This window comes from Ixodes scapularis, unplaced genomic scaffold, assembly GCF_016920785.2.
Source record: "Ixodes scapularis isolate PalLabHiFi unplaced genomic scaffold, ASM1692078v2 PGA_scaffold10__122_contigs__length_95168666, whole genome shotgun sequence".
Classification (NCBI taxonomy): Eukaryota; Metazoa; Arthropoda; class Arachnida; order Ixodida; family Ixodidae; genus Ixodes; species Ixodes scapularis.
The window spans coordinates 26,826,536-26,898,624 of NW_024609836.1; the positions used below are offsets into that span (position 1 = coordinate 26,826,536).

A 72,089-nucleotide genomic window follows, 5' to 3' on the forward strand; every position below is an offset into this window, starting at 1 on the left:
GTTTTACGAACTCTGCAAGAGTTTGTAAACTTGCGCTTATTGTGCATAGTTTACTGACAACGTCGTAGTCACTTCAAAAATTTTAAATAATCATGGCACTCTCAACAGAATTCACATGATTTTTTTTTTTTTTAAGTTTTGGTGGTAATATGAGTTACACGCGTAGCTCATATTAGCGCGGTATAGTTTCAATACCCCGAGGCAACTTTTGAGCACACTTTTGCTGGTGCTCGAAATACAAGTTGTCAATCATTCTTAACCGCAATTCAGCCTCTGCTTCCTACACTGTACTGCGTCATACTTTTATTCGAAACATATATTTTAAAAAAAATAGCCGTCTTTACTGCTACTTGAATGCCGCCTTAACTATACGTTTTTTGAGCTCGGCGGACATTCGAGAGGTGAAGAACCGTTGCAGTCTGGTGAGTCATTCAAAAAAATTGTTAATTAACTTCTTAATTAATGAAAATAGACCTATGGTTACAATTGAAAACTTGCTTAGCGTCATGGAAAACCATCAAGTCAATCATTTTTAGAAATACTTTGAGCACGTGGGAAGCGCAATAGCGCGCTAAAAGTATCACTCGTGGAGCAGGTACAGGGCAGGGGCTGAGCCGGAAAAATCGCACGGACGCCTTATCGCTCCGGTAGCCTCGCGGCTGCCTACACGAGTGGTAATTTTAGCGCACTTCTCGCGCGCTCAAAGTCTTTCTGAAAATTACTGATGTAGTCGCTTTATATGACGCTCAGAAAATTTTCAATTATAATCATATGATTATTTTTAATAGTTAGAAGGTGAATTCAGGAATTTTAGTTATGACTCACCAGACTGTTACACTTTTTCGCACCTCGAATGTCAGCCGAGCTAAAGAAGCATGCAGTGAAGACGGCATTCGGGCGTAGCACGAAAGACGCCTCTTTTTTAATCTGTTTCGATTAAGAATATTGAGTTTAGGAAACGCAGGGGGCGTGGCGAGGCCCGAATATTGTATTATCGCCCGACAGCCAATGGGGTTGGGGCATTAGCCGATAAGTGTGACAAAGGAATCGTGAGGCATGGAGCCTGAACATACAAACCGGCGCCCCATATCTCTTAAGGTGTCAGTTAAGATATCCAAACTAAAGCGCAAAGAAAAAATTTTGGTACTTGGATTTATGTCGTTCACGGATCATAAAGTACACCCAAAGCAAGACGCTTAAAAATGACGTCCAACCAAGCCATAGTTCTCGGGAGTTCCATCAAATGTAATCAGTGGACCTCGAAACAAGGTCTCTGGGCATGACTAGGTTTGACACTTTCTAATAACTATGGTTCCCCTTATCAAAAGAAATTTCTTTTGTGGAAAAAAATAAGAAATTACGTAACACGTCAAATAAACAAGCTTTAGAGACACCACTCACACATTATATTTACTAACAAAACGACTTCGTATAAAACGACGCAAAATATACCGGAATGGCCGTCTTTAAATACATTTTACGAATATATGATAAAAACGTAATTATCCAATGTCTTAAATAAGTTTATAATGCAGAAATACAGCTCATTATTTTCTAAATGTAGCAAAAAGTGCGTGTCCATATTTAAAAAAAAAACCTCCACTTTGTATTTTCTTTAAACTCTCCTTAAGCGCTTACAGTGACTCGAGCAAACCTGTGGCGGCCATACATTGAGTAACATATGAAGAGAGAAAAAAATGACTGCATCTCCACGTGGTGAATGATGTTGATTGAGGCGAAGCTCTGGTGGTGCTGATGATACTGATTTTATTGTTCATAGATAGTGCTGTTGGTGCTGATTTTTTTTTTTATTGCTCATAGGTGGCGCTTAGTTCCAGGTTGCGTTTCGACTTCATTGTTACTGCTTTATGGTCGGTGAAATGCAGAGCCAGTGGTTCTTCTAGCGGATCAGCTTGGATCCGCTAGAAGCCGTAAAACGCATCTCCACCCCTTAGGTCAACGGTCCACGTCAGAAAGAGAATGTGTGGTGTGGATCGTGGTTATATTCGCAGTTGAGCATTTGACCGCAACGCTCTCTCGTCTAGAAACGTTGAGACAATGCATGCAAAGTTTAACGCGATTATATACGCATTTGACCGCAGCGCCTTCTTCTGTATAGACGTTGAGCGGCAACATGTAACGTTTCATCCATGACATCCCCAGCTCTTGAGTTACTACCACATCTCAGAGCCCCCTACTCGTCCCGCAGTCGTGGCCGAGTGGTTAAGGCGATGGACTAGAAATCCATTGGGGTCTCCGCGCACAGGTTCGAATCCTGTCGACTGCGCAAACTTTTTTTTTCTTTTTATGTGAGCACGGACGCCTGCCGGACGGACGGACGGACGGACAGACGGACAAGGCTAGACCCTAAGGAGCTTCGCCCCTGAAAACGACAACGAACCTAACTTGTCTTCGTTATATGGGCTTTGCCGCACGACGTCGGCTCCAATGAGACATTTATTTTACGGCCGACAAAAACAGCACAGCGGTGCTGCTCTTTCGTATAGTATAGAAAGTCATGCTCTCCCTAGCTTAGTTACTTATATATTTGCGTTTGCTTGCATAGCCTGCTAACCCCCCCCCCCCCCCCCCCACCCCTTCTTTTTGCCCCATTCACTTCCACGTGCCATTCGCTCACAAAGGACTCTGGGCCGACGTCAATGCTGTCGGCAGTTGAGAAATGTACGCACAGCACGTGGTCGTGAATAAGGCCCTGACACCGAGGAAGGTCTAGCACCGCGAAAACAAGGCGAGGGAAGTAGTCTCATGAGAGTCGGTATCTCGGTGTTCAACACTGCGTGACGACAAACAAACCAGTTCACCTTTTCTAAGCATCCATGCGTGCCCCAGTGAATACAGATAGAAATTGATAACCACGAGGGTTTGGTTGTGGCGTGTTTCTATGTCAGTTGATACAGTGATGGTCCAGGTCATATTTTGCGTATTTCTGTAAAACATATACTATCTAAAAGTCAAGTCCTTGGGGCAAGCACTCGGGGTGTTTCAGAGTGTTTTGTACAAGGTGTTTCCCGAAACGCGGGCCGAATCGATCCCGTGAAAAGTACGCATTGCACAGTAAGAGTTGTAATATTGGTTCCTGTCAATTAAAAACATTTAGAAAACAAAAAAAAAAACATTGTTTTGATGTAATTAGGTTAATAATAACTTTTAGTGATTAACTTTATAAGTAATAAATTTAAAGATACCATTTCAATTACAAACATGGTGTTCATAATTGAAAACTATTAAATCCATCTTTATATTAAGATATAAGGCATGCGCAGCCTTTTACGGCGTGTCGTAAGATACACACTCGATTTGGACGTGTCTTGAAAGGGGATTTTAGGCGGCGACGCAAGGTACTACAAATATAAAGCTGAACTAGGCGCTTTAATATCTGGTTAAGGACACCGCATCGCAACGTTTTACACCCTGCGGTGGAGAAGCACCTCTGTGCGGCCTTTGTCGGTTCTGGAAATCGTCTCTTTGGAGTCGACGTCGTGCGGCAAAGCCCCTATAACAAAGACAAGCTAGCTCAATTTGAGTGAAGGGTTGTTGTCGTTTTTTTCTTTCTTAATGAGATTATATGTTACTTAATGCGCGTGTTCATATTTATAAAGCCTCCACTTTTTATTTTCTTTAAACTCTCCTTAACCGTTTATAGTGACTCAAACTAACCTGTGACGGCAATACATTGAGTAGTTCAAGTCACCTTAAAGGCCGGCGACCAGACTCAAGATTCTGCAAGGCAGAGGATCCTCTTTACCCTGGTGGAGGAGAAAACAGGCAACGGTGGACAGGAAAGAAGGGGGAGAGGAGTAAGCGGGGAAAAAGTGTCGAGCGCGAACTGGTCGTCGGTCTTTAAACGGATAAGGAGAGTTTGAAGAAAACAAAAAGTTGAGTTTTAATATATTTGCGTGCAAAAGATAGATAGATAGATAAATAGATAGCAAGTGGCCTGGGCGGCAGTGCACTGTCCAATAAGTGAATACAGAATATAAATGTATGCTTATCAAGTAATAAAATCAAACAAAAATGTCATCGTCTAAAAAGAAGGCATTATAGGTTTGTTGCAATCGTGTCATCAGACAGATTGATTGCATGTTAAAATAAAGTGCCTCGGTAGCTGGATGACCGCCCAGAGGGAACGCGGAATCTCAAGGCCATCAACAAGTCTTAACAGTCAATAGCATCAGGCACAACATGATGTAGAAAGTGTATATCTCTAGCAGTTCTTCTATCATGCAGAGTTAAAAGATTGAGGTCCACCAAAAGAAAGTTGTAGCCGTAAGAGCGGCGCCGGCCATTATATCTATCATATAAAATTCATATAAATCTACGCTGAACATTTTCAATTAAATTGCTGTCTGACGTCGCAATAGAGTTCCATATTACGGACGCGAACTCAAGACGCGGTCTAACAAGTGCACAGTACAAGGTTAACAGACACTCAGAAAAGCGAAACCTTTTCGTCAACCGCAAATTGGCGCCAAGGCAGCAGAGCCCATAACTAACAATACGAGAAACGTGTAAACGAAAATATAATTTCAAGTCTACAATTCTCTAAATGTGGCAATATTGTCAGATTTAGAGAAATAAGCTGCGCTCCCGCGTTAAAAACAGAACTACAATAATGGCTAACAATATTGTTTTGTATATTCGTAAAATGCATTTAAATATTATTATTCCGATGTATTTTGCGTCGTTATATATCAAGTAATTCGTTGGTGAATTATTCGTGTTAATCTCTAAAACGTGTCTATTTGACGTGTTTCGTAATATTTTGTATAGAAATGTTTTATTGTACTTTTAATTATGGTGGTGCAAACGTCTCAAGCATTTCTTAAGATAAGTATAGAAAATTACTACTATGTGCATAATTAGGTGTGAAATTGGCGGCTGTGCAAAGTACCACAGCGAAACCTTGTCAATTTCCACGCTTCAAGCTTGAGAATTTTATACCTCCGAAGGAACGTTAGCTAAGGCGTTTGCATACTGGTGAATGCTCCTCCCAAGAGCGGGGCTTTAACATATTTATTTTTTTACATAAATAGAAAAAAAAATATGACCTGGACCATTATTGCATTATCTGACGTGGAAATACCCCAAAATGACTTTTAAAAAAACGAGCTATATTTTTGGTTTGGTGAAATAATTAAAGTCTTCAATTCTCATTTGTCGTTTCACCGAAAGCTCAGGACTTGTCGCGAAGAGAATCTACTGTGAGGAAACATGGGATAGTTGTCTTGTAACGTCCCTTACTTAAACGGTGGTCTGCTTATTACTTGGAGACGCAAATAAAGCACTGTAAAAAAATGTATGTAAGTCACACAAAATTACTCACCCCATTGATCTGTAACAAGACGTGGATGGCACAGAGCAGCCAAGGTACAAGACCCAACCGTCTGGTGACCACACGAACCATAGTCGCGGCCGATCCAGAAGACCGCTCTCAGTGTCTGCGGAAAATCCAGGCACGGCTATTGCCAAACCACAGCCCTGACACCCAAAGGGTTTGCACGGTTCAGATCTCTTCTAGTTGCTCAACCGTGTAAAGTATCCGTCACAACTGATGCTCGGAAAAACAGGTGTTCAGGGTACTGCCTCGAAGATGATCTGCTGAGCCGAAGTTGCACAGTCCACGAAACGGGACACCTTCCGAGCAGCAACGACGTGTCTGGAGAGTTTTTAGGATCTTATCGGAGGACTGCAGTATGTCTGGGACGCAGTGTCGGGCGTGTCACACTTGGGCGACCGTCCGAAGCACGCAAAGACACCCTCGAATGCACCCGAGCGAAAGGACAAGGCGCGCCTTTTCGTATTCCAGGACCGGTGAACTGTCGGACTCGGCACAGAGCGATTTGATTCGGGGCAGCGTGATGGTCAGGAGCGAGATGCCGTTGCAAGAAGCCGGTCCGTTGCCGAAAGCGGCCGCAGCGGTGGCCAAGAGGGCAGCGAGGAGTCCTCCAGAAACGAGCGAGGAGGTTCCGCAAGTTCAAGTTCCTGCCGACGCCCTCTCCAACCGTGTTTGCGGTCCTCCTTCGACACTCCATCTTCCGTCTTGTGTCGGGAGAGAGAGACCGGGGGGACGGAAGAGGAGGAGGGATCCGACGGATCCTCAGCGGCAGCATGACCCGACAGCCGATGCGGGTCACCAGCAGAAGCTCGCTTCCTGCTCGTCTAGCCGACGAACGCCAGCAGCCGGCCAACAAACAATGGAGTTGGCGCGATGACCAGGCATGCGTGGGAACGGTCACCGCTGGTGCATCCTGCTATCGTGGCTCGCTGTGTGTCTGTGTGTGTCGAGTCATGGCTGGAGGGCCGTGCTGCGCTGGCGCGGTTCCTCATTCCACAGTCAGCGGGTTACCACTGGCGACACGCGGCGGCGTCGTGTAACTGGAGGGAGCTTAGGGACACCACATGTCGAGCTGCAGGTCCCGATGTCGTTTCCGTTGTTGCTGTTGCGGCAGTTGTTTCGATTACCGGTACTCAAAGGCGTAAATGACCGGTTTCTGTTGCACTGCGTGCGATGATCACTGGTATCGAGAGAGCGCATCGCCACTGATGGCGTCCCGAGTTGAGTCGAGGTTCGGGTGCCGTCAAGGTTGGATTCTTTCAAGCGTTGGCCCATTAAAAAAATCGGGACTTCCGTGTAAGAGAAACCTGAAATTATTGACGATTAAAGACTATAAATAAAACGCATTTTTATTTTTAATAGGAATACATTTTTGTGATATAACGGAATCATGGTTTATGTTTGGCTGAGAAACCTGCGTAGTGCTCGTGGACTGATGAATACACGTTTGTCATTGGCAGGTTCTCTCCGCTCTACCTTCTCTGCGGATGCCGTAACGCAAGAGCAGCCCCACCAAGGACGTGTCTCATCTCATCTTTATCTTGTTTGTTTGCGGCAGTAAAATCACAACTTACGAATCAAGGTTCCTCATCTAGTTATTCCGTATTCTTTCCACTAAGAGCTATATATAATTGCCGGCCATCCCACACTTATAACTATACGGTGCCGGGAAAGCGGCTCCGACTGGCATGTTTAGCGGCCTATCCCCCCCCCCCCGCCCCGCCCCCCCCCCCCCCCCCCCCCCCATGCATTGAAAGTAGTATCGAAGTGGCAACAAATCAGGTCTCAAAGGCCTTACGGTTAGATGTCTAAGTTTAGGCTAAAAGCACGAGTGAGCGCCAGTGTCGCTATCGGCGCGGCGTCCCAACTCCTGGTTGTAGAAGCTTCCATGGTCTGCCAAGCTGGAGAGTGACCTGCAGCACACCAGGCGTCTGCCACATCCACTACCGTCGCTGTTACACCACCAGGGTCGCAGCCCGTGACAACATGACAGTTTTGTGACGTCATCAGGCGGAAATCGGAACATTTCGTAGGACGAGGTAAACTGACTAGTCGGAGACGAGCTCCAGGTACCATATATACTTTTAACGCTTCCCAGAATCATGCACTGCAAAAAGAACTAAACTGCGAGGATAGGATTTCTGCTGCCCAGCGAAGCACTTCAAATTTTGTTAGTGTATAATGAAACATCAAAGGTTACACGATGCTCAGGGTGCGTGAAAGCCTGGGCAAACGACACGGACTCTCACGCTCACACGATGTGCTCGTCTAAAGTGCACACCGTCGTCGCGGTCACGCGGGTTCCTTGAAATAAGTTCCCGTGTCGGCGCAATAGCTCATGCGAAACCAAAGTTCACATATTGTAGACTCGCGTTGAATTACGAGTACCTTTTTCGCCGACACGCGGTATGCGTATCTGCATCCTCGTCAAAACTTCGAGTCGTACATTTTGGCGTATGTAAAACTGTGCAGATATAGAAGGCAGCAAACATGCAGCACGTTTTGCCTACTCTAGGAGGTGGTTAAAGCGACCCAATAACATCGTCTTCAGTTCCGCTACCGTCGGGTGCAGTGAACTTGAAAAGGTGCCCTCACCGTATCGCCATCCCCGCGTTGACACTTGGCGTCTCCAAGCGGCGTAATTGAACCCTGGACAGTCCCTTCACGATGACGGGAAAGGGGGGGGGGGGGGGGGGGCTTTGCATTTTACGACGTCCTGTTTGAACACGGCTCGGGGCACTGTGTCAACAGCTGTAATCGTGATTATCATAACCTGACCTATGTGCGCGCTAGAAACGTGTGAACGTCAACTTCCCGTGTATTAGTGTGCCGAGTTTATTCAAAGGCAACTTCGTGCCGAGGCTGGCGAACGTGCCCTACAGGAGTGACCCGCCGGCAGCGACAGGTCTATTGGCCCCCGGTTGGTGTTGGCAGGAGCCCGCCAACTCCGTGACCAAGTAATCTCAATGCATTGTTCGGTTTCCTTTTTTTTTTTTCGAGGGAGCAGTTATTGCTGTAGCGAGAAATGGATGGTTTACGATGACCTCGCGCAAATCGCTTTGTGTCATCCTGCGGTCAAATCGAAACAATCAATGCCTAGCACTGTTTCCCAAACCGGTCGCAAAACTGTTTCTTTATTGCGTCAGTGAACGGACGGTTGTATCAGAGCTGCTGGGGGCCTTATTTTTATTTATTTTTTTTTAACTCTGAGACACCTCGTGCTTCCAGGGCCGGTTTGCCGATGAATTCGGGTATCTATCTTCCGGCTTTTAAAACAGTCGCAAGAGGGATTTTAAGCGGCGTGACCGGCTGCGTTAGGGAGAAAACATCGATTCCTGCCGATTTGACACGAACTTTACGTGCCGCTACCGAAGTATAGACGTTTTTCGTTTCCTGTCGTTGTCAGTCATGTGAATTCGGTATCTGGTGTGCGGGACGAAAAAAAAATAATACATTTCATCCTGGAATATGCGAGACAATATAGGTGACGCAAAAACAAAAATGCGTGACAATCGCGCATTTTTCGGGAACACCATCGAGCGGCGTAGAGAGATCAAAACGGTGTTTTAACGCATACCAGAAGTGACGGCATTCAAGACGGCTGCGCCCTTGTGTGGAAAAGGTGTATAGCGAACGCTATTCATTTCAATTACATGTCGAGTCTGTTCATCCTCTTTCTGCGCGCAAAATTAGACTGGAAACGTGAGAGCGAGGATGAACCGTAATGCAGCCATTTGCCATGCTGCTACTACTACTACACTGCCACTACATACAATATTGTCACGAATGAAGGTGACGAAAAGCCGAACAGTGAACTGAAAATAAAGGTTTAATGGGCGAACTTCTGCCAAACAAAAAGAAGTAACGGAAGAGCGTCGAGGCAGCAGAAAAGCGGGCGGCGATTCGGCGGCACTACAGAGCGCTAGCGAGACTGAGACTGACTCGATAAGGTCGCGGGAGCCGCTTATCTACCCTGCGTCACTATCTCGAAAGTTCGGCAAAAAAGGTTCGAGCGTCGCGCGCTCGGGGCGAGGATGAACTGGCACTTTCGAGAATAACAAAGCAGAAGGAAAGTTACGTCTGCTGCGAGAATGACCGTCGTCAGTGCCGTCGTCCGTCGGGTTGTGGGGCAGCATGGCGTCGAGCATCGTCGTCACCTTTCTGCCGTGCACCAGATGAAAGGGTGTAATGCCGGTAGTTTCTTGAATCGCCGTGTTGTACGCAAACGTGACGTAGGGCAGCACTTCATCCCACGTCTTGTGTTCCACGTCAACGTAGATAGAAATCATGTCGGCGATGGTCTTGTTTAGTCGCTCCGTCAACCCGTTGGTCTGCGGGTGGTATGCCGTGGTCCGGCGGTGGTCGGTGTGGCTCAGGCGGAGTATCTCTTGTGTCAGTTGCGCCATGAACGAGGATCCTCGGTCCGTAATCAGGACTTGGGGAGCGCCGTGTCGGAGGACGATAGACTCCACGAAGAATTTGGCTACTTCCACGGCGGTCCCCGACGGGAGTGCTTTCGTCTCGGCGTACCTGGTGAGATAATCAGTTGCCACGATTATCCACCGGTTTCCCTGCGCCGACGGTGGGAAAGGTCCGAGAAGATCCATTCCAACCTGCTGGAATGGTGCAGTCGGGGGCGCGATCGGTTGCAAGAGACCTGCCGGCTTCGTCGGTGGTTTCTTACGTCGTTGACATTCGTGGCACGAACGGACGTAGAGGTGGACAGTCTTCGGAAGCTTGGGCCAATAGTATTTTTCTCGGATCCGTGCAAGAGTCCTACTGTAGCCAAGGTGACCAGATGTTGGGTCGTCGTGGCAGGCTTGGAAGATCTCTTCTCGAAGACTAGCAGGAATCACTAGCAGCCACGTCGAGTTGTTGTCCCCGAAGTTTTCTTTATAGAGGATACCTCTCCAGACGGCGAATCGTGGCAGGTCACGTGAGAAGGCTCGGGGAATCGTACCCCCTCGTCCCTCCAAGTGGTCGATCAATGCACGCAGCTCAGGATCGTCCCGCTGGAGCGCTGCCATGCCGTGAATGCTCACCGCGCCAAGAAAGTGGTCGTCGTCGTCGTCGTCGTCTTTGGCACATCCGGCAGCTGACTCGACAGGGGCTCTGGACAGGCAGTCGGCGTCGCTGTGTTTTCGGCCTGACTTGTAGACCACGGTTACGTTGTACTCTTGCAGTCGTAGGCTCCATCGAGCGAGGCGTCCCGATGGGTCCTTCAGGCTCGCTAACCAACACAGCGAATGGTGGTCGGTGACCACCCGAAAAGGAGTCCCGTACAGGTATGGGCGGAATTTCGTGATAGCCCAGACGACGGCCAGACATTCCTTCTCGGTCGTCGAGTAATTGCGTTCCGCGTTCGACAGCGTCCGGCTAGCGTATGCGATCACGCGCTCCGCACCGTCTTGTCGTTGGACCAGTACCGCTCCGAGTCCTGTATTACTGGCGTCCGTGTGGACCTCCGTTTCGGCTGATTGGTCGAAGTGGCCGAGAATCGGTGGTGACTGGAGCCGTCGCTTTAGTTCGTCGAATGCCTGTTGTTGTTCTTCACCCCAGTCGAAGTTCACGGCGTCCTTCGTAAGGTGCGTTAGCGGCGCAGAAAGCTTGGCGAAATCCTGAACGAATCGCCGGTAGTATGCGCAAAGCCCAAGGAATCTTCGGACGGCAGTTTTGTCGGTGGGCGGTGGAAAGGCCGCTACGGCGCGAGTCTTCTCAGGGTCAGGACTTACACCTTCGTTGCTCACCACGTGGCCCAGGAACTTCAGTTCGCCGTAGGCAAACCGGCACTTCGTCGGCTTGAGGGTGAGCCCTGCGGTCCTGATTGCCTCTAAAACGGCCCGAAGGCGTCGCAAATGCTCGTCGAAGTTGGCCGAGAATACCACGACGCCATCGAGGTAAACGAGACAGCTCTGCCACTTGAGGCCTGCCAGGACGGTGTCCATGACACGTTGGAACGTTGCCGGCGCCGTGCACAGTCCGAAGGGCATCACCTTGAACTCAAACAGTCCATCGGGCGTGACGAAGGCAGTCTTTTCTCGGTCCCGTTCGTCGACTTCGATCTGCCAGTAGCCACTCTTAAGGTCCATCGACGAAAAGTATCCGGAGTGGCGCAGCCGGTCCAGCGTGTCGTCGATGCGGGGGAGCGGATACACGTCTTTCTTCGTGACCGCGTTGAGCCGCCGGTAGTCAACGCAGAATCGAAGCGTTCCGTCTTTCTTCTTTACCAGCACGACTGGAGAGGCCCACGGGCTGCTTGAAGGCTGAATGATGTCGTCGTTGAGCATCTCCTGTACTTGTTCGTGAATGGCCTCTCGTTCCTTTGGGGAGACCCGGTACGGCGGCCGATGCACAGGGAGCGCGTCCTCGTTGGTAATGATGCGGTGTTTCGCAACTGTTGTCTGGTGCACCCTCGACGTCGTCGCAAAGCAGTCGCCGAACTCGGCGAGGAGGTCTCCGAGCTGTCGTCGTTCCGTGGCGCTGAGCTTGGGGTTAACGTCGAGCTGTGGCGGCACTGTACTGGACGGCTGACATGGCGAGGGCTCGTCGGAGATCGCGGCGATTTCGGCGTCGGCCTGGAGTTCCTCGACGTGTCCTATAGTGGCACCTTTCGTGAGATGCTGCGTCTCCGGTCGAAAGTTCGTCACGAGGACCACACAACGTCCATCCTGCAGCTCTGCTACGCCCCTTGCGACGCCTATTCCTCTTCCGAGAAGCAGTTGGACGTTGCCTTCCAGAAGGACTTTCCCGCTGGCAACTGCGTCGGTAACGACGGGCACAAGAACACTCGACCGTGGCGGCAGGTTCACGTGGTCCGCAATGACTCGGACGGCGGCTGGCGACGTTTTGGATTCCTCCGGAGGTAGCACGGGCTTTCGTAGCGTCAACCTGTTTGCTCCAAGGTCGATCACGGCACCGTACTCACAAAGGAAGTCCATGCCAAGGATGACGTCTCTCGAACAGTCTTTGAGGACGACGAATTTGACGGGGCAAGACTCTCCGTAGATGTCCACGCGCGCAGTACACCTTCCCACTGGTGTGATGAGATGTCCGCCGGCGGTTCGTATTTTCGGGCCATCCCACGGCGTCATCACTTTCCGAAGGCGGCGAGAGAGCTTCCCACTTAAAACGGAATAGTCTGCTCCGGTGTCGACGAGTGCCTTCGCGTCGTGGCCGTCGATGGTAACGTCGAGGTTATTCGACACCGTCACAGAAGCGTCGCTCCTATCCGTTTCGTCGCTAGTGTGGGAGCCCTCCGACGTTAGTGGAGGATATTGGCGTCGTTCGTCACCGGCAATACCACCTCCCGGTATTGCCGCACTCAGTTTTCCCGGCGAGGCAAGGGGGACAGGCTTTCTCGGCGGGACCGGCGGAAGGGCGATGGCGAGCGTCGGGGAGATGGTGAACGGAATCCTCGGCGGCGAGACGACTCAGGAGATGAAGAGCGGCGGAGGTAGTCTTCGATGTCCCGAGGTCGCTCTCCAAGACGTGGTCGAGGGTCGTTGGGCGCAAACCCTCGTAAGCCCAGCTGTCGGTAGGGGCATCGTCGGTAGATGTGGTCTGCTTCACCACAGTGGTAGCACAGGGGGCGTCGATCAGCCGTCCGCCACACGTCAGTCTTCCTGGGCGCCGGTTGTTCTCGCCGGACGCACTGAGGTCGGTCGTCGAGACGTCGGAGGTACGGCGGTGCTGGTGTGTCTCGTCGTTGCGGCGCAGGAGGTTGACGGGCAGGAACTGGCGGTCGTCGAGCCATGGCGGCGTAGCTCACCGTTGGTTGTTCCGGTGGTGGCAGGTCGACGGGAGCCTCCTGCTGGAAGGCTCGCTGCACCTCCTCCCGCACTACTTCCGCCATAGAAAGCGAGGCAGGGCGATCGGCAGTGGGCAGAACCTTCCTGATTTCTTCTCGTACGACGTCGCGGATTATATGCCGCAGGTGTTCCATGCCGATACTATTTACATCGGAGCGAGGTGGTGAGACAGCCAGAACCGTTGACACACCGGTGCGTCGTTGATAGTGCACAGCTCTGGCCAACAGCGCTCGCTCGATGTTGGTTGCCTCGGCCACGAAGCCATCTACCGTCGTCGGGGGGCTGCGGACAAGGCCACCGAAGATTTCACTCTTGACGCCCCTCATGAGGAAGCGCAACTTCTTCTCCTCGGTGGCTTGAGGGTCGGCGCGTATACAGAGTCGTAGCACGTCTTCAACGTAGCTTGTCACGCTTTCGTCGGGGGCTTGTGTCCGCGTCTGGAGCAGGTCCTCCGCATTCTGTCGCCGGTGTTGGTTCGAGAATGTTCGCCTCAACTCGGCAGCGCAGATATCCCACGATGTAAGCGAAGCCTCGTGGTTTTCGAACCAGTGCCTCGCGGTGCCTTCCAGCGAGAAGTAGAGGTTCTGGAGGCGCTGCTCGGCGTTCCATCCGTTGTGGCGGGCGACGCGCTCATAGTGAAGGATCCAGTCCTCGACGTCTTCATAGATTTCGCCATGGAAAGTTGTCGGCGATCGGGGGGCGACGGGCAGGAGAACGACGGGCGGAGCGGTCATCGTCGCGGTCTTCTTCTTTGATTTCCGCGGCGGGGGTCCGAGTTCAGGAGCTTGCTCTTGAAGACGGCGGCTGGCACGATGCTCTGAGTCTTCAACGGAAGGTCGTTGGGAAATGGGGCTTGTTGACCGAGTTCTTCTAGGGGTACGCTGCACGATTCTTTGCCGAACTTTCGAGATAGTGACGCAGGGTAGATAAGCGGCTCCCGCGACCTTGTCGAGTCAGTCTCAGTCTCGCTAGCGCTCTGTAGTGCCGCCGAATCGCCGCCCGCTTTTCTGCTGCCTCGACGCTCTTCCGTTACTTCTTTTTGTTTGGCACAAGTTCGCCCATTAAACCTTTATTTTCAGTTTACTCTTTGCTTTCTCGTCGCCTTAATTCGTGACAATATTGATCCGCAGACTCGTTCGATGCACACATTAATGTGTCACACGACGTACATTGTCCCGCTAAATTTAGCGGGGAAACTGAATGATTCAAGAGGTCACGTGACGTCGATTTCTTCCGTCAAATTTAGCGGGGAAACTGGATGCGAGTCTAGGTCGCGATACGCGAATGTTCCCGTTAAATCTAGCAGTTAACCGAATCGTGCAAAACCTAGGTCCCGTAATGTCAATTTCCCCCCCCCCCCCCCCCCCCCCCCAAATTTAGCGGAGAAACTGAATTGACGTTTCGGCCACAGAAGAGGTGCATTTTTTCCGATGAAGTTAAGCGGAGAAACGGAATGTACGTATATGGGTCACGTCCCGTCAATTTCCCCAACGCGCGTAAGATCACCTGACGTCAGGTGACGGCTTGTTACGTCACTTTCCCGTCAAATTTAGCTGGGAAACTGAATTGCTCTATAGGACACTTGACGTTCATTCTTTCGCTAAATTTAGCGGGGAAACCGAATTGGTTTGGATGTTCCGTGATTTCAGATCACGTTGACATAAATATTCCTGCTACATTTCACCGAGAAACTGAATCAGTGTATAGGTCTCGTGATATCAATTTTCTCGCTATATTTAGCGGAAAATGCACGGACGGGCGGGTGGAAGTACGGACGGACAATATTTTGGGAATGCGGGGGGGGGGGGGCCTTAAAAAGCTTTTTTGTTTTTTTGTTTTGTTTTAAAACGTGCTTCGAACAAATGCATGAACCGTGTCCATAGATTATTCTAATATCATATCTGCAACAAACAGCGTGTTTGCGTGTGTGTTTGATTTTTTACGATGTATGCGAGGTGGGTCTGCGGCTCTAGTTTCTTGTGCCGATCACGTGCCGATCACGTGGCATCAAGATCCCTCGTGTGGCTATTTTAACCGCCGGGAGGGACACCCTCGTTCCCCCAGCAAACCGGCCCTGGTGAGCAATTCCTACTTGGACACGCGTCAACTACTCATTTCTAACCTTTTACTTTTTTTTTTGAAAATATTCAACTAAATACAATATTAAAAACACAATATGTTTAAGAAGAAGCGAGAAGGATAAATAAGTCATGCTTGAGAAGGCAAAAAAAATTATTTTACGCCACCGTTGGCGGAAAACCTTAGGTGATTGTAGTCTTATGGGACTATGCCCTCATGACGAAGTTACACTGTAGCGACATAACGAAAACTGATGCCCACCCATCGATGACAAGTAACACAAATTGTCAACAGACAATGATTTTTTTTTCAACGCATGATTTTTGAACGATATTCCTTGGTAAATTCACGCCGTGTAACCTGACGTCAAGTGACTTGTACTCCACGCTAAATTTGCCTGAAAAATTGACGTCACGTAATCTAAACACCCAATGTGGTTTTCCTGATGAATTTAAGGGAGAACTTGACTTCTAGTGGCCTATAGACGAAGCTGCACTTTCCACGCTAAATTATGCGACATACTGACTTAACGACAGGTACCTGTGCATCAATTCTGTATCCCCGCTAAATTTAGCAACAAATTGGCATCATGCAACGAAGTCAGTTTCCCGGCTAATTCTAGGAACGAAGATGGCGTCACGTGAACTGTAAAGAAATTCTGTTTCCCCTCTAAATTTAAGGGAGAATTTAATAAAAGTATAAGTTCTTCACTATTCAAAACGGTCGTTTAGTGTCTTTTAAGCAATGTCCATGTTTGCCATCAAATGTTAGTACAAATCAGTAGAAATAATCTTAAAACAATTGAATTTTTTTACGTTAAATGTTACTAATATTATATATAGAAATAAGCTACGTTTCAGTATAATAAAACAAGACTACAATAATAGCGTAGCGCATCTTTTTATATATTCGTAAAATGCATTTAAGAATGCTCATTTTGATATTACGTCTTTCTATATGAAGTAGCTTGTTTGTAAAAAAACTTTCCGAATGTGCCTCTTCAACGTGTTTTCTTAACGTGCTAATATGACAATTTGGGCCAGTTGGTACATGATCGTAAACAGGTGCTGAAAAACACAAGGACAAGAACGTTTACGTCTCTTCTTGTCCTCGTGTTTTTCTGTCTAACTCTGTCTGTAATTAAGTAATCTATCGAAGATTACTTAACGTGTTTTGTATTTTTTTGTTTGCATTTATATATTTTAGTATAATTTTCAATATTCATCGTACATGTTATAAACTTTCATGAAATAAATGGAAAAAAATAGTACTACAACATGCACGCTTCGACGTGAAATTGACGGCTGTGCAAAGTACCATACGAAACCTTGGCAATCTTTACGCGTCGAGCTTCAAAATTTTATATTTCCGGAAGAAAATTACCTACCGCGTTTACATATAGCTGAATGCTTCTCCCGAGAACATGGGCATTCACAATTATTTTTACATAAATATAAAAATATGCCCCGGGACAATCATTGTAGGAACTGTCGTGAAAACAACCTGTTTTAACTTTAATTCGTCATCTCATCTGGTGCGCACGGTTCAGGAGGTACCGATGAGCGGATTTTCTGTAGTGCGTCAAATGTGAGCAACGAAGCAGAAAAACTTTGAAGGACATTTTATTAGGAGGCGCTGCTGATGGCGAGTGCACGCGGGTCAGACCAACAGAGCCTTTTCGAAATTTCGAAATTATGCATAGATTATGTGCGGCCGCCATTAGTTGGTCGTGCACTGTGAGCACGCACTGGACACCACCACTTCGTCAGCATTCGGTGTGTAATCGGATCGAAACACATTCCACAGGAGTGATGCGTCGGTGCTCGGCGCGAGCTCGGAAACAATCGCGGGCTTCACACCAAAAGCGATGAGACCAACTAATGGCGGCTGCGCATAATCTATGCCTCATTGAGTCGTTCTACAATTCCGGAAAGGGTCTAAACTATACCATTCAGGGGACAAGGCCTGCTCCCTGTCTTTTAGACGCTTTCTCTTTTAACGTGAAACGTTCTTTGGTTAGGTGTTCGGCATTTCGTGAAGCCCAAAAGTGAAGCCTGGATAAAAGCGTGGCCGCTAGGCTCGACACTGATTGGTTGACGGGTGGGAGAGGAGAAGTGAGGTACTGAGCGCTAACTGGTTAACGTGGAGGCCATCTGATCAGGAGTGGAATGAGGAGGAGGGAAGTAAGTAAGGGGGCGAGGTGGGAGAGGAGAAGTGGGTTAGAAGGATGTGGGAGATCACCATGGTTTATCATTTCAAGTGTACAGATGCCACGCGTAAAATTGCCTGATAAAGAGCGCCGTGAACGTAGGCGTCTTGCTAATAGGCTAGGCGTGCTGCTAAACGATGAAATAAACGTGTACGTTGCTAGAACGTTTCCCGTATGCAACACTATTGCCTAGGAATTTGCCATACATTGTTTCTGCTGCAAGACTAGTTCCTGAACTTTTTTTTAATCCCACGTCGTATGAAGTGCCACAAATGTTCGACCTTGCCGATTGATCTATCCTATACTCCATGGTGGTGATTTCAATGCCACACTTAAAAGCATGTTTTTGAAACTAATATATCTACCCTCTATTACGTTTCTAATAAAAACAAGACATGTGGCCAGTCTTAGGCAAGTTTCTTTCAAAAGTAACTTGTTAGAGTTACAGTTACTTTCAGAAAAAAGTGGCGAAGTTGCCGTGCAATGAAAAAATAACTCGTTACAGTTACAGTTACTTTTTGGTTACTTTTTATAACACAGCAAGCAAAACAAAAAAAAACTCGAAAGCGCCATTCTCCTCAAGGTTACTAAATAAACTACCAGAAACGTTCGCGTTTTACTTAAATTGTAACAACTGTAATATCCCTATAGATACCCAACCCCCGAAAGATGGGTTATTTTTATTTTTGGCAGGATTTGCTCTTTCACAACTACCGAAAGATAGCCCACTTATAATATTTGCAGGGCGCTGGCCAATAGTGACCTCGGCAGAAATGGTGTTACTTAGCCACACCGAGAGATAAGCGAGCATTGCTGACAGGGAAGGGTAGACGTTTTTTATTGATCGCTCCTCCCTAGAATCACAAGTTTCGCAAAATGCAAAATCTACAACTACCTTCTTTTCTTTCACTTTATTGATAGCACACCAAAATTGAACCCACCTCGTATTTTCACCCGATTGACTTTCGATTTTAGGTGGGCTATCTCACAGGATATTACTAAGCAGCAGTTGGCCTCTCGAAATAACTGTCTCAATGTTTCCCTCGTTTTGTGGCGAACGCATCCCTGCCCTTGCTCTACAAGCGCTCGACGGGCGCGCTGAATAGAAAGGCTTTGTCGTGACCCACGAACAGGTGTTTGACTGCCGGGTAGGCGCTGAGGCTACAAAGAGCTGTCGCCTCCTAGTTTAAATTTTTCTACCACTGCTCCTCACTGGCAGAGACAACGTTCGAGCAGAGCTGAAAACATTGAGTTCATGAAGTTCCTCAACATATTTTCCATTGTCCCCGGCAAGCCAGGAACAGATCCAGCGCAAACACCAGCAAGTTGTTTCTTGACTGTTGCCACCACGCCAGAGTAGGGTGGCTAATTAAGGTAAGGAGCATAAGCAATGCCCTGCGCAAGTATCCTTTAACAGATGAGCTGATTCAAAACCGATTTCGCAGGAAAACACAACCACATCAATAGTACTTCAAGGTATTAGGGTGTTGAAAGAATTCAATCCCAAAGTACAAAAGCGTGCGTAAAGTTAACTAGGTTCTTTTTTTTTCAACTCTATCACGTGGCCATATGCGGGTCGTGACTCCCGATAAACAACGTATTCACAAGTTGACGCAAAGCGAACATAACACTGGAAATGTCGGAACAGATGTTTTAGAAAGTGCAAGAAATTGCTAGATTTTAGTCATTCAATATCTTTTTCCTCACGACACTGAAACGTAACGACAAAATTAACATCGTTACTTTCGTCCTTTCTTAAAAAATTTAATAAAACTACAGATAGAAGTTACATTTTTTTTTAAATAGGAACTCGTTACAGTTAAGTTAGCAAAACAGTAACAAAGTAACCGTAATGCGTTCATGTAACGCGTTACTACCAAAGACTTCAAATGGCCCATATGAACCGTATCCGGCATTACCACATGGAAAACATCACTGATTATTTGCAGTTTTATAAACAAAAACAGCACAGATCAATTTGATACCTGACCTTGGTTTTTTACCGCGCTGTCTCTGCCACATGGCACATAAATGACCTCGTTTCATTACACATCTCTTTAATTATTTGCCAAAATCGCAATATCTTACTGAAACGGACGTGGTGCACACTAACCGATAATATTTGCGCGTTTCACGCGTAGAATTTGCGCAGGACATAGGGCAAATTAGTTCGAAGCTCATAAAATTATAAAAGTCGACTTATTTTAAATTATGAAGCTATAGAATATAAACTATAAATTATAATATTAGTAATTTATTTTACTTTTACCTAAATTTTATAAATTAAAATTATCACGTATAATGTCAGCGGCTTAAGTTTTTCAAGGGTATGTTTACGCGGTACGGGACGTGGGCAGTATGTGGACGCATACGTTTTCGTTAGTACGGTGGCATTTCGCAAACCCACTCAATATCATAAACGGCATTTATTTGTATTCGGAATATGTAGGTCTCTCGAAAACACAGGCCGTGTTCCAAAAATTTACTCGAACTTACTCCAGGGTAAGGGTTTTGCACCCTTGGCGTTCGTAAATCTAACCGCGTCCAGCGTTTTTCAATCTGTGCTGTCACGTGATACGATCCGCCGGAGTAACTCGGATTCATTTGGGTAAGATTTGGAACACAGCCTCGGAAAGAGAGAAAGGAAGCCGGGGTCGCAACGCCCTCCCACGTGATTTGTGACCAACGACGCGAATCCAGTAACTCAGTGTGTATAGGTATGCAACCAAGAAAATTAGGATTAAAAAAAAACTATAATTAACGACATCTTAAGAAAGGTTGTGCATGCCTCATGATGTTCACACTCCTTGCTGCGTGATTCGCTCTAGGATTCAGGGTTTAAATCATGATTTATATCACACCAGTGATATAAATCATATGATTTCAATCAAACCTTTTCCTGAAATATAATCCCGTGAATATTTTTTTTTACTTTTATTTTCCGTTTGTTTATTATGTGATGCTTTCTGCGTGCTTTTCTTTCGTATTTAAGTAAAAAAAACGCGGAAGAAAGATTTATGTCAGGCTGGACAAGACCAAAAAGGTGGTGCTCTCCGTTCGTTAGTTGGGGAACGTTGCAAGTAAATCAAAACCCAAAATAAAAATTAAACAAAGCTTTTTAGCCACCTAAAAAATTAGGCTGTTTTTGTTTTAGTGTATTTACATTTAAAGAAAAGTTGCTAGTTACGCTGTATTTAAGGCAACAGTAACTCTTTCTTCCGCGTTATTTTTGGTGATATTGGACAGACTGATCAAAGCTGCATGTTTAAAAATGCATCTAGATATACATAATCACTATTTTTTACCTGCAATATTAGAAATCAAATAGAACTAATGTATATTTAAAAAAACGGATTTAAATCAAAAAGGTCTGACTGAAATAAATCTGTTTTTTTTTTTTCGCATTTTTACCCTAGCTGGAAGGATTTACGCCTACTTCATTTGACAGAATGGCCCGTTACAAGACAAGATTTATAGACCGGTGTCTAAAATCCAAGCCACCCAGAGATTAAAAGGGGAAATACTAATCTCAAACGCAGGCTTTTGTGAACAGAAGGCATGCGTATAAAACAAGATTTTTCCTTGTTTTAGCACTACTGGCATCAGTGTTGCTCTTGGAGCTTCGTGACTACGCATTTCCGACGTTCTTGCGTTACGAAATGTGCGAAGGTTTCTATAAGAACGGAGATTTCCAAAAAGCGCGGTCCTCCTACTGTGTCGTGGTATCAGCATGAACAAACATGGCGGCGCCCATAGAACAGAGCAGACATTCGTCTATAAGAGAAGGTCCGCCTCCAGCATGTGCTTGTTTGCCTTCCACCGTGCTTTCGCTGCGTGCGCTCACAAAGTGTGAATGTGTTATGAAAGATGTTGCAAGATACTATGACATAAAAGAAAGTGCAATTTTTCCTCGTTTGAAATAGACGTCACTGAATTTCTTCAAGAGCAGGAACATCGTCGGTAGCGTGGCCGAGCGGTCTAAGGCGCTGGTTTAAGGCACCAGTCTCCTCGGAGGCGTGGGTTCGAATCCCACCGCTGCCACAATTTTAGACTCCATGTTTGCGTAAGCGCACTGCGCCTTTTCTTTTTCTTGTTTCATATGTTGGCAACGCGAGTGGGTTGTTCCCCAGCCTTTACTCTGCTGTGCGAGTGCCCGATCCTTACAGTACTCTATTTCCGGTTAAAAAGAGATACAAGCCACTCCCACAAAGTTCTCTGCTCGCCATGACTGGCGCTTCCCTCCTCTCCGCTCGCCTTGAAGCTTTCTCTACTTTTTTTAGCAGAAGGGCAGCCATCCGGATTGAATATTTTTCATGGACATTTCTAAATCGCAAGAAAAACAAACTATTTGTTATTCTTAGGAAGCTCCGGTGCATATATCTTAGAAGGTGTAAGCTTGAACCGATGTAAGACATATGCACCGCATTGTTTTAGTGCATCTTCCCGTCCCTTAAAGCGTACTTGTAGGTTAAGTACCTTTGTGTAACTTGTTATCACAGTGTTGAAACACTGTGACAACAGTGTCTGCAACACTTGTCTCATGAGTTTTGCCTCCGCTATCTGCCAATGTATGGGGGTCGGAGACTCCTCAAGCTGCCACCTGGCAGCTCCTTTCCTCGGTCCTTATCATCAGTGATGAAAAATAAACGTATTATTATTTTTATCATTAAATTGGTGATACAGCACGCAATAAACAAGGAGAGAAATGTCCATTGCAAAGTACAAGCGCTGGACTTAGACTAAACATTTAGTGAAGCTAGGTCTAACCAAGAAGAAAAGCAACACCACAACTCGTGTCAACACGTGCTCAAAAAGACAATTTGTTCCCAAAGTTTTGTGGCAGTCTTATCTGATATCTACCTAATCTTGAAAATTCAGTCGCTTTCAAAACTTTTCTGTTAGTCTTACTTGATATCTACCTGGTTCCAAAAACAGCATACTGTGTACAAATATTCTAATAAATTAGTTAACTAATTATCTTTTTAAACTAGTAACGCTAAAGTATAATATTGTTTGAATTTTTTTTTTAACCTTCTTTTACCGCAGAGTGTCTTATAGGGCTGGCATCTAACCGTTTTCGGTTTCGCAGTCCCGGAACGGAAGACAGTCACACGAGCCCCGGTGATCGGCATGGAACGCACATCTTCGCTGATCGGACACCAAGTATCCAACGCCACCGCAAAACTGGTCTCCGATCTGGTCCTCTCACCGGTTGCCCCGTAGGCGCACTACGGAAATTCTCCGTTGTACGTGGCCCATTTTCAGACATCACCTCTTGGCCACGTCACGTTGGCTGTTCTCCGAATCTTAGCTCGAGTGCGTCCGAGTTGCTCCCGCGGGGGATCAAACATTAAAAACGGCACTCGACTCCCCGACGTCAAGCCCCTGCGGGGTCGCTGCTGTCGGCACTGCTGCGCATGCGCACAACTCACTCGAATCTGGTTTCTGCGCCCGCGCGGTGCCTACACCCGGTGGTGCGGGCAAACGTGCGCTTGTATGTAAACAGTGTGTCGCATTCTTGGTTTCACTCACTGATCTCTATGACAATTGCTGGATCGCGTTTGCCCGCTCCGCGATTGCGGTCACTGGCGGCCATCTTTAGGTAGAGTTATATCACCTCTAGCCAATGTAAGCTGCTGCAGCCGCTATCATTCATCCATGGCAGATAGCGTTTTGGCAGGTGGGTTGGCAGGCTGCGGTCAAAATAGCGTGGGTGATATTGCGTGCTTGATTAAAATTATTTGACGAAACATGTTTTTGAAACCCGGCGTGAACAGTAGTTCGGTTTCTGAGGACCTGGTAAAAGTTTCACGAAATCGAAGCACCGGGAGAAAAGCAGCACAGCACGTATCGAAAGTCGCATCGAAAGAAGCATCGAAAGCAGACGACGGTAGGGAGTCTGCTTTTGATGCGAGCTGCGCTGCTTTCCGCTGGTGCTGCGCTTTCGTAGAACTTTTTCCGGGTCCTCAAAGATGAGGCTACTGTTCACGCCGGGTTTCAAGAATCTGCTTCGTCGAACAACTTCAATCAAGCACGAAATGTCACCCACGGTACAGTGTACTAGATCTACGGCTATTTTTATGGCAGCCTGCCGCCATTGCGCTGTCCGCCATATTACTATGATGGCTGGAGATGATATAACTCTACCTAAAGATGGCCGCCAGTGACCGCATTCCGGTCCATAGGAGGAGCTGGCCAAACGCGATCCAGCAAATAGACATAGAGATCAGTGGTTTCACTCGAAGTCCCACTTTAAAGCCGATGCCACGATGTGAAAAGTGCATCGTCACGGTACTCGTCGTTTTTGTGCCTCTGCTATAACAGGCTACACCGATCGTGAACAGTGAACGCGCCGTGAGACTGTAGTTCTTTTTTTATTTTGTTTTTCTGCGCGTGTCGTCAGTTTAGCCGGTCACGGGAAACCCGCCAAAAAAAAGAAAAACGATTGCGCCGGGTTTCGCGGGAGAAAGAGAGCGACAGGAAAGCAGAGAAGGAAAGCATGGCGACAGATTAAGCGTGTTTACTATCCCCGCGACGAGTTGAAGTAGTTCCAGTTCAATTGTTACATTGTTGTTGTTTTTTGTTTTAGCTTTTTTGTTCCACAAAGCACGACGCCGGTGTTTTTGTGCGAGATTAGGCTCGAAAGTGATGTTTTTCGCTGCTTTGCGTTTGTTAAAGCCACTAAGAATTCCATGCAGCGCTAAGCATCTAGGATGGCACTGTAGGTGTACAACTATCGTGAGTACAGAAGACAAGGTAGCGTGGCCGAGCGGTCTAAGGCGCTGGTTTAAGGCACCAGTCTCTTCGGAGGCGTGGGTTCGAATCCCACCGCTGCCACATGTTTTGTCTTTCGCCCCACTCTGTGACAGTGCTTTTACACCACTCTTGATGGGTGTTGTGAAAGCAGGTCACGACACAACCATCTGGCTTTCACTGTTGGCAGTAATGAAATTGCTGCACACCATCAAAGGTGGCAGTAAGGAAATTGCAATAACTAAGCTGTCCTTTTGAAGCAATAAATATTTTGGTGGAGGCAATTTAATATTCTAAGGAATTACCCTGGGCGTCTGAATCAAATAGGAAAATTACCTAAGAACACATCATCATTAACTTCCACTAGCCTCCGTGCATCACATTCACTTACACTACGAGTCGTCAGGCCTCCGCATATTGTAAATAATAAATTGTAAAAAATAAAAATTTTAGCCTATTTATTTTGGTGAAGATGGAACAGCAGCGGAGCTGTACTAATTGCCACCGTCGCTCATAGATGGTGGTAGCTTTCTAGAGGGTTGTGTCAAGGTTCGTTTGTCAACGGACACAAAACTGGCCAAACTATCCCTTAAGTGACCTTCACTATGAGTTATTGGGTCACCGCACACCGTATATATTGTTTTTCTTTGTAGTGAATCTCGATCGAAGGACTGCTGACACAGCAGACCAGGTTTTGTTCGATAGCTAATGCCTGAGCGTTTCTTGTGCGTGCGAATTTTTGTTCTTTGCAAGAATGCTGACGCTGATAAGGGCCGGACCACACTCACATGCATTGCAGTTGGCTGACCGGCGTTCTGCTGATGGGGAGACTCGTCGCCCATTGAGGCAGACTAATTTCTAGGCTGTATAAACATACACACAACCCATTTTTTTTTTTTTTTTTATCTTCAACGCCGCTGCACGTTCTCTTGTTCTATCATTTACATCGCCCCGTTTCTTGCGTCCGGATGTCCTGATTCTGCAGAATTTATTTTTTTTTTTTTCAAGCGGCGGCAAATGAACTTGTACTCTATAGGGCACCGTCACTTTCGCGACTCAGCGGCAGTCCAGAAAGTGTTCATTGTGCAGTTCTTTCTCGATCACTTACAGTTTCGATGGTAACAAAGATAAAACCGAAACGAAGCTTGCACCCACATAGACCCCTCGATAAAATGATATACGTATTTCCCCCGTAAGGCCCGGGAACTATACAGATCTAAAAGTTGAACTTTGACCCTGTGAGGGTTATCTACAGGTGCTGACTATACATATTTTTCTAGATCGTTCGTTGTTACAAGGTGTAAAAGTATATTAACGGTGATTTATCTATGATACAAGCTCTTTTGTGAGCGAATACAGCAGGCATTTGTCATTGTGTGATGCGTATAATTTTTACGTTCAGATTAGGCACTAATTCCGGACTATGCACCGCAAACAGACTATCTAAGGATTTTTTTCAGCTGAAATCGGTTTCCCCGGACTATACACCGGGTGCGGACTATAATCCAGAAAATACGGTACACCAAATGGCTTTAGAGCCAATTGAGTGCCGCCTACAGATTGCCTGAATCTGAGTTAAAATTAACGCTTACGTAGCTCTTTTGTTTGATTCCTGCGTACGATATCGTACTAACCCCTCAAATGTCTAGGCCTTGAATCATCAGGTTAGGAGCAGCTTCAACGTCTTTCTTCATCATTCACCAGAAGGCCGCATTTGTAGGGCACAGACGCCATTCCTCAGATGATGATAAAGACTCCCTAGCAGCAATCTTGGGTAAGTTACTTTTAAAAAGTAATTCGTTACAGTTACAGTTACTTTCAGAAAAAAGTAGCGAAGTTACCGTTACAGTTACCACAACAAAAGAGTAACTCGTTACAGTTACAGTTACTTTTGAAAAATAACGACGTTACTTTTCTATAACACAAAAAATTAGAAAAACTAGAAAACGCCCCTCACGACGTTTTATGCATAAAATTAAAAAAGTACTCTTTTTAATTCATATTGTAACTTAGCGACAGTTGCTTCTCGAAGTTAGTGTTTTAAAGTTTCCACGCCAGAGTAGTGGCGCAAATCAAAATGCGAAACATGCGCAGTGCGGAGTAGTGGCGCTAATCAAAATACGAGACATGCGCAGTGCCCTCCACGTGTATTGTTGTTTCACGGTTGATTCACTCCTCCTCATAAGAATACGCAGCACAAGTGCATTTACAAATGCGTTTCTTTTTAAAATATCTGCAATAAAGAGCTCCCAGTGTCCGAACTGCAACGATGAAGAAAACATTTGCCACATCCTCTTCAACTGCGAAGGGTATAGCGATCCACGTCACCGGTTCGTCACTGAGCTCGCCAGAATTGGTCTTCGTGATCCAGACGACGAAGACATCATCTATGCAAGTGGTTCAGCCCGTCGCCGCCAAATAATACAACACCTTCTACTGGATTTCCTCGACGAATCCGGTGTCGCAAACCGCCTGTGAATTAACTCGACATTAACTCTCAGCGCGTTCACATCTTTATTTTATTTTTCTCTATTTTCCTTGCCCCTTTCCTTCATCCCCCTTTTTTTCCTTTCTCTCTAATTTCTTTCATGGGGAACCAGTTCAGCATTCCCGCTAGAAAATCCTCCCCTACCTCTCTCGCGTCACCTCTCTCTCTCTCTCTCTCTCTCTCTCTCTCTCTCTCTCTCTCTCTCTCTCGCTCTCACCCGATTAAAAAGCGTTTGCACAGAAAAAAGGAAAACCACAACAAAGACAGTGCTTCAAGACACTAAGGTGTTCAGTCACAAAGTACAAGCGCGTGCGTAAAGATAACTAGATATTTTTTCATAAAATCTACACGTGGCTATATTCGGGTCGTGAATCCCGAGAAAGAACGTATTCACAACTTTGTGCAAGGCCAACTTGACACTCAAAATGTCGGGATAGACGATTTGGAAAGTGCAAAGAATGGCTAAAATGCACTCGTTCAGTGATATATTATATATAAAACACTAGAAAGTAACGACAAAAGTAACGTCGTTGCTTTCATCGGTACCTCAGAAAAAAGTAATAGAACTACAGTTACAAGTTACATTTTTAAAAAGTAACTCGTTACAGTTACAAGTTACCAAAAAAGTAACGAAGTTACAGTATCGAATACGAAGTTTCGATTCATCCCAGTTCTGAAAGAGTTCAGACCCAGATCCTCAAAACCTTGCACCGGCTCCGAAGTTAGTTCAGCGTCCGAGAAAGAAGCGGACAATGAAAGCAGATGACGAGAGCAGACGACACTCCTCGTCTGTCTCTGCTCGCAGTGCCATTTCTCCGAGCTTTAGCTTGCTCAAATGTCTGCGATATTTGATGCCAATACAGAGGTCACATTTCCTCTCATTGATCAGAATAGGGTACCCATGTTGGATGCGTAAGCGAGGCCTTAACGGCCGGTATAAGTTTGGCTTGAATGCAATATTCTGAAGGCATCTTGCACATACTCACGTAGCTTGGACTCCCTGTGGTGAGCGCTGAAAGATTGAGGCAAGTCAAGTGTTTCTTTTTGGTGCTACGTAATTATTTGCTGTACTGATATTCTTGTTAAAAGACACGGTGGAGAAATTGTACTCGTAATAGCCCCGCCTTTGGCATTCCTTGAACTTACGAGTCCGCAACATCGCAGACGTCTACGGTTGAGGGTGACCATAGAGTTATTATAATGTACGCTAGAGGTTCAGCTGGCACTAGTGTCTATGCGACTTCCGTGACGCAAATTGAAGCAGACAGCAACCAGTCTACTTTTCCAGTCTTCCTGTGTATTCCTATGGGGAAGCGCGCGTGCATTTTGTCTCTTCGCCGGAAAATAACACGAATAACTTTTCTTATTTCAGTTGTACCGGATAGTATGTACCTTTATTGATATGGTGAATGTGTAATTGCTTTAGTTAGCGCATTTTTCTTCATCAGTGACCGATGTTTAACTTCGCTACATTTCAGTAAAAAACGTGTGTTCCGCAGCAGGTGTGTAGAAACAAGCGACGATTCGAAGCAAAATTACAATCGAAAGGAATGTAGAGTGTGTTCAAGGCTCGCCAGCAATCCGGTGACGCTTATATATTGATAATATGCCAGTCCTGTCACTATATAAAAATGACCCCGTCGTGCATGAGCGGATAAAAACATTCAAAACGTAGAGAATAAAGTCCGTGGGCTATAAAAGTTGTCTGTTCGTATTGTTTTCTCTGCCGGGAAGCTTTTATCGGGCACTTGTTCTCAAAGATTTCGAGCGTGCGAGTGATATTTTGAACGTAGAACGAGCAGCTTCGCTCAGAGCAGAAAGAATAAAACGGTACTTACTTATTTAAAATAGGAATAGATTACGTGCCTTCAATTAATTTTGATCGTATATGCACGTGTAGTTACTGATCCGGTGTTACTGCGTAGTTCTTGCCGTCTTTCTTAATTTCCAGATCTTCTTCGTTCGTTTGGCAAGTATATCCCCCACGCTGAAAAGCGCCGACGTCGTGTTCGCGCTAACAGTGTCCGACAGTGCACATAAATACACGTACGAAGCTGTTTTAGCACCATTTTTAATGCGATGAATTTGAAAGAAAAACACCGTAACTGACCAATTATTTCGTCGGCCTGATTGAGAAATGTACCAAGCTACCTAGTACGTATGAATTATTCGGGATATTTGCTCTTATGATCGAGCGCAGAGAGAAAATGCACTCACTTTTTCCCATAGAAATGCATTACCGGAAGTCAATTTTCGACTGGTTGCTGTCTGCTTCAATTTGCGTCAGCACACTAGCGCCACTTGAACCTCTAGCGTACATTATAATAACTCTATGAGGGTGACCACCGTCCCGCGACTCGCGGGCTGTCCCGCATTGAGGGCTTGTGTCCCGCGTCCCGCAAGAAATTCCCAAATCTTCAAAATGTCCCGCATTTCATACTGTAGTAAAGTTCACTCTGCAACTTATGGCGCTGCCGAACAATGGGGCACGATGAAGCCCGGAGGTCGCTGGTAATCGTGTGAACCGTAATGGTACACCATTTTCTATCCAAGCATTGCGAGAAGTGACCGTCGTTCTTGAAGGAAAGCCGACACGCATGCTCCGTTGTGCCTTTCCCCTTGGTGGCAAAATATTCTAAGAAAGATTGCTTGCCAAAAGTTTCAATATAAAATATTGTAATTATTTTCAAATCGCTCTGTCAATGCAAACGGGTTGCTGTGGATTTTTGTTTTTGGGGACACAGCCACACAAGGCAAAAAGCCTGCAACTCGCAACGGTCGAAAAAGAACATAATGTTAAAACTTTGTGTGTGGCTTTGTTGATAAAAGTAAGCGTTCACAGGAAACAATAACCCGAAAGAGATTTAATGTTTCTTATTTTATCTGATGCATTGAGTTCTGCTACAGTCGATTTTTATGTTTTCAACTTCGACACATTTAATAACATATTTGCCTTAATATATATATTACTTTTAGTAAAAATTAATTGAGCTTAATTGCTGCGATACAATTAGCAGGTGTATAAACCGCACATGATGTCAAATGTATTAACAAAGCCTCGGTTTGTGGTGTGTGTGTTAATAAATTTCCTCTACCCCCCCCCCCCCCCCCCGTGTCCCGCATTTCGCTAGCAGAAAGGTGGTCACCCTCGGTTTGGTGCATTGGCACTCGCGTGTCCATGTAGCTGAGCATAATATATGGCAAGTTTTGTCCGCTGTTATTTGTGGCCACCCACTAACGGGACCTGGGTAAAAAGCGCCGAGAATTAGCATTGATTTTTTACTTACACGTGGATCTTGAAAGTCCGATACGTTTCAACTTATCGTCAAAGCGTCGGTCGATAACTGCTTTGACTAAGGCGACGCTCACGTCCCGCCTTCGTCTTCGAAGACTGCTGCATGCCAGCAGCTTCCGACGCGAAATCATCATTATTTCGTGAACCTATCATAATAATGCGAAACTTGAGACACTTTGAATTAATCTACTATTTCCAAATGAATGCAAATTCTATCGTGGCGTACGTAGTAGAAGGACCTAAATGCTTATGGGAACGATAGAAAGCGGAAAAGAGCCGTTAAGAGTGAACAGGGAATTCCATATTGTGTTGAAAACGTTTTCAATAAGAAACAATCAGCGCGCGAATGATCCTATCAAACCGCGAAGAATTAAATGTGGCTTAGAGAAACAAAAGCTAACAGGCGTAGATGACACCCTACGCTTCCGCTCCGGAAGTCCATCACAGCGCCAGTCCAAACGCGGTGGCTGCACTTGCTCTGCGCCGTCGCTTCACGACTCCCGCACTCCTCTAAACTCGGTCTGAACTAGTTTAGAACTTTCTGACTGAATCAAACAATCTTTATGGGTTCAAGCACCAAGATAGTTGAGGTGTCACTACTTTGAAGCATTATAGCGTAATTGGTTGCTCTTGCGTGCGCTAGCTCACACGGCCACCGATTTCTTCATCGGAAAGGGTCTATTATTCAAAGCTTATCAACATGATGTGTTTAAGTGGATGAGGAGGAAGACTAGACCGAAGGGGGAAGGTGAAATATTAAAGAATAGCTCAAAGTCAGCTTTGTGTGGATGTGTCCTGCCCAGGGTGTAAGATAGACAGGTGGGGAAACGGCCCATAGAAGCCTACCGCAGCGCCGTGACCGGATTGTGTACTCGTCTGCTTGCGGGTACCCCCGACTTGCGACAGATGGCGCTGCGGCGAGAGGAAAAAAGTCGGAATCGGATTTCCGTGGAACTCTATGGGAGAGTGCGCAAAACAAACCGAGAGCACGACAGTCTTTCATTAAAAATCCTCAAAAAAAACATCTCCGTCAGTTTAGCCGGTCGCCATCGGTCACCCACCCGGAGTGAGAGTTCGCGGTGCTCCACATAGATGGCGCTACAGAAAAAGAGAAAACCCAGGGGGACACAATGCGGTCACTCATTTGGCTCTCGTTTCCCCACCTGTCTATCTTACACCCTGGTCCTGCCTCTGTGCAATCGTGTAGTGTTGATGATGTTTCCTCACCATCAACGTATTTACAAATGTAACTCTGTCGCAGGAAATTGCGACTGCCATGTACTACGAAACGTTTTGTAAACGATTCTGAAATGAAAACTGAAATAAATGTATCACGTTCATAAACTAGTTTAACATGATCAACGAAATCTGTTATGACAATCGCACGTTTGTATTTCGAACGGATGGCTACATTTTTTTGTTCCAAACGGCCGATTCCAGCGAGCGCTCGAAGGGCAGCCATCATAGAGCGCGATGCGTCTCGGGAGATCCGGCGCCTCCAGCACGCTTGTGACGTCATGTTTACCTTCACGGGCAAGGGTACAGGAAGGCTGCCGTGTTTGTGAGCTTCGCCACTTGGTGGCGTCAAGACTTTACAACATGGCCGTTCGAAATGCCCGCTGCCCACTCCCACGTACGAGTTGAGTAGGCGCGGGAGAAATGGGAAATTCGGTTCTCCCAAATTTGACAGGTCACGCGTGCACGCAGCTTGCTGCCTTACTTCAGCGGAACGGTGCTGCTTTTACGATTAGTTTGACGTAACGACGTTCGGTTTATTCGCTTTAAATAATGTATTGATGGCCAGAAGGTATTTGACGTAGTGGCCAGAACGTATTTGGCATTTCAACAATAAAATAGGCACCAGAATATTTCTCCAGTTCCCCTTTAAGCTATGTGAAATATGGATTTCAAATTAGGTCGCCAAAGCAGAGTGCAGTCGTAATTCATTATCTCGACCACAGTGTGAACATATCGTAAAAATACCCTTTTACGCCTAGATGAAACGCTCGGCTAAACTGAGCGCCCGAAAATACAATCTTATTTCTAGACAAACTTCGATGCTTCAGATAAACGGAGATATCCAGACGAAATTAAAACTGACCCAAATTCAAAACTCTAGTCAGTCAAAGAAACTGACACCCAGTTATTTCATGCAGAAGCAGTGCTACCAGGCGTTCGACGTCACGTTTCGTTGAAGACAATGCTACCTAATGGTTGAGTTGGTTTAGGCTCACATAATTTGAACCGTAGACGTACGGACGAAAAAAAAGAGACAAACACACATACACACCTCAAATGGAGCTGAATAAATGGTATCGGCACACCTTCATTTTATAACATAGGTACAATTAGAACTGTCATTGACAAATGAAATAATTTAAAAAAGCAACCTACCTGACCCCACGCAGAAATCATCATTTTAAGGCGCGCCAATTCAGGTGTAAAATTATCATTTTCCAGTACACATTTATACCGCGAACAGTACACGAACTGAATAATTTACCACCTGAAGTTGACTCTAGAGCTCCTTCGTTTTTCTGTATTGTCTTGCAGAAGTTGTTGCTAGAATAATTATTGCCTTGGTCCCCTAATGGTGCCCGATTTATTCATTTTTACTGTATTGAAATGGATGTACAATGTGATTTCTATGTCAATTTTTCTGCGTCACTAAATTTCAGTTTATATCTTTGTATTTTTATGCGTCTGTCTCTCTATTGTATCGCATTATTCCTTTACAATAATGATCACAATCGGGTGATCTTGGTACTTGAATAAATAAATAAAATAAAAAAGATACCCTCACTCAACCTTCACCAATTTTGCAGACGTTCATGCAGCCACAATCTTCCATCGCCACGCTTTCCATATCACAATCAATTATAGTGTACCATTGGTTGTGATATAGTCTTTCAGACAACCTTCACAGAAGATCAGGGTTTCCAGGTTAGGATACAAATAGCCCAATTGGGTTCATTATTTTTGTAATTAGCGAAAAAATGTGGTAGTTGGCTATTCGGCTATTTTCGGCTTATTTCATACCCGCAAAAAACGTGGTACTTTTTAGCAAGGCAGAAAAGAAAGATCAACTTGCGAGAGTTGAAAGGAAAGTATCCAAATCACAGGCGTGAAAATACATTTAGTTGGCCCTCAGTGGTGTTGCTCGTGGAGAAGTCATCAGTTTTACCTGAAGTACTGCCGTCTGAAGTTGTTGTCTTTTTGTTTTATTTTTGTCCCGTTTTAACCGCTGAGATGTACCCCTGCTATGGCATTGTTTGTAAAAACTAGTAAAGTTTGGTCTTCTTTTTGCATTTTGTAAATACATGTGTTATGTCATGTATTACGTCATAAGTATTCCAAGGAGATTCTTTAGATACCCTCTATAAAGTTTTCAATATGGGGCTAAACGACCTAATTTTTTATAGCCCGACGTTTGACTACCTTTGAGCTATATCACACACGAATTTGGCAGGTTAATATGCGGAGTGCTTGGCAACCCTGCACAAAATAAGTGAAAGTACTTGAAACTAAGGCAGGTGACTGACCAGATAATTATGGGAGGGAGGTACCCAGTGAACTGGAAATTGAGCGGGATGAGATTATTATATAAGGGCAGGGAGACAAACACAGCATCAAATCATACCGACCAATCACAGTAACTTTACTAATATACAGACTAGCTATGCAAATTGTAAAAAGAAGAATGGAAGAATGGGCAGAGAGTAAGCAGATTCTGGGGAAGCTTCAAAACGGTCTCAGGAAAGATAGACGGCTATAGTCAGTTACAGGTTAAGAAGGTAGCGGCAAATGCCCCTCAAAGGGAATCAGATATCCCTCCGCCACCTTTGCATCCAATAGCGTCCCACCGTTTCCGTGACGTCGCAGACAACGCGCGAGGAGGGTGTTGCCTTTCTGTACATATTTGCTTTATCTTTCGACTTTGACTTAGCATTGTGGAAGCCAAGAGAGGGAGATTAGAGTTCTCCCCCACCGACGGAAACAAATACGAAGTTGGGGGATTAGCTTCCCCCCCGATAGATACAAAGGCTGCTTTCAGGGGCTCGGTTCCCCCTTCAATGAATACAAAGGTCGCTTTCTGGAAAAGTGGGATGGGAGACAAGTGGGAATCCATTGAAGCGGAACAAGGAGCGTTTCCAGTGAACTCTTTCGACTGCGGAGAGATTTGAAACGGGCGCATCACACTTGTGGGAGGAGCTTCTCCTACCTTCTTGACTTGTAACCGACTATAGATGATAACTTATTCGTAATCACTCAGTGCATAGACATAACAATGACAAGTCAAAGGCCATTATGGGCAACATTTCTGGACATCAAAGGGGCATATGACAATGTGAATCAGGAAAAGCTCTGGGACAAACTGAAGGGATATGGGCTAGAGGGAACCATGGTTAAGTTCCTAGAACGGGTATATACGGAGAATAGGGTGGTTATAACATGGGAAGCCGAAAATACAAGACCAGCAGCAATAAAAAGTGGGCTTAGACAGGGTTGCCCATTGTCTCCCCTGCTCTTTATGATATACCTCGGGGAGATGGAAAAACAATTAGAGCAGTGCAATCTAGGTTTTCACCTGAGGTACATGGAAGAAGGGTATAAAGTAAATCAAGTATTGCCAGGGGTAATGTATGCAGACGACATTGTACTCGTATCAGAAAATCGTAAGACAACACAAGAGCTAATTAGGATTTGCAGCAGGGAAGGGGATAGTTTAGGCCTAAACTTCAGTAGGAACAAGTAGGGTATAATAGTTTTCAACGACGAGAAAGGGGAACCCCTGGAGATATATGACACATTAATAGAACACGTAGAAAAGTACAAATATCTGGGAGTATGGTTAAGTGAAGGAAGACGGTATCTAAAAGACCATGAAGATATTGTAATAAAGAAGGGGAAACTATATTCAGCTATTATGAAACGTAAAAAACTGTGGAACTATAATAGATATTGTTGTAACCTGGTTCAGGTGGCAAATATATTTATTTCGAGGAGCCGAAACTATGCAGGTCCGGCCGCCAGGACATACGGTGCCGAACGCCCGAGCTGCCAGCCACGCGAGCCCGTGCACCTGGCTTGATGGTCCCTTCGATGATGATAGCAGGCTGTCTGCTACATCTCCCCGATTACGAAGACTGGAAGCGCTCCGGTGCCGTGCGTCTTCGTTGAGGGTACCTTGGGATGTGCTCCAAATTACGGTGTGAAGCTCCTGGGCTTGCTGGAGTTGGAAATTCCGTTGGAGACGCAGTGCGTTCCACCGGTGGACTTCTGCTGACCGGAAACAGGAGGGCTTCGAAAGCGTCGGATGTGACTCTGTTCTTTAGGTGGTCAGCATGCACACGGCGAACTTTGAAGTTCTCATCCAGGACCTCGAAAATCACGCTGCCTACCCTTCCTTGAATCACACCCTTAATCCAGTGCTGTTTTCTCAGAGGGTGCTTGATCCAGACTTTTTGGTGAATTGCGAACGAGCGCGAGTTCAAGTGGCGGATCTGTGGAGACCTGGACGGTTTGGCCGAGGGTTTTACCAAATCAAGCACCGTCCTATAGTGTCTCTGGTTCAAAAGTACGCATGGGGCCTTCCCAGTGGATGTATGAGGGGTAATGCGGTATCGCATCAAGAAGTCTTGCAGATTCTTCCGGCTGTCCTTGCCTTTTGCGCGACGAAGAGCGGTCTTGAACGTCTTCACGAAGTTCTCGGCTTGACCATTTGATTTCGGATGATACGGCGGCGTGAGAAGGTGGTCAATGCCGTTTTGAACCAGAAACGTCTCGAATTCGGAACTAATGAACTGAGGGCCATTGTCCGTTACCAACTGTTGTGGAAGACCATGGTGCTGAAATATTTCTTTGAAGGCATCCATGGTTGCTGATGCTTTCGTAGATGTCATCTGTATGACTTCCGGCCATTTGCTAAAAGCATCAATGACGATGAGATAGTGCTTTTGGTCCAATTCTGCAAAGTCGGCATGGAGGCGATGCCAGGGTGTTCCTGGATCTTCCCAACGATGCAGAGGGATTTGCGGTCGAGTGTCCGATATTGATGCGCACTGTTCGCACTGTTGAGTTTGTTTTTCGATTTCATGGTCCATTCTTGGCCACCAAACATAAGATCGCGCGAGCATCTTCATCTTCGTTTGACCAATGTGACCCTCATGAAGCAGATCGAGGATATGTGGCCTGAACTTGCTAGGAATTACCGTTCGAGCATTCCAGAGAATGCAACCGTCGAGCTCGGCAAGTTCTGCTCTTTGCTTGTGGAACGGTTGAATATTTGGGTCAACGATCTTCGTTGGCCATCCTTCCAAAATGTGTGTGCGAACCTGGGAGAGCGTTTTATCCTTTGCTGTCTCCTTGGCGATGTCAGCTGCCCTGATGGGGAGCTTTGCCAGAGTTTCGGTGCGGAGTGCAAAGACATCTTCAGACCTCAATTGAATGGAAAACACGCCTTGTGACATCTCTTGGTCAAAGGCTTGATCAGGGCCTTCAGCAAACCGGGACAGACCATCAGCGTTCCCAAACTTTTCGGTTGGAACATACTCGATGGTGTAGGCGTAATTCATTAAGATTAGCGCCCAACGTTGAAGTCTGTTAGCTGAAGTGACTGGAATGCCCTTGGTTGGTCCAAAAATAGTGGTCAAAGGTCGATGATCTGTGTACAAGACAAACTTGCGTCCCCAGAGATACTGGTGAAACTTACGTACACCAAAGATGATTGCCAGTGCCTCTTTCTCAATAGACCCGTAGCTCTGGGGCAGGGGGCGCGAGCGCATCCGCAAGACGCGACCATGTTATGATGGCTGAACCATCCAGGTGGCTCTGGAATGTTCGATTTGGCACGTGCCACGTTCGAATGCAAGCATCTGAAGATGCGCTATAACAAAACCTCTAAAAAAAAATAAAAATAGAAAAAAGAAATTATGCAGCTCGCGGCCGCAGCGTTCCATTAAACATTCCTTTCATCTTTGCCTTCTTTCGTAGCTTCCGCGAGCACGTATGTTTCACTTTACATGATAACGAAGCCGAAGCTGCTCGCAAAAGCACGTCCTCTTGAAAGATGTTCGCACTGCACAAGCCCGCGTGCTTGACAGGGACTCTGAAAGCTCGCGGCTCGCTCTTGTAGCCTCTGCTACGCTGGCACTTAGAATGGAACGTAGTAGAAAAAAACTCTAGTGGGGAAGCGTATTGACGCATGTTCGAAACCCGAGCCAAATATTCTATTCGCTCGCCTGGAGCGCTGCTCAAAACTTGAGAGCTACTGGCCTATTTGGGCATACTTCCGCTCCGTCTTCGTAAGCGTCTTTGAGGCGTGAGCGATGGGACATTCTCTTCCATTGATTTTATGGTATATCACTGCTCCAACTCCCTCTGATGAAGCATCTGCCGCAAGGTAGATCGTCTTGTCAGGGTCGAAGTGGGCAAGAGCTTCGGTTGCTGATAGATGCTGTTTGATCCTGTCAAAAGCGTCCACACAATCGGAGGTCCAGTTCCAGGCAGTGTCCTTTCGCAGAAGGGCGTTTAGTGGTGCGGATATTTCGGCCAGGCTTGGCAGGAACTTACTGTAGTGTTGGATCATCCCCAGAAGAGATCTCAGCTGGCTGACATTTTTGGGCTCAGGCATGTTGAGGATAGCAGAAATCTTCTTAGGGGACGGACTTAACCCTTCACCGTGAACCACTTGTCCAAGATATTCTACTTGCTCTTGAAGAAAGCTGCACTTGCTTTTCTTCAGAGTGAACCCGTATTCTTCGAGGCGCTTGAGGACTCGTTCCAGATTCCGAAGATGATCGGAAGTGTCCTTCCCGGTTACAATGATGTCGTCTAGATAACAAGCCACGCCATCAAGACCTGCAGTGACCTGGTCCATTGTTCGTTGGAACACGGCTGGTGCCGATGCAATTCCAAAAGGCATTCGATGAAATTGGAAAAGTCCTTTATGGGTGTTGATTACAAGGGCTTGCTTGGCTTCGTCGTCTAGTTCCATCTGAAGGTACGCTTCGGAGAGATCCAACTTCGTGAATCGATTGCCTCCGTTGAGCTTGGCAAACAGTTCTTCAGGTCGTGGTAGAGGATACTGAGCGATGTCCAGTTGAGGATTTACGGTGACGCTGAAGTCTCCGCAAACGCGGACTGAACCGTCAGCTTTTGGGACTACCACGATTGGCGTTGCCCATCTGGATACTTCAACTGGGGAAATAACCTTGTTGTTGATCTGTTTCTGCAGATCCTTTTCTACCGCCGCACGTGTCGCAAACGGAATAGGTCTCGGCTTGAAGAAGCGTGGTGTTGCCTCAGGCTTGAACTGTAGCTGAACCTTCAGCTTCGTGCAGCAGCCAAGACTGTCGGTGAACACGCGCGAGAATCGCGTGAGCATTGATTCCAGCTTAGCGCGTGTAGTCAGTTCAATGGATCTAACAAACAATCGGTTCAGGTCGATCTTGAGAGCATCAATCCACGTTCTTCCAAGCAAGTCGGTGTGTCTCTTCTCTGTCACCACGGCTTCCAACGCAGAGGTCTGTTGGCCTAGTGTGACGTTGAGAACGCACTGTCCCTTGAGAGGAATTGCCTGGTTATTGAAACAACACAGGTTGCACTCACTTTTCTTGAGTGGCGGGCATCCGAGCTTCTCCCAGGTGTCAATGTTCAGTAGTGTCAGCTTGGAACCGGTGTCCACTTGCAGATCAACGGGGATTCCTTGGACGAGACAGGTGACAAATTCGCCGTCTCTATCGCGAGTAGCGAAAACGTTCGTGACGGTTTTGACGTCCCGTTCCCGGTTTCCTCGTTGTTTGTTGCGGTCGCTGGAGTGGCACATCTTTGCAATATGGCCTTTCTTGCCGCAGCTGTTGCAGGATTCATTCTGATAGCGACAAGTAGACTCTACGTGGTTGCTGTTGCCACACCGGAAACACTTGGCTGGGGTAGAAGCAGGATGCTTTACTTTGTCGACGTGCAGCGCATTTTGGTCAGGACGATTCAATTGGAGGGACTCCGTTTCAGCCCTGAGATAAGACTCGGCCAGCCGCAGTGCAGTGTCTAGCGTTAGGTCCTTCTCCATTACCAAACGTGCCCGGATGCGGGAATCGTGAAGGCCAACAATGAATGCCGTCAAGAGTGAACAGTTCCTGGCGTTTGTCTCCGTCTCATATTCGCAAGTTGCAATAATGGACCGTAATCTTGCGAGGAATTCCTTTACGTTCTCCGATTCCTCTTGACGCGCCGAAAATAGCTTGGCTCGCTCGAACTCCTTGAATTTCCTCGGAGCGAAGTGATCCTGGAGCCGTGTAACGAGGCCTTGATACGTCAGCTCGGAGAAATTCTGGGGCTGAACCAGGGTGTACAGCAGCTGAAACGTCGTCGATCCAAGTGAAGCTATCAATAAATTTTTCTTGTCGACGTCGGCGGTTATCTTCGCGACGTCCAAGCAAGCTTGAAATCTTATCTGATAGAGCTTCCACTCTTCCTTGTCGGAGTCGAACGTCCCAGGGCCATGGAAGCGGTGGGTGCTGCTGTCTCCCACGTCTCGGCCGTTGGAGCTGCTGCTAGTCATCAGGGGTTCTTGGTTTTCGTCGCCAAAGTTGTAACCTGGTTCAGGTGGCAAATATATTTATTTCGAGGAGCCGAAACTATGCAGGTCCGGCCGCCAGGACATACGGTGCCGAACGCCCGAGCTGCCAGCCACGCGAGCCCGTGCACCTGGCTTGATGGTCCCTTCGATGATGATAGCAGGCTGTCTGCTACAGATATGAAGTCGTTAGGGGCGTATGGAAGGGTGTCATGGTGCCAGGCCTCTCATTTGGGAATGCGGTATTGTGTAGGAGGTCAAAAATCCAGGCAGGTTTAGAGATACAGCAAAGATGTGTGGATAGGTTGGCATTGGGGGCACATGGGAATACACCGAATGAGGGAGTACAGGGGGATATGGGTTGGGCATCTTTCGAGAGCAGAGAAGCGATCAGTAGAGTAAACATTGAGCAAAAACTAGCTGAAATTGAGGATACGTGATGGGCGGGGAAAGGGCGGTGTTCAAGTATCTATACATGAAAAGTCTAAACACTAAGTGGACAAATAGAACCCTCAAGCTGAGATTTAAATACATTCAACCAGATGGAGCCGATCAGAACATATCAGTAGAAAAGGGAGTAAAGGGAACTGAGAGGAAATTGTGGGAAGAGAAAATGCAGGAGAAATCAGCTTTAGCAATATACACGGCAAAAAAAAACAAGAAATAAAGTAGGAGCAGCTGTATGATAATTCAGTGGGGAGCTCATCGCTGTTTAAAGTTAGAACGGGGGTGCTAAGGACGAAAACATATAGGGCTAAATTCCAGGAAATGGACACTCTGTGCGACGTATGCAACCGCGAAAGGGAAGCTATAGAACACGTAATTTTAAGGTGCACGGGGCTTCGTCCTACCCTCTTGGGGAAATGACTACGGATTTGGGGGGGGGGGGGGGGGGCACTGGGTTTACCGGACATGGATGGACGGATGGATAGGGAAAGAATTGCGGCAACTAAGAGGAGATTGGAAGATTGGTAAAAGAGATCTAGGGAGGGGTGAGAGTAGAGAAAAAAATAAGCAAGGGTAAAACAAAAAAAAAGGGGGGGAGAGGGGTTGCGGATAAAACAAAATTTATCTAAATTAACAAAAATATTTTGATGAAATGTTAAACTAGGTGGTGCAACCATTCGCCCGTTACAAAGGTGGAGTGGAGTGGAGTCAGAGTGGGGTATAAAACATGATTCCTCAACCTTTTTTTTTTTTTTTGTCGTCTGTTCGTCTTTGGTGTGTCAATGTTTGTCCTTGTTTGCTACAAGACTAAATTGAAAAAAAAATAATGGCAGCGGTGGGATTCGAACCCACGCCTCCGAAGAGACTGGTGCCTTAAACCAGCGCCTTAGACCGCTCGGCCACGCTACCACAGATGTCGGTAGCGGAAAACAAGAAACAGGTTACACAGATTTCTTCCAGATGCTATGATCGTATTACGGTTTTTGATGTCGTTTAGTAATTCAAATACCAGTCATTTCCTTTTTTGTATGAATAATGAATGAGACAGGCTCCTCGCATATACAAACACATAAAAATAAATGTATCTCCTTGAAATTAAAATAATACAAACAAATATTGCTGGCCCATGGAACAGCATTTAGCTTGTATGTCGTTTCGTCGCCAAATTTTTCCACTAAATCTAGCAGAAAACCTGAATTGGTCAGTAGGTCCTGTGACGTCACGTAACGTGACACCAATTTTTCCGCCAAATTTAGCGGGGAAAATGAATTGCTGCATAGATCGCGTGTAGTCAATTGTTCCGCTCAATTAGCGGGGAAACTGAATTCGTTCACTCTCACGCCGTCGCGAAACCGGAGGGGGGAGAGGGCTCCGTAATCGCAACCGCTGTGAAAGCTCCAAAAACAAACACATGAAGAAAAAAGACCTATCTTGGCAAGAAATGGAACGCATTACCCGTTATGAGCATGAAACAGGAAATCGAACTTATCGTGAGAGTGATGATGATCGCTATAACGTTCGCTATAGGTTTGCTATAACGTTCGCTGTAGATTCGCTATAACAGTGACGGATGGTTGACTATGATAGCGTCTTCAAGACTGATGAAACCAGCGGTTTGCCAAACACGAAATGCGCAAAGACTCTCCAACATAAGGTCGTTTTTTTTTTTTTTTTTTTTTTTTTTTTTTAAACACCGATAATGAAGACTTTCATGCGCCTTTTTCGTACCGACAGCCTTGCGCCTGTTGCACTAGTGGTAACTTTTGCGCACAACCCCACTTCCCACGTACTTTAAACATTTCTCAAGTTTGCTGGGTTATTAGTTTTCGATAACAATCTTCGACTTTATAATTTTTGAAGAGAAACTTCGGCGCAATGCCCGTTTTCTACTTCAGCGTCACGTCGCACTTATATGCCGAATCAATACCATCTGTACTCTGTTGTCACATCAAGAAAAAAAAAAAAATTTTTGCGCACAGTGCACACACGCTGTGCGAGTAGTGCTTACAGTATTTGGTTGTCGGGGAAAAAATCTATACGTTTGTCGTTTCAGATGTATTCGTTTTTATAAACGAATATATAGCTAATCTAAAATGCATATCTAATTTCACCGCACGAAGGAGAAAATTAATAAATCTCTGCAAAAAGCCGGACTTCTTTTTTTTTTTTTTTGCTGTTCTTTTTTAGGTAAATACGTGCATAGAAGACAATGCCTACGGATGACGTCATCAATAGTGGACCCCCAAGCGGCAAACTCACTGAAGCTCGACAGCAAGACGGCGCAACGTGGGCCCACTAGCGATGACGTGCGGGAGAGAAAGCGCGCGGCCTTGTCTTCTACGTGATATGGGTTATATGCAGAGACTTCGCGTCATTAGCTTGGTCGTGTGCCTTCGATTTCTTCCTTTATCCGCCAGGCCAAGGCCAGAAACAGCCGACCAATTAAAATACAGCGTGAGAAAAAGGGATCGTTAACCCTTTCAAGGGACTTCATGATATGGTATCACGTTTTACGAAGTGATAAGGGAAGCAAACGGGTCTTCAATGGGTTAAAAACAGAAACGTTTTATCCGGGCTCAAGCTCGGCTTATTTTAGAAATCTTTTGTTTTTTCTGGGGCGAAATCGCATAAACCTCTAAAAAAAAAGTTTCCTGTTCTTCCAAACGGTATACTGATAGCGCTGTGCCCTGTCAATTACCTTTTACTTTGTCCTCGTATTTGCTCTACTTTGGTTTTAAATATGTCTGCATACCAATTAGCCCCAAACTTATACGCTGATCTTCCAAATTACATCAAGACGTCTCCACTCCCTTCTCCAATCCAAGTGCTTCTTCAGCAGCGAATTCACGAAGTCGTATTATAACGTACCATTATGTTCTACAATCTGTTGGCTGAACCCGCCGGCAGCGTCTTCATTTTTTTTAATTGTACACAAGAATGTACCCCGTTTCACTAAAAAAGTCCGCGGTTTTCTTTTTAAGTTCTATAGCAAAAATTTGTGTTTTGGTTCTTTATTTTTTGTGTTTTGGTTTTCTTTTCACACCCTTTACGACGTGCGGTGGATGAAATTCGATTTCAAAATCGTTTCATGGTCCCTTCAAGCTGAGCTATAGTTGATTCAATGAGCACGCCATTTATCTATTTTAACCCTATTGAACCACAACTTCCAGCAGTTTGAATGTTCTGTTTTTTTTTTTTGTTTCTTTTTTTTTCTTTTTTTTGTGGTGTATTCTTTGTTTAGCTGGCCCCATCGTAAGCAATTTAAAAACATACCTTATAATGCAATAGTTGCAGTGTGCTGGGGGAAAAAATGTGCTCGCACATTTAGTATAACATGAATCTCCGCGTTTCGTCGATGGGGATTTCAATTGATTAACGTACCATGGAATAATTAACGCCTATCGTTTGATTCGTCAGCGTAGTCTGTTTAAGAAATATATATGTATATATATATATATATATATAGGAGAAGCTCCGCCTTGAGCACGAGCTCATTAACCTTCCGTTGTGCTTTCGCTGCCTGTGCTCACAAAGTGTAAACGTGTTATTGAAGATGTTGCAAGAGACTATAACATCAAAGAAAGTGCAATTTTTTTTGTATTGAAATAGACAACAGTCATTTTCCTCAAGAACAGGACCATCGTCGGTAGCGTGGCCGAGCGGTCTAAGGCGCTGGTTTAAGGCACCAGTCTCCTCGGAGGCGTGGGTTCGAATCCCACCGCTGCCATGAGTTTTGCATCTTGTTCTCTATATAAGCACAAAGGATCTCAACATTTGGCTACTCTAATTCTTGTTAATCTTTCCTGTACTTCTGCCGGCTGTCTGATCCAATCTTCTGTTTTCATATACCGTTCAGTATTTCCTGTCATTAGGTCAGAGCACAGTAGCAAGCAAATGCTCTCACATAAATGCATGAGTTCATTTGGACCCCGCTTAAACTGCCCACTACTCCCTCCCACTTCTCATAGTACTGCAGATTCAAATATGACGAGTGCATAATTTTTGCACTACAAGTGTAAAATAAAGGATGATAATATTTAGGTATGTTTATTTTCTTGTTATTCAGTAAGCGCTCTCATGGTAAAAAAGCAATAACCTAAATTACACTTTTTGCACTTTTATAAAACACACCTTAAAATATGCTGATGATCGCTATAACGTTCGCTATAGGTTCGCTGTAGATTCGCTTACGAATACCTTACGAATAGAATAATTCACACATATTTATCAGGTTGAGTATACGCACGGATCGCACCACTAAGCCACGAAGTACGCTAAAAGTATGTTAAAAGCCTACCTCAGATAGCGAAAGCATGCTTGAAATGTAGGTTAGGTGTACTCTTTTTTGTGGTTGTTGTTGTTCATAAAAGTATAAACATTAGTGCACTATATTTGTATTACTTTTTATTAAGGGCTGCCTCAAATTGGCATTATGAGTTCCAGGCCAGCCCAGCAAGCTCGAACCCCGCAACCCTGTAATAGAGTTATTGTAATCACCCTGGGCTCGATTAAATGTTGTTGTTCTTTTACAGAAAATGTGCTATAGGGTTCGTTTTCAATTAATTTCATTTTTCTTTACCTAAAGGGCCCGTTAAGGGCATTACATAAGGAAGGGGGGGGGGGGGGGCGGATATCAAGATTTATGCAATAAAAAAACGCAAAAACATAAAAACACAAAAGGAAACTAAGACTTAACACACTCAGGACTGCTCAGAGTTACAAAAATGATAAAACTTAGTAAGACGAAAAATGAAAGTTAATACAAGATAGAAAACAATTTAAGAGCATCACAAAAAAGCTGTCACAAGGCCGCTACATTTTAGCGCAACCTCAGTGCTTTAAGTGCAGCGATTGCCGCGAGCCATGTCGTGAACCTCTCGGCCGCTTGTTATCTGCGAGAGGCACCCGACGTCGTTGTCGGTATCTTCGACTCATCAAAAAAGGTGAGAGCGTTGAACTAGGCGAATACAGCTGTTGTCCTGTCGCAGATGTTCCTTTCGTCGTCCTCTTTTCTTTTTTTTCTTTTTTGTAGATGTTATTTCTATCATTTTAAATGAGAGACAGCTGACACCGCCGATGACGTAACTTTCGCCAGTTTTGCTTCTGTCTTCCTTCCTTCTTACTCTCATTGGACAGCAGGAGATCTTCCCAAGTAATTCTAGTTCGTATGGACACTTGCCCCCCCCCCCCCCTCCCTTTAAAAAAAACGTCTATAATGTAAGTTCTCCGTGATTAGGAAACACGAATTCATGTACTTACCTTGGTTCGTTCCCGAAAATGTTGTCTGAGGCAACACGACGCCAACAGCGACACTGAGGCAGCACGACGGCAACAGCAAAATATGTCGTCCAACAGTCGGGCAACTTGCTACTCGCTCCCTGTGTTGTCCGACAACGCCGTCAAATCGCGGCAACAGCAGCAGAACATGGACGACAAATAAAATGTTGCCTGGGTATGACAGCTTTCGGCCACAATAACAGCAGCAACTTGCGTTGGATAACGTGTGTTGCCCTTGCCGCTGGCAGAGCGAATTTCGGGTCGGCAACACGACAGCACAGATAGCTTCGATGGCAGAGTTAGATCCCTATCAACGCCTTTTTAAGAAGCATACTCAAAAAAGGCTTGGAACACGTTATTTAAAAATAATTAAGTCTGGCGTGCAGCTAAAATAATTTGATGAATGCTTTTACTGAATAATTCCTGAAAGCAATTGTCGAAATGGTCACGGCTACTGTCGTGAACGTTCAGATTGGTGTTGAAATTAGCTAAAGTAGAAGTTTGGGCTAGTTGGTATTTCATGATTAAAGATTAAAACAGCGCAAGGACACGGACAATTGTTCTTGTCCGTGTCCTTGCGCTGTTTTAATCCTTAAGTTGAAATTAGAACTGCCGAGAGACCAGCTCACATTACTGCTAGTGAAATGAAATGGCATGCCTGTCACCCGCTGATAAAGTATAATAAAAAAGTCGAGGATAGCAAAAATTAAAAAATCGAACCATTAAAACTACTGCTTTGATAATGGTTGTTGATGCTTGGAACTTCGAAACAGTCGCTACTAGACACCATAATTAATTTAAAGAAATTCCCAGGACGTTTTGGGGAATAAAGCGATCACATAGCAGGCGGTAGGCAAATAGACAGCGTTGACAAATATTTATTCCACCGATTGTTATGAAGGCCGACCGTGTCGATGTGGCAGTTTTTAAGCACTGTCAGTTCAGCTCAACACCACGCTACAAAAAACGCTTTGGGGTACTGCCGCTGCTAACTAAATTTTACAGTGGAAATAGGAATTGCATGAAAGAAAAAACCGGACAGAAACACTTAAAAGGGTGGCGTAAATCCCGAACATATATCAGTGATCTCACTTTCCTCGGTTGGAGCAATCTGCTTTGTCAGCAAATGAAGAACATTTTGAAAAAATAAAAGCTAAAAAATACTCCCCGTGTCAAGTTTTCTAATCACAGCCACTGATTGATGTCGTCCTGTGGTAATTTCCGGCCCTTCAAACGCTCTACAACTTTGTAGAGTCACATATCCAGTGACGCCGCACCACACACAAACGAAGATAAACAATCAAGGTGGCGGAATGTTCCCCGTGTTGGCCCTGCCGTCAGCGTGGTGCTACATGGCGGTCAGACAACACATCGGCCAACATGGTTTCCGGGCGACAGCAACATGTTGCCCGACTGTTGTTGGTGCCACGATGTGACAGGGTCGCCAGAAACACGTATCCCTCGGGTTTCCGGATAGAGTTGTCCAGCTGTTGCCTTAGTGTGACAGTGCCTCAAAAGGTGATCAATAAGTTTTGCTTCCCTTTTTTTTTTTCACTAACTGATGGAAATAAAAGATGTTACATTCACATGAAAGTTTGAAATCTCTTCTTTGCCACAGCACATAACATTTCGATATAGTCCACACCAACGTTACTCAATCAACTCAGTTGGCAAACTCCCACGGAGAGCGTGATCTCTTCTAAAACAGGCGCCGACAAACGTTAGTTTCTGCTGATAACCCCTAGATTCGGAAATGCTGTTTGAAGCGTCATCCATCTTGCCCGCTGCGGCCGTGTTTTAAACTGCTGTTGCAAAACGCGTCGCCGCGAGCAAGAGGGTTGGCGCTTCGAACAGCGTTAGCCCGGCTGAGGGGTACAAGAAGGGATCACGCTCTCAGTTGGAGTTTGCCTACTGAGTTTATCGAGTAACGCTGGTCCACACCGGCGACAATGCACTTCCGCTTCCGGTACACTACTCTCCGCATGCCGTCGTTAATGATTAAGGATGGCTATTGACAAGACCAACGCCTCACTGGAGGAGCTACAGTTCCAGGATGTTTTGCCTCCTATCGCTTACAGCCCGGAACTCGCGCCATCAGATTTTTGGCTGTTTTCCAAGGTAAAGGAACATCTGACGGGTACATGGTTTGCGTCCGACGACGAGGTTACCGATGCACTGCGCCGTTGGTGTCGTCAACAACCGCCCTTAGGACGGCATGCGGAGAGTAGTTATTGTCTCGGCAACATTGGGTAACATCTGTATATAGGCCGTACCATCGAAATAAACATCAGTTTTCGTTCTGAAAAAGGGTGTGAGAAACCAGAACCCGACGTTGCACCTCTCAATGTGATGACGGACGACGGCCAACGTGGCATCTTGATCGACCTAAAGGTCCAGACAATGAGTCCGCGCTTTCTGGTAGACATGGGATCGTCCCTGTCGATCCTCACAGAGGACGTTTATCCACGATAGTTTTGCAAGCGACTGAGCCTGGCATTACCATCTGTTACCCTGCTGGACTATTCATATCGCAAGATTGAAGTCAAGGGGCGGTTCATTGCTATAGTTACAAGTTAAGAAAAGTTTTCGAGGGAAAGGAAAGTTGGGGGGAGGAAGCAGACAGAATGCTGGAGAAAAGGAGAGAAAACCTCCTCCTCTCTTTAGCGTTTAGTCTGCTTCCTCTTCCCCATTCTTGCTTTCCCTCCAAAATATTTTCTTAACCTGTAACTGACTAACGTCCGGTACAAGCAGCTTACAACTGTAATGAAATGTGATGTGCTGACCAAGGGGACGACGCTTATTTGTCAAGATGCGAACTGCTATTTGCAACTTCACATTGAAGGAGCAACCCTGCAGTATCTGCATATGCAAGCTGAGGAAAACCCATTTCTGACCAAGTTGAATACAAAGTTCTCGCATTTATTTTCTAAAGAGCTGGATCTCGTGAAGGGTTTCGCTCATCAGGTCAAGCGACGGGAGGCAGTCAAGCCAGTCGATTCAAGACTGCGCCGGCTGCCGTTGGCGTTGTGGGAGGCTGTGCGTGTTGAACTCCGCCGATTGGGGCAAAGTGGCATCATCGAGCGAGTCGAGGCTTCCAAATGGATCTTACCAGTTGTGGTCATAAAAAAAAAGAACGGCAGCATTAGTCTCTGTGTGGACTTACGCGAGCCTAACAAGGCCATTATAGTGGGCGGATTTTCACTTCCTCACAAAGAGAAGCTGCTCCGCCAGCTGGCAGGTTTTACACATTTCTTGAAGCTGGATTTGACCTCGGCTTATTACCAGGCTAAACTGGCAACAGAAAGCCGGGAGTTAACGACATTCGTCACGGTTTCAAAGGGTGTGCTTCGGGTTGGCATCGCCTCCTGCAGAGTTTCAAAAGGATGATGACCGCTCTCCTGGATGGCTGCAGAGGAGTGCATTGTTACATCAACGATGGGATCGTATTTGGAAAGTCGGAGGTGGAGCATCAAGAAAATTCGTTGAAGGTCTTGCACCGCATTTCTGCTGCTGGACTTCAGCTGAACCAGAAATGCGACTTCAACGTGCAAATGCTTGACTATCTTGGGCACGCTGTGAGCGCGCATGGACTATTCCCTTTGCATTCTAAAGTTGAAGCTGTGGCCACGGCACCTGTACTGCAAGATTCAGCGAATTTGCGATCCTTTTTGGGACTTGTGGGCTACTATGCTAGATTTTTGCCAGATTATGCAGAAATAGTGGAGCCGTTGAGAAAACTTCTGTGTCAAGATGTCCCCTTTCAGTGGAACACGGAGTCAGAACAGAGTTTTGAGCAAGTCAAAGCGTTGCTGTCCACATGTGGGGCAATCCATATGTTTGATCCTGCACTGCCTGTAGTCATCACTACAGGTGCTTCCGTGCATGGACTAGCTGCTGTGCAGTGGCAAGGGGTTGATGACAATTTGAGAACAGTGGCATTCGCATCACGAACACTGTCGCTGGATAAGCAAAAGTACTCTGTGGGGAAAAAAGTGAAAGCCGCTTACAACTCTTTGTAACGCCGAATTAGAGCGCAGCTCTTGAGGAGGAGGAGGGAAGGGCACTGGGGGGGGGGAGTTAAACTAACCAGGGGGGTCACGTGACCTTGGGGGGTCACGTGACCCGACCCCCAATGCCGATGATGTCATCACTGACGTCACTGATGGCGTCATCAGTGACGATGACGATGCGGGTACCGATGACGTCATTAGTGACGTCACTGATGACTTCACCAGTGATGATGACGATGATGCGAATGTCGGTGACGTCATCAGTGACGTCCCTGATGACGTCATCAGTGATGATGACGATGACGATGCGGATGTCGGTAACGTCATCAGTGATGATGACGATGACGATGCGGATGCCGGTGACGTCATCAGTGATGATGACGATGACGATGCGGATGCCGGTGACGTCATCAGTGATGATGACGATGACGATGTGGATTCCTTTGACGACATCAGTGACGTCACTGATGACGTCATCAGTGATGATGACGATGACGATGCGGATGTCGGTAACGTCATCAGTGATGATGACGATGACGATGCGGATGCCGGTGACGTCATCAGTGATGATGACGATGACGATGTGGATGCCGGTGACGTCATCAGTGATGATGACGATGACGATGTGGATGCCGGTGACGTCATCAGTGATGATGACGTCATCAGTGATGATGACGATGACGATGTGGATGCCGGTGACGTCATCAGTGACGATGACGTCATCGGGGGTCACGCGACATCGGCGGGGATCACGTGACCTCGGGGGGTCACGTGACCTCGAGGAGGGGGTCACGTGACCTCAGGGGAGTCACGTGACTCCGGGGGATCACGTGACCTCGGGGGGGTCACGTGCCCCCACGAGGTCACGTGACCCCGGTGGGGGGCTCGCGCGGTGCATTATGGGACATTTCCCATGATGCACCGCGCGGTTACGCCGACGGCGACGCTCACGCCACTCAAGCCGGAAACGGGCCCCTAAGAGCTGCGCTCTAAAAAGAGGCTCTCGCAGGCCCACGTGCAGGCTCTCGCCTGCACGTGGGCCTGCGAACACTGGCACGTGTTACGTTGGGAAAGGAGGTTTAAGCTACGCACAGATCATCAGGCGTTGGTGACTTTGTTGTCTTTTCAGGAGAGTGGCCGAAAGTCGCTTCAGATCTCAAAGTGGAGTACTTTGTGGATTACTTCAAAGTGAATTATGAAGTGGATTACAAAGTGGATTTATAACAATTTCGAACTGGAAAAATGCCGAGGCAGTGAAAACAAAGTGGCAGATTCCCTCCCAAGGGTGCCATTGCCTGCTGGTCATGAAGAAAGGGAAATCGTATCGTTCATGTCATTCTGTGTCACGAAGCACGAACTGCAAGAGGCCGGTCGAAAAAAACAGATATTGCAGCCGGTGATGAACTATATTTCTACCAAGTAGACAGACAGGAGTGGCTTGGATTGCAGTTTCGAGTGCGAAACGAGTTGGCTGTGGTGGACAGCTTGGTGTTGCGAGAACGCCTGGTCATCCCCGCGTCGTTAATGGGCACCATAACTGATCTGCCTCATGATTCCCATCCGGGTGTTGTCAGGACTAAGCAGAATCTCCGAGAGAGATATTGGTGGCTGCTCTTGATCATCAGGTGGAACAAGCTATCAGAAACTGCTGTAAGTGCCAATCCGTTAATAAATCTGCCAAACCCATGACTGCAACACTTCAGTCGATACCGCATCCAGAACGGGCCTGGCAGAAGCTGACAGTAGACGTGATGGGCCCGTTCACAAGAAATCGGAAACGGACACGAGTATGCGTTAACTCTGGTGGACTTTTATTCAAAGTGGCCAAAGGTGTGCTTTGCATCGGTGGTGACGTCGCAGTACCCGGATGAAGTGTTGACAGATCACGGATCACAGTTCATGTCGGCAACCTTTGAGGACTTGTTGAGGGAACGTATGATTCGTATTGTCGCTCGTCTGTCTACTACCCTCAATGCAACGGACAAGTGGAATGGTTCAACAAGGTCTTTAAAAGATTTATTGAACTAGCAGCTCTGGAGCATCGACCTCTTGAAGTAGCCATCATTGAGTACCTGAGTGTGCACAGGTGCACGCCTCATGCCACTACGGGAGTGCCTCCGGCTCTGTTACAGCATGTGTGTGTTCCTCGATCCCGGGTGGATATTGTGGGCTTCCCGTCGTCTAAGCTCTTTGTGAACCCTGTCTGGGAACTGGACGACTTTCGAGCACGAGCACAGCAGCGGCAGGCCTACTGAAACCGTTACGCAGACTAGAGGGGTGCCAGGGCGTCCATCTTCAAGCCTGACGACTTCGTCAGGGTCCCCAAGCCCAACTTAGTAAAAAAGAAGGCATCAGGCTAGACGGAGCTTATGCTGATCACTGGCGCACATGGACAAAGTTCCTATACCTTGACCGACAACCGCACTTGGAATACCTCGAAGCTGGCGGCCTGTCGTGAAGTTGGGGAGCATCTGTCAGCGGCTCCGCAGCAGACGCTCACAACACTAGAGTCGGCTGATGCCGCCGTACCCGTGTCAGTTCCAGTGGCACTAGAGGTAGCGCCGGGTAAAGGCAACACAAGATTGATCAGATCCCCATCGCAGCGAAAAAGACCTGCGTGGCTGCGAGACTCTGTTATCTTATACTGTTTTACTTCCTGTTCTTGAGTTCCTTGTCTTCCGTGTGTTTGTGTTTTGTTTTGTTTTTTCGGAAGGGGAAGATTTTGTGTCGGCAACATTGGGTAACATCTGTAAATAGGCCATACCATCGAAGTAAGCATCAGTTTTCGCTCTTTTACTCGTTCGTTCGTGACGCATCCGCTTCTTCCTGGTCGCCCCTCAAAGCCGGGATACAATAGTAGTTCACCGCTAGTGGAATTGCATCGGCGCCGGCAGGGACTATATGGAAAGGTTATGTGCTCCTGGGAAGGACACCCAAACTTTTAAGTGAATATACCATCCTTCAATTGTATCCCTAAACAAAGAAATTACAGCCCAGTAGGCAAGACTTATTAAGGTCTTGCCTATTACGCTCAATGGGACAAGCCCTACTTGTCCCCTTGAGCGACAAATCAAGCAAGTGGCCATAAAAATGCTACTGAGCGGCACGCGCCGCTCAATCGTATGCTTAAACGTCCTTGCGGTCGTCCTAGAAGTCATTCTAGACCTCTAGGGCGACCTCGCTTGTCAAAGTACGTGAAAAACAAGCGGCGTCCGTCGCCGTTCTGGCAGAAATATGGTCATAAAAATACGTTATCAAGCGTCATCAGCGTGATTTCATCAAGCGTGATCGTACGTCATCAACGTGATGTCAACGCCGAAGTTCCTTATGCGAAAGGTATACGCTTCGCACGTGTGCGAAAGGCACGCTGTGTGGTTCGTGCGATAGACTGCGAGGCAATCTCGTGTACATCTACGGCCTCGACATCGGCAGCAGCTGGCGTCTACGTCTACGGCGGCTTCCGCAGGCAAACGTGGCCGCCCACGAAAATACGCCACAGCCTGACTAAATCACTGGCTAAATCGCCGAGATGCGATTTAGTCAGCAGTCACCTCCTTTCCACTTGTTTTATCTCTCGGCATTTCGAGCGCGGGGAGGAGAGGTAGAGCGGCTTCGCCTTCACGACCGAAATGGTCATTCTGGAATGACCCGTGACGTCATGGACTTCGCGCGCACAATTTCAAATAAAGATCTCGCCATCAATATTGCTCAAAACTTTTTTTCTCGTAAAATTTATTTTTTGACACACCTGTCCCAACCAAACTGTTCAAAAAAAGATTTTAATTTCTTTTCACGGGTTCTTTAAGTGTCCTCCTCTTGGCGTCGTCCTAGAGGTCGTCCTAGAAGTTGTCCTAAACTCCGTCCTTGAGGTCGTTCCAGAGGTCGTCCTATACGCCGTCCTTCATGTCGTCCTCGACATTGTCCTAGACGCCGTACTTGGCGTCGATCTTTAGGAAGTCGTCCTCAACGTCGTCCTGTACGTCGCCCTAAACTTTAATACGTGTACAAACATTACTTGAAAACATTTCTCCCGCTGGACTACAATGCTTTCGCCTTCCTACAAGTAAGCAGTCTTAAAGGATAGAACAACGAGACAAGTCGTTCTGCCCTACATACACACGTCCTTTCATGGCATCAAAAAAATCGCCAATAAGCTCACCATCAAAGTCGTCTTCTCTGCTCCTAGTAAGCTTGCCAACCTGTGCAAACAAGTGAACTCGCCTTATTCCCACCGAACGGTAAGGTGTACCAAGAAAGATCAGAACAGCTTCGTCGAGTTAGCAGAGGAGGTGGTGCATTTGTTTCCCCTTTCGTGTGGGAAAATGTACATAGGGCAGACAGGACGATGCCTTAATATTAGTCTCCGAGAACACAAAAAGAATAGCACCAGAGCAAACTCTGGCCACCTGGGCATACACTGCCGTGATTGTGGGTGCGAGATTCACCTACCATGTTGTACAATTTTACGTAGGCACAGTAATCAACTAACTAGAGAAATTATTGAAGCTGAGCACATCGTCAGGAATTATAAAAATTGTATTAGTTTTTATATAATTTTTGAACCTCACGGAAAAAGAACAAATTTTCTTGGCGTCTAGGGGATAGGTCCGCGTGATTCGGGAAATTTGGTACTTTCAGACGTAGAAGAAGAATAAGTATATAAAAATGAGTTGTGTCACCGTGGTTCGTTTGATTTTTTCTTTCTTTTTCGTGTGTAAGGAGGGAGTGTATGGTGTGAGTGTACTTTTGCAGTAGTAGAGTGTAGTGTGTGTTAATATGAGCAACCAACTCGCCCAAGCTGCTACGTTAACAAGTCTTAAAGGGATGCAAGAAAACGTTTCAGTGTCTATAATAAGTGGCGCACGATCTCTTCACGAGCCAGCAGCCGCCGCTGTAGGCGAGCGCACGCAACGAAATTGGCGTCATTGTCCCCCATTGACAGTGAAATGTGTGGGCTCCAGAGAAAAGGAGAATAAAGACAAGCTTTCCATCTCCACAATAGGGTCTAGTGTAAAAGGTAAGCGATTAATTGGTCTAACAATCACGTAGCTTTCACTTCTAGAGATGAAAAGCCTCTTTTTATTCTCCTTTGGCCCAAAGCCCATATATTTCGCTGTCGTCTTAAAGGGGTCACGAAACGATTTCCCTACTCTCTCCTTAGCTTTAATCCTCAACTCAAATGCGAATTGTGAAATCACGTCGTCGTGACATCCTTCGGCACCGGGGCGATGACTCCTAGCTTCCACCGTGCTTTTTATGCGCACCATAGAACTTGTCATTCCCCAGTGACGATAAGTTCCGTCAGGGCACTCATTGGTCACGAACGCGAATCCGAATATTCGTCGACGGATTTATTGTTGACGAGCGCATACATCCGAGTGAGGCAGTTCTCGTGCCCAATGCGTGAGCTGGGCTCGGCTGATGTCAGGTTGCCACCGCTGATGCGCTTTGGAAACCGCGGATGTATCATAGTGAAAAGGCGGGGAGCTTTCGAAGGAAAGAAGGTACAAAATAGTCCGCTATATTTTCAAATGTTCGTATCGAAAAGCTCGCTGTTGACTTTCTACACCCTTTCTTCTAGCCAACTCAACGATATGCGATTAGTAAGGTCCCAATTTAAATAATTTATCCCAGCCCAAAATTTGTTTCATGGCGAATGGGGGACTATGACGTCAATGTCGTAGCGTGCGCTCGCGCACATCAGCACCTGCTGGCTTGTGGAAAGAACGTGCGCCACTTATTATGGGCACTAAATTCTTTGGTTCAGTATCCCTTTCAGTGTAGTCGTGTTGATCACCCCTCGTATATAGTGGATAGTGGGATATGTTTAGGGGGGTCCTAATCGCGAGACACAACTGTAGTTCTTTAAGGCGCCTACAACCATACTCTCGCAGCTTTTTTTTTTTTAATTCCTAAATTGCTACAGCCTCCTTAATACACGCAAACAAATGAAACTGCCACAATAAGAAAAAACTGAAAAATATCGTTTTCTTGACATATTGGGAAGTGTTCGCTGGACGTTTTCCGCCCTCCGCTACGCTCTCCGCAACGAAGACGCACCCATCGCGCATGCGAGTCGCTAGCCATGACTGCAGAGTTCCGGTTCTCGTAGTGGGTTACGGAGAGCATTGCGGGACGGCGGAAACGTTCTACGAAGACTATGACCTTGTTCCCCTAGTTACGATCTTTCCTGGTGCTGCATAGTGTGTGGCGGTTCAGTACGGCAGTACGCCACGCAGATGTTGATGTTCAACCAGGGCATAAGCATTTTATAGAGCACGTGTGTTTTCTGAAGGAATGCATGTATAAAACTTAACAACCAAGCTCTAAGCGTGTGCCACTTCTTGAGGAGATGACCACACCAAAAAACACATAGGAGACGACGCGGATGGGACAGATTGTCCCGTCTGTGTCATTCCCTTTTCGTCTCCTCTTTCTAATTGTACACAATAGCCACCACCAGGCTCAAATAGTACAAGTTTAACACCCAAACACGCTTGGAATTTTGACGACAATTAGGTTGGTTGATGCGCTTAGCATTTTAAGTAAAAAATTATGTTTGTGTCACTGCGTTTAAAGTCAGGCAACGAAGAAAAATATTCGGCAGCGACCTTTATCTCCCAACCCCTACAATGCATAAAACTCCGTATGTAAGGCGCAATAGTTTAAAATTCTTTACAAGACATTGAACCGTCGTTTCGTTGAGTGAAGAACCTTTTCTTTTATCGATCTCTCCTTTACTGATATAGAGCAAGGAAATTGGGTGCATAGGTCACCTGACGTCATTTCCCCACTAAATTTGCGGGGAAACTAAATTGGTAACCATGTTGAAACAACCTGAGACTGGGGTAGAGATGAAGCACCAAATTGGTGTTTCACAAATTTTCATAACCGTCTTTTTCAAATAACTTTTACGGCTTTGTCTTTGGTCCACCAGGCCCTGTGAATATTTGCATCCCTCGAGAATGGAGAGCGAATTCCTGCCGCCGCAGCTAACAACTAACAATTTCGATTGGTGTCGAATTAAAGCGGAGCGCTCTAAATGCTACCGCTGGCTTATTTTTTTATGAAAAATCACAGCTTCTGTTTTATCGATATTATTTTAATGAGTTGCTATACCCCAGCATTTTAATATTTAATAAAGTCAAATTAGCCGGATCGATAAATTCGTCACCGGTCTTGTAAGAAAACAAAATATGCTGGCATCATCCGCATAGGTCAAAAACTTCGCCTACTCCTTTGTATTAATATTACAATTAATGTAAAAAATTAAAGAAGGGCCCGAATATTCTACCTATCGGAGCAGCTGATGTACATTATAGTAGAAGAGTAACAGTCAATGTGTAAATATTTTTGGCGATACTGTAGGTACAACTTTAAAAGCAGCAACGCATGTCCTCGGATGCGTTGCTGTTTTCTTTTTTTGTTTTTTTAACTGTTCACTCTCTTGTATAATGCCCCTTGGGCCTTCAAGGAATAATAAATGATGATGATGATGATGATGTCCAAGATTTGAAGTTTTTAAATACCTCATTACTAAGACCGTCAAATGCCTTTGCAAAGCATGAAATCACTCCAAGAACTATATTTTTAGTTTTCAATATTGTTCTAATTATTTTTCTATTGAGTAATGTTGTTTCAGTTGAACCTTTCCTGAAACCAAACTCCGACGAAATTAGGGGATCCAATATATCCGAAACACTATTGATCAATTATAAAGTATTTTTTCTGAAGCTTTACAGAAATTTGTAAATATAGAAATAGGTCTACAATCTCCTAACTTATTTGTGTCACCTTTTTTTTTTTTTTATAGAAAAGAAACTTTTGTCATTTGCATCCTTCTGGGGAACACAAACCTTTCATAAAAGAGACTAAAAATGTACTTTCACATGGGAAAATTAGGTAATAATTGGGCGAATTGTCATTGCATCATCATCACATTTAGCGCGATATTTGAGGTACATAACCAGATTACTGATTTTCAAATTAACAATTACGTTTAAAAATAGAGCTTATGTTTCTTCGACAAACACATATACAAGAGCCAGTACCACCGTCGTTACCAGCTAGACTAACTAAATATTTATTCAAGACGTTTGCCAACACACTGCCAGTTAAATTAACACCTTTATGATGCAACGGTGGGTGGAATTTAGCACAGGAGCGACTTTGAGGAGTAAATCTAGATGTTTCCATATTACGTCAGTGCGACCATTGACCGACGAAAAAAGGGAAAAGTAGTAATTGGCATTCCTTAGCTCTTTAGTTATGTTATCAAAGTACGGCTTAATGTCCTTTAGAGCATCCGGGTCACGTGTCCTGGTGAAGCAATTAACTGGTACAATGTGTCGGAAAAACAATTTACGTCGTATTTTTTATTGCAAAAATACACTACTCACCGCCAAACCCTCATCCTCCACCCAAATGTTTTGCTAGCGGTCCACACCAGGTCCCAAAGCTTGGGAACAAACCGCTATCTCAGTAGAAAGTTATAGAGGATTTTCTGCAAACTTTAATGGCAAAATGGGGCCAGTTTCTGCCAGTTTTTAGTAACTGCCACCATTCAGCCCCATGTTTTATAAATAAGAGGTCCATCGGCCGCAATTTTCCGATTGAAAATTTCAGAAAATCGATTATAACTTTTGAAGAAGAAAAATGCTACTTCGGAAACTTTGGCATCTGGTTTGTACTGCTAGGGCTACATTTGGCCGGAGAAGGGGCGTTCAATGAGCGTTTTATTTTTAGGGCAAAAAGATGCAATTTCTTAGACAGTTTGTGCATCCTTGTTTTCAGAAATTTTGACAAAATGGAAACTTCTTCATGGTTTCACACCGCCACCATACTTTAACGTCACCTTTATTGGTAGCGTCTTTGGTGGCGTGTGGTGGAACCCCACCGCAGCCATATATTTTGCCTGTGAGTTCGTTGGTAGCGTCCTTTCACGCCACCCTTGTTGGTAGCGTGGCCGAGCGGTCTAAGGCGCTGGTTTAAGGCACCAGTCTCTTCGGAGGCGTGGGTTCGAATCCCACCGCTGCCATATTTTTTGCCTTCAAACTAAACGTGTCAGTCTTTTTTTTTTTCTTTTTTTTTCTAGATAAAGCGTTCTTTTATTTCATCATGAACCACTAGCCCAGCTTTTCAACCCTGCTGTACTTTCACGCCACCCTCGTTCGGAAACGTGAGTTTGAATCTCACCACTATCATACGTTTCGCCCCATTATGTCAAATTTTAAGGCCGTACAAGCCTTCACTGTTGTCCCACATTTCCTTGGTAATAATTTGTTTAATGCTTCTGTTACCATATTTTCTGGCATGTTTTTACGCACCAGCACTGAGAAACGAAAGGCCTTTTTTATGCGTTTTTGTACGTTCACTTCCAAATATTTCCCATAAAATGCCAGCATAACAAATGGAAATATATCTGAGTGTGTGAGTGATATAGGTATATTGCCGCGCTCGTAGCTGGCCAAGTAGGCAGCGCGGCCATGGCCTAACCCACGCGAAGAGCGAGGGCTCGACTCCTGGGCGCGACCTGTCTTTTATTTATCCTTGCAATTTAGTGTTCTGGTAAATTCGATAGGCTCTGTTGAATGTTTGAGGTTTGAATGTTCTATGCGCGAACCTTCTACGTCGATTGTTCCAGTAGCCCACGCGTGTACAAAAGGGGTTACGCGTGGCAAAACCGCAGTCAGTCTCGCCACCAGCGCTCAATCCTGCTGTTTCATCGACATCGATGCCTGCGACGCTAGCGTTTCTCTATTTTGTTTTGGCAGAAGTTCGCCGCATTAAACGTTTTGTTTCTTCAGTTATTCACAGCCTCATCATTTGTCCTTCGTAACAATATTAAGCAAACAAATATTTCATTGGATATATTTGCGTTTCTGCGGATCGTGTATTTTATATTAGAAGTAGTTGTAGGCGAAAGCAGCACACCGGGTAAAATGCACAGATATTGTTTTATTTTAATATTCTATTAAAAACCTCCTCTAGCCTTAGCATATTTTAATGTGTAATAAAACTAGCCATTTATCAGGAAATTGTGAGCAAGTGCAAAACACGGTTAGGATTCGTTGACACATTTTCACTGCAGCTATCAAGTAAATTTTGCTTTTTTATGACGTCACAGTGTTCCATGATGTCATGTGACGCGACGTCCCGTGAGGTCAGAGCATTTCCTCTAAATATAGGGGAGATCATTAGAAAGCTCCAGCAGATCGTTCCAACTTTTTTATGTTTCTTTTTTTTTTTATGATTACGATTGTCCTTTATTTTAAATAACGTTTCTGTCGACTCAGCTTCGAGGTCGTTTATTACGGTAGTGAGAATTGGAATTGAAACATTTATTCCAAAACGATCATCAAAACATAGAAAATACACTTCGTACTACCCCAAATATCTAATATACTATAAAAAGAAAATAAACCATTGTCACAAATCGTACAAAAGAAATGAATGGGAAATGTGGTATGCTAAGTTCAGCATTTATCGCTATCTTGTTAAAAATTTATTTATGCATTACGGGTGTGTTCATTTAAATATAGTATAAAATAGTATTTTCGCCACACCAGATAAGTTTTGAATATCTGCTAGACAGCATACTAGAGATAGTGCGCACGGTATCTGCTTAAGAAGTGATTCTGATAATCTGTCCAACCCGAAGGATATCGTTAACTTTTTTGCAAGTCACTTCAGTGGTCGTTTTCCCTCGGATGCGCCTAAAGATAGTGTATTTCTTGATGATCCTGTCTGCTCCGATGTTTGTGCGGTAAACAGGGTCACGGTTTGGCGAAATCGTGGCGGCTATAAAGAAACTAAAGCCGAAACTGACATCTGGTACCGATTATGTGCCAAACTTAATTGCTAAAGGTTGTTCAAATTTTTTGCGCCTATCTTAGAGCATATATTTAATACTTTAGTGTCGAAGAATGTATTTCAATCTCTGTGTGAAGAGTCTATCGTCGTTCCTATTCATAAGGTAGGGGATACTTCGCAAGTTGGGAAATATCACCCCATATCCTTGCTATTTACTTTTGCAAACGTATTTGAGATAGTGATGCATACCGGTCTTTCTTTTTATCTTAAACAACGTGTCAGTTCTCATCAGCATGTCTTTATCAAGGGACGCTCGGTCGAGAGAAACTTTGTACCTTTCTTGATTATTCAGTATAGGCAGCCGGCAACGGCCAGGCGGCGCCAGCAGGGTGAGAGCGCACGGTTACACCCTATCTCGTTGTAACTTGGCAAACGGCGAACGATAAGCCCCACATTGCGTGCCGAAGGCTTCGAAATGCGCGACGTATACGAGCGCAACGCACACATATTGGAGCATGACGCAGCGAAAAGCCTGACACTCCTTCGGAGTTGAGGCGCGCTCCGGTGATAGGCAGTCACGTTCCGATTGGCCAGCCAGGGCCGCAGCTTCCGCTCTACTGGCACGTTACGCGATCACGGCTTCCTGGGATACCCAGTATTTCTTGCTTCAGACACTAGGCTCAGTGGCGCCACCAGAGTAAACGCTCACGTTTGAACAATGCAGCCGCCACTCCCAGGGGTACCCAATATTTCTTGCTTCAGTCGCTAGATGGCGCCAAACCAAACAGCATTGCAGGTTGCCTATATTTCGTTTGCAATCGCGGTCAAGTTGTCGTTGTTTATTTTGACCTCTCGAAGTCCTTCGATAAGGTGAACCACGCTTTGCTTCTGCATAAACTGTCACAAAATGGGGTTTTCAAAATGGCTTGAAAGCTACCTGACTGACCGTCGCTGTGTTGTACGCATTTTAAATAAATTCTCTGATCATTTTTGTCCGTTATCCGGAGTACCACAAGGTTCCAATTTGGGTCCACTTTGTTTCTGATTTTATTATCAATGACATATCTGCTTGCGTAGTAAATTCAAACGTGTTGTTGTTCGCGGACGATATCAAGCTCTTTTTGAGTATTAATTCGATTGACGACTTTGACCTGCTTAAGAGTGACGCATCGCATATTTTAAACTGGAGTCGGGAACATTACTTAATCATTTATCAAAAAAAAAAAAGCTAAGGTCTTCACTTTCAGTGAAAAACGTGCAATTGTACAGTATTCGTACTCACTTGATGGCACATCTATTTTAAGAGTTTCACCGCTTCCTTATCTTGGAGTTTACTTTGATACTACTCTTTCGTTTAACAGCCATGTCACCTAAATTCTGTTCAGCCTTTAGATTACTGAAAAGAATTACTCGATTAACTAGAAAGTTTGTGAATTATGCTTGTTTCCTTCGCTTATACTGTTCTATTCAGATCTAGACTAGACTCTGGCTCGGTAGTGTGGCATTCACTCAATGCACATGATGCAGCCAAAATAAAGTCAGTTCAAAGACACGTAGTGCGTATGATCAATTACCTTGGCCGTAGACATTTTTACAGCTATGAACTCTTGGTTGATCAATTTTGCCTACAGTGTTTATTCCTCAGAATATTATCGAGCGATATTGCCCTTTACGACAGTGAATTTGAACGTACCATCTCGCTCAAATAGGAGAGCTCTCACTTTTTATCCCCACAATCAACACATGATATCATCAAAAACAAGACTGCAGATATGTGTAAGCAATTTTGGGCATTAAAATTTTGATAATTTTGATAAATACGTAAATCTCAAAAGACACTTAGATCAGATTATTTGCCGGCGTTAGCAATGCACTGTCCTGTTTTGTTGCATGCTAGTTTTATTGTTATTTGCATTTCTGAATATGTATTGCTGCGCACGTTCTACAGCCCCTATTGAAAATTCTCATTTGTATGAGAACTTTCTGTGTCCAATAAACACATATGAATCATACAAGATATATAAGAACATATAAGAACCGTATGAGAACCATATAAGAAATATATAAGAACTATATAAGATATATAAGAACATACAAGCACCATAAAAGAAACTAGTGGGACGTTCCTTATAAGTTTCTGATGGGGTTCTTATATATCTTATATACTTCTTATATAGCTCTCATATAATTCTTATATGGTTCTTATATGTTCTTATATGCTCTTATATAACTTGTATGATTCACATGTGTTTATTGGACACAAAAAATTTCTCATACAAATGTGTTTTTTTTTTTACTGGGGGCTGTACAACTGTTTCACTGTGCCACATTGCAGACCACTATTAGTTATTTATTGGCCCAGATAAAGGCTTGATGATGATGATGATGATTTAGATAAAGATACCCGATGCTCCGTCGACGCCTTTGCGCATGCATCGAATCGTTATCGGGTATCGATACTGGAGGTATCGGAACGATCTACTAAAACTCTCTATTGCGGGAAGGCGGAAACGATCTACGAAAGCTGCCTAATAACGGTTATCGCTATTTAAAATGAGATCTACCGACTTCGATTGAGAAAATAAAACTCGGCTTTTTGACCCGAATAGATAAGATGGGTGCTTCCATGTCAGATCGTGCATATATGATCCGGGTAACATTTTTTTTTTATGTAAAACATATGTTAAGGTCATGATTTTGGGAGGAGCATTCAGCTATATGCGAACGCCGTAGCTAATTTTCGAACTGAGATATAACATTTTGAAGCTCGAGGCGTGGAGATTGCAAAGGTTTCGTATGGTAATTTTCACAGCCGTCAATTTCACACCGAAGTATGCACGTAGTAATAATTTTTTTTCAATTTATGAAATAATTACATGTGCACAAAATAATAAAATTAGAATAAAAAATATTTATACAAGAAAATTTACAAAACCCGTCTAATAAACAGCTTTTAGAGACATTCACAAATTATTTACTAAGGAACTACTTCATATAAAACGACGCAAAATATAATAAAAGTATCATTTTAAGCGAATTTTACGATTATATATATATATAAAAATATGCTTAGTCAATATTGTAGTTCTCTTACTAATGCAGAAACGCAGCTCATATCTCTAGTTGTGGCGAAATTGCACAACTATATTCTACAAAACTCCCCTTTTTATCTTTTTTAAACTCTCCTCGATCGCTTACAGTGACTTGAGCTAACCTTTTATGAAAAGCATTGAGTAACGTATGACTTAAGAAATAAACGACAACAAGCCACTGAAATTGAGCTAGCTTTTCCTCCTTATAGGGACTTTGTCGCACCACGTCGACTCCAAAGCATTATCTAGGACCGACAAAGGCTGCACAGCGGTGCTGTTCTATCCTAGGGTTTAAAAAGGTATGGTGTCCGTAGTTTAGCTTTACATTCGTGCTTTCTTGCGTTGCCCCCTCCCCCCCCCCCCCCCCCCCCCCGCCCCCCAAACCCATCTTACTTTTTTTTTTCCAAAATACGTTCGAATTCTGCGTTTTTTTACGGAGCGCTATAAACGTCTGCGAATGTTTTCTATCTTGTAATGTGAGTGGACTTAATAGTTTTCAATTATTCCCACCAGGTTTCTTAGTGAAATGATACCTTTAAATTTATTGATTACAAAGTTAATTACTAAAAGTAATACCCTAATTATACGAAACACTTATTTTTTTCAAAATTTGCCCTCTGGCAGGTACCAATATTAAATCAACCCTTTTTCTGCGCGATGCGTACTTTTCACAAGAATGATTTGGCCCGCGTTTTGTGAACCTGTATGTATATCTGCGTACTTCTCCCAGGGAAATTACTTTGATGTTCAAGTAGTATATATTTTACAAAACTTTACGAAATATGACCAGGACTATCATTGTATCACTGACATAAAAACGGTCAAATACAAAACTCATCTGGTTGTCGACTTCTATATGTATTCTATTGTACATTAAGCATGGACAGTTAGAAAGGGTACGCTGGTTTGTTTGTCGTTACATAATGTTAAACCGCAAGATACCTTCTCTAGATACTACTTCCCTCGCCTTTGTTTTCGCGGTTATAAACTTTCCTCGTGTGAGGGCTTTATTCACGACGATGTGCTGTGCATACATTTCTCAACTGCAGGCAGCATTGACGTCCGCTTGCACTGCAGTCCTTCGTGAGCTGATGGCCCGTGGAATGGGATGGGGTAAAAGGAGAAAAGGGGGGGTCTTAAAATGCAAGGCAAGAAAACGCCAAGTTAAAACTAAGTTAGGGAAAGCGTAACTTTTAACACGTTTTACAACCTACAATAGAGCGCCACCGCTGTGCTATTTTTGTCGGTTGTAAAATATGCCTCGCAGTCGACGTCGTGCGGCAAAGCACCTATAACGAATACAAGCTAGCTCAATTTAAGTGAAGGTTGTTTTTTGTTTTCGTTTTTTTCTTAAAGAGGTCATATGTTACTCAATTTTTGCTGTTAGAAGTTGGTTCAAGTCGATTTAAACGGTTAAACGTTAGAAAATAATAGTTTTTTTTTTTTTTTTTGCTTTATTGACATACAATTTCGCCACCTCAGAAAAATGAGCCGCGTTTCTGCGTGAACAACAGAACTACAATAATAGCTAAACATATTTTTCTTATACATTTGTGAAATGCAGTTAAGGATTAAGGACATGAAGCGCCTACTAACCCTTTCTTGCGACGCAGTCATTTTTGTATTTTCATGCAAAGCCTGTATCGAGTTTCTTAGAGTCTTGCTGCTGCTTTCCGGCGATGTGGAAAGGAACCCAGGCCCCATGTCTCTAGCCCAAATAGAAGAATTCAATAATCTTAAAGACACTGTTACAAAACTTCAGGCGAGTCATTCTACGCTTCAGCAGGAAGTCACTCAGCTTACAGAGCAGCAAAAGCAGTACGAAGCGACCGTTTCGGCCCTTGAGGAGCGCGTAGACCAGCTCTCAAGTGAACTGAATTCCCGGAAAGAAACAGGTGATTGCGATACATCTACTCCACCTCACCTTACGGAGGCTTTAAACGAGCTGTCTAAATTAAAAGCGCGCTGCGACGACGCGGAGGGCAGATCCCGCCGTTCTAATCTAATATTTTTCGGAATCGCTGACACTGACAAAGAAACTTGGGCTCAATCTGAGGGCTTGATCACAAGCCTGTGTTCCGAGAAACTCGGTATCGAAGTTTTATCTTCCGGAATTGAAAGAGCTCACCGGTTAGGAGCATTCCATCAGCAGAAAATTCGTCCCATCATTGTCAAGTTTTCATCGTTCAAAGAAAAAGAGGGCATTCTTGGTTCTGCGCACAAGCTTAAGGGCTCACGCGTTGCAATTAGTGAAGATTTTCCACTTTCTGTAAGGCTCGCATGACGTCGTCTTCTTGATTTTGCCAAACCAAAGGGAACGCCTTTTCGGCTGCGTCACGATAAACTGTTCATAGATGGCAAGTGTTTTGTGTTCGATGACGCTATCGGCTCGGTTGTTGAAAAATGTACGTAGCAATGCCGGCGTTCTTCGCGTTTGCCCACTCACAATCAAACTGCCAAACCTCACGTTATCAACAAGATATCTTCTATTCATTCTATTTTGTTTACTAACATTAGAAGCCTAATCCCAAAGAGAGATGATGTGAATTCCTTGATTCAAACATGCAACGCCGACTTCATTGTTCTTACTGAGACGTGGTTGAATCCCGACATATCAGATGCTGAATTGTTTCCTCCTTGTCCAAACTTTCGTGTGTACAGGTGCGACAGAATTACTAGAAAGGGGGGAGGCGTACTTTTGGCTATTAATAATCAAATCACGTCTCGGCTCATTCCACTTTCTACCGCACTAGAAGTCGTATGGGTTTATCTCCCTACGGCGCCCTCTGTTGTACTGGGCGTATGTTATAGGCCACCTGATAGTAATAAGGAATTCACCTTTGAGCTTAATAAGTGTCTTTCTGAACTCGCTACTCAATATCCTAACGCTTCTGTTGTACTTCTTGGGGATTTCAATTACCCGAATATTAATTGGTCTACCTTCACATCCACTTGCACTTCCTCTCAAGAATTTATAGATCTTTGCCTAGATTATAACCTAGCAAATATTATCACACAGCCTACTAGAATTACCGACTGCTGCAGCAATATACTCGACTTGTGCTTAAGTCAGGATCCTTCTCTTTTTAGCAACGTTACCTACTTAACAGGAATCAGCGACCATCTTGTCATCGACATAACACTCTCTCTCACTGTTCCTCGAAAATCACATTATTGCAAATACATTCGCGACTACGCGAGGGCCGACTATGTGTCTATCAACGCATGCCTCGAAGACTTTTACCAATCATTCTCTGTTAATCTCGAGGAAAGAACCGTCAATGAAAATTGGACGCTCTATAAAAATAAGCTATCCCACTTAGTTGAGCGCTTCATCCCATTGACCCGCATCATATCAGATAACTGTCACCCATGGTATAACAAAACGGTGCATAGTCATGCTAACAAGAAAAAGCGACTTTATAAACGAGCGAAATCTGTCAACAATGCAGCCTCGTGGGATGCATATTATGAGTGTGCTAGAACATACAAAACCGCCATTGCCGATGCTAAAATTAAGTTTTATACTCACGACCTCCCCAACATTTTAACAAATAAACCCAAAAAGTTCTGGAAAGTGGTCAACCCAGCTCTGTCTCTTCCATTGCAGTTCATTAACGACAACGGCATCCCACTTTCAGACGAAGATAGCGCTCTTTACCTTAACAATTTCTTCACATCAATCTTTACTAAAGAAGACTTGCTAAACGTTCCCGACTCATGCCCATTAACTCACCCCCAGATGAATCCTATCATAATTGACCACGCAGGTGTATTGAAAGCAATAGAAAACCTAAAGGTTTCCTCGAGCTCTGGAGATGACCAAATTAATTCGAAGGTATTAATAAACACTAAACATATTTCCTCTGTTTTTCTCTGTGACATTTTCTCACAATCGCTCACGCTTTCCATAATTCCACGTGACTGGAAAATAGCTAACGTAATACCTGTTCACAAAACTGGTGATCGCCAACTAATAAGTAATTACCGTCCCATCTCTCTCACCAGTGTTCCATCTAAGCTCATGGAGCATATACTTTACTCAAATATGATAAACTTTCTTGACTCTCATAACCTTCTTTTTAAACATCAGCACGGATTTCGTAAATCTTACTCTTGTGAAACCCAGCTAACCGCCTTCCTTACTGATATTTACTCAAGCTTTGATTCGAATATTCAGACCGACGCCATTTTCATTGACTTCTCCAAAGCATTTGATAAAGTACCCCACCAACGTCTTTTAACAAAGCTTAACGATATTAATATTCATCCCTCTGTTGTTAAGTGGATATCTGAATTCCTAATTAACCGTAAGCAATATTCCTCCGTTAACAACGTAAAATCTCCCACCTCTACCGTAACGTCAGGTGTCCCCCAGGGAACCGTACTGGGCCCCCTTCTGTTCCTAATCTATATTAATGATCTCCACCTTAATATCGCTTCTTCTGTGCGGCTGTTCGCCGACGATTGTGTCATTTACCGACCCATTCTTTCAAACCATGATCATCATGCTCTCCAGGAAGACCTAGAGTCTGTAATCCATTGGTGCGAAAAATGGCAGATGACATTAAACTTCAATAAATGTAGATCCCTATCAATTTCCCGCAGTTCGCGTGCCACACCATTTTCGTATTACCTCTCTAACACTCAAGTAATAGCATGCTCATCTTATAAGTACCTGGGTGTTCATCTCACCTCTGACCTATCATGGACTACTCACATAACTTCTGTTATTTCTGATACTAACCGTTCTCTCGGATACTTGCGCCGTAACCTTAAACTTGCTACACCCTCCGTAAAACGACTAGCGTATACTACTCTTATAAGATCGAAATTAGAATACGCCTCATCTATATGGTCCCCATGGCAGTCCTACCTTGCAAATAATCTAGAATCCGTCCAAAACAGAGCCCTTCGTTTTATTTATAACAACTACTCACCATATACCAGCATATCAGGATTACGCCAATCAGCTAACCTTCATTCACTTTCCCTTCGCCGCCGAGTATCACGCCTTTCTCTCCTCCACCGAATTTTCTATCACAATAGCCACCTTAAAGAATCACTGCTATCACCTCCCCATCGTATTTTCCCGCGTCTAGATCACCTATGTAAATTACGTCCAATTCGATCATCAACTGTTTCTCACCAGACTTCCACACTACCATTGGCCATCGAGGATTGGAATTCACTACCTCATAACATCGTTTGTATTAATAATACTACTAAATTTGTTGAAGCCGTTACCCTCTTTTTATCTAACCTACCTAGCTAGCTTACAGTGTTATAATTGTGTTTACTGTTCTATTTGTTTTTGTTCTATTGCCACCCCCTTGTATAATGCCCCACGGGCCCTCAAGGAAAATAAATGATGATGATGATCATTTTGATATCTTTTCGTCCTTTTGTATAAAGTAGTTCGTTGATAAATAATTTGGAAAATGTGTCTTCAAAGCGTGTTTTTTGATGGGTTTCGTAAATTTTCTTGCATTAAAATATTTTATTGTAATTTTTAATATTTTTCGTGTGCATGATGTAAACCTTTTATTAAATGAATTAAAAAAAATTATTACCACGTACATGCCTTGGTGTAAAATTGACGACTGTGCAAAGTGCCATAGCGAAACCTTGGCAATCTCCGCTCTTCGAGTTTCAAGATTTTAAATCTCCGAAATAAAATTACCTGCGAAGTGCGCATATAGCTGAATGCGCCTTCCCACTAACACGGCTTTAACGTACATTTTACATAAATATAAAAATGTGACCCGGACCATCATTACCCAGTCTGACGTGGAAACACCCAGCTATTGAAGAAACATCGAAATCCAACCAAATATGACGTTTTGTGTGCTGTCCCCTTCTTCGTCCGTCGTCTCCGGTTTTCAAAAATGTGTAACATCAACCAGCTCGCCTGCCTACTTACTTTATCTTCAAATATGACCCTCATGGCGGAAATAGGATGTGAAAGATTGATAAAACGACTTTAATCCGAAAAAAAAATTGAAAGGCAAAATTAATTTATGAGCCGACCTTAATGTAAGCCTAATATTGATTAAAAAAACATTTTGGACACTTATGGCATTTGTCTCAAGGAAAACAAACCTGTCAGCAGAACAAAATTAATGGGTTTTTTTTCTCTCGCGCTGACAAGTTATTTTTACCTAAATAAATTCGCAGTTGTCCGCAGCGAATTTCTTGTTTCGACTTAATGAGGCTTAGGTGTACCTTGGTTCATAAGAAATTTCGGTTTTCATTTTCATCTTTTGATTTAAGCAAGGACATGTTATCAAACTCTCGCATCCGTACAGCACCGCTAGCGTCATATTGTCACAAATGACAGGAGCAGAAGCGACGAAAATCCCGTTTCGAACTGAACGTTCAATCGGGGGCGACGAGAAACGACAGAGCAAGAGTGACACTTCTGTCACGCGCTTACGACGCGTGACCAAACTAAAAGTGCGTCGCTTCACTCGGCCACGTCCGTGACACAATGCCTCGTCATCGGGCACTCTCGGATCCCACGCATCCGCGTTCGATGCGGCCACGATCGAGCACGAGCCACTTCTCCCGGCAGCGGCGAGTCACGCTTGCTTTCTGCGGCCACGCGTCCGGCGGACCGTGACGGCGGAAAGGAAACGGCGCAACTCGGAAGCGGCGAAAGGCGCGTGACGGGCGACGCGTGACGGCGACGCTCGCTCGTCACGCAAACGACGGCATGGCCCCGCCGAGCTGCCCGGCGTCACCGTGACCCGCGCCGCCGGCTGTCTGGCACGTCGGCAGTACGTCTCGTTTTGAGTCCGGGTCGTTGCCGAGTGCCGGACGATTCCGTCGTGCCCTTGACTATGCGGAGAGCAAGTCGGCTACCTCTTGAGCAGGAGTTGCGGTGACGTCAGAACGACGCCGAGCTCTGATTGGCGTCGATCCATTGGATAGTGGGTAGACCTATATGCTTGATTGCCTCGAGGTCTACCCACTATTTTTTTCAATCAACCAATAAGAGCTCGGTGTCGTTCTGACGTCATCGAAACTCCTGCGCAAGAAGCAGACGCACTTGTGCTCCGTACACCCCGCTTCCCTTCAAATCTGACCGCAGCCGATGCTACGATTCGACGCTACCTCCGATAACGATGCGATGCATGTGCAAAGGCGGCGTCGGAATATCGGGTATAGTTATCGGAATCATCGAAACGATATACTACAACTCTCTATTATCTTTCAGTTTGGCAAATTTCCCCGAGTATGGGACCTCAACTTGACATTTCATTTCTAGTTCGGACGACAGCTCTCAAAAACTGGCAGGTAGGCCAAGGAAGCCTGAAGGACAGATTCAGCTCATATTGTCCGCAATGGCTAGTCAAGAAAGCGTGAAGGAATGTTTCATCTCATATTGTCCGCGGTCGTACGTGTATACCACCTAAACTAGTTGTGTTTCTTTTTTTTTTTTAACACAATTTGTTAATGGGCAGGATTTCACGCGAAAAGACTGTTACGCTCCAGCGTGACGAAAAAGCTACACTCACGAGCCAATGCGACAAAACACACACAGCGCCCATAGCAGTCAATGCATAAAAATTTAAAGAGAAGGCGTACCGAGTCATAATAAATCATATTTAATAAAATTAGGCATAATTACTTATAGAAAGCAAAATTCATCGAGCGACTCACCTGGAATCGAACCCCGGGCCCTGCGACCCAAAGCCTTTGCTCGGCTCTACAAAGAAGTTTTCGTTGTTGTTGTTTCTTTATTGAGGGCATTACGAAATGGGTGTAAAATATAACAAAAGCAAGAGGATCAAGTCCTCATCGCAGGAGCCTGCAGTCGCAGGCGACCATCAAACCGCGCAGCTGGCCGTAAATGACGAACCGTAGCTCCCCACATGACCTTACGACGTCATGGAACGGATCATAAGGTTCATAAGTCATCAACAAACAGCGTAGCGGGTGCATGATGTGAAGACTTTATACAGCCGCCCACGTAGCGGGCATGATAAACCTCATCCATGTTTTTGAGGGTTAAAGTGCTAGAAACAACGAACAAGTAAAAGAAACGAACAACACAGAGCGCTCTTGCAACCGAAGTTTATTCTAGGAAAACACACAAATATATACACCGTGAAATCACGCCATGTACTACAGAAATGCAACATCACCCAATCAGTGCTTGTTTGTCAGCTATCTACTTTACAAAATATTTTAAAAACGCCACCTCAGAGCCAAACAGGGCTATCGATGGAACGCTGACACACGTTCCTTCAACGCACTCGGTTATAAAAAACGCTTCGGATATTTTCCGTGTCATTTTGTTTCGGTTTCGGGCCAAGATAATGGTGTTGTCAAACTTTGGGACACACCGACATCTGTTACAGTGCACAGCCAAATTTCCCGAGGGTGACAATCGAACTGAGAGTGCATGCTCCCTGAGCCTATCATTTATACAACGTCCCGATTGGCCTATGTATACTTTGCTACATGATAAATGAATCTTGTAAACCACGCCCTTGCTACACTCCACATACCGGGTCTTAAGCTTCTGACAGACACCGACGCGTGTCTCCCCTCGTCCCACTTTTCCACACAATCCGCCCAGTTTTTGAGGAGCTGAGAGTAATACAGGAACCCCATGTTTTTGCCTCACTTTCTTTATATTGTGGCTCACATTATGCACATAAGGTATTACAACTGGCCTACGCCTTGGCTTCTCTCCTACAACACCACATCCTCCCCGAAGTTTTTTTATCAGGCCCTCAGCCACCCCCACAAGAAGTGTAGGTGGAAAGCCTCCTTCCTCGAGCTTCAATATTTGCAACCAAAAGCTGTCTTCTATCTTATGTAGGCAAGACTACGTTAAGGCAGCCCTCAGGCATGTAGAGGCAATGCCCCTCTTAA

General features: G+C 45.1%; 1 protein-coding gene and 5 non-coding genes across 6 annotated transcripts; 4 read left to right on the plus strand and 2 right to left on the minus strand.

The window, feature by feature from the left end:
- The first annotated feature begins 21,411 nt into the window (after positions 1–21,411).
- Positions 21,412–21,493, plus strand: Trnal-aag. Its single transcript has one exon. It is a non-coding gene; the product is annotated as a tRNA-Leu (tRNA).
- Positions 21,494–24,207: 2,714 nt separating this feature from the next.
- Positions 24,208–24,289, plus strand: Trnal-aag. Its single transcript has one exon. It is a non-coding gene; the product is annotated as a tRNA-Leu (tRNA).
- A 12,966-nt stretch (positions 24,290–37,255) lies between these two features.
- Positions 37,256–39,550, minus strand: LOC121834748. Its single transcript, XM_042288504.1, has 2 exons — positions 38,421–39,550; positions 37,256–37,454 (listed from the first exon to the last, which is right to left on the minus strand). The coding sequence occupies exons 1-2, from the start codon at positions 39,548–39,550 to the stop codon at positions 37,256–37,258; spliced, it is 1,329 nt and encodes a 442-aa protein (XP_042144438.1).
- Positions 39,551–40,839: 1,289 nt separating this feature from the next.
- Positions 40,840–40,921, minus strand: Trnal-aag. The gene has a single exon. It is a non-coding gene; the product is annotated as a tRNA-Leu (tRNA).
- A 2,736-nt stretch (positions 40,922–43,657) lies between these two features.
- Trnal-aag lies at positions 43,658–43,739 on the plus strand. Its single transcript has one exon. It is a non-coding gene; the product is annotated as a tRNA-Leu (tRNA).
- Positions 43,740–58,254: 14,515 nt separating this feature from the next.
- Positions 58,255–58,336, plus strand: Trnal-aag. Its single transcript has one exon. It is a non-coding gene; the product is annotated as a tRNA-Leu (tRNA).
- Positions 58,337–72,089: the final 13,753 nt, after the last annotated feature.

Bases quoted from the DNA above. Each gene is read 5' to 3' on its own strand.
- LOC121834748 (XM_042288504.1), bottom strand. From the start codon at position 39,550: ATGACTAGCAGCAGCTCCAACGGCCGAGACGTGGGAGACAGCAGCACC. The intron at 37,455-38,420 runs GTTTGTTAGATC...CGCTTTTGACAG, and splicing joins AAGATCGACCTGAACCGATT to GATCAAACAGCATCTATCAG.